This window comes from Triticum urartu, chromosome 3 (genome assembly GCF_003073215.2).
Source record: "Triticum urartu cultivar G1812 chromosome 3, Tu2.1, whole genome shotgun sequence".
In the NCBI taxonomy this organism is placed as follows: Eukaryota; Viridiplantae; Streptophyta; class Magnoliopsida; order Poales; family Poaceae; genus Triticum; species Triticum urartu.
In genome coordinates, this window is record NC_053024.1 from 445,513,041 (window position 1) to 445,584,298 (window position 71,258).

General features: G+C 47.5%; 4 protein-coding genes across 7 annotated transcripts; 3 read left to right on the forward strand and 1 right to left on the reverse strand.

Moving 5' to 3' along the window:
* Positions 1–19,790: 19,790 nt before the first annotated feature.
* On the forward strand, positions 19,791–30,149 carry LOC125548461 (transcription factor GTE3, chloroplastic-like). Its single transcript, XM_048712051.1, has 2 exons — positions 19,791–20,373; positions 30,091–30,149. Exons 1-2 carry the CDS (start codon positions 19,807–19,809, stop codon positions 30,118–30,120), a joined length of 597 nt encoding a protein of 198 aa, XP_048568008.1. The 5' UTR covers positions 19,791–19,806; the 3' UTR covers positions 30,121–30,149.
* A 1,307-nt stretch (positions 30,150–31,456) lies between these two features.
* LOC125544275 (transcription factor GTE4-like) lies at positions 31,457–38,272 on the forward strand. 4 transcript variants are annotated; one of them, XM_048707891.1, is made up of 6 exons: positions 31,457–32,112; positions 32,204–32,346; positions 32,754–32,869; positions 33,307–33,387; positions 33,695–36,435; positions 37,901–38,272. In XM_048707891.1, the coding sequence occupies exons 5-6, from the start codon at positions 35,818–35,820 to the stop codon at positions 37,928–37,930; spliced, it is 648 nt and encodes a 215-aa protein (XP_048563848.1). In that variant the 5' UTR covers positions 31,457–32,112; positions 32,204–32,346; positions 32,754–32,869; positions 33,307–33,387; positions 33,695–35,817; the 3' UTR covers positions 37,931–38,272. The 4 variants fall into 4 exon arrangements, with proteins under 4 accessions (XP_048563848.1, XP_048563847.1, XP_048563850.1 ...); XM_048707890.1 differs by having other exon boundaries at positions 33,307–36,435; XM_048707893.1 differs by lacking the exon at positions 32,754–32,869.
* A 2,988-nt stretch (positions 38,273–41,260) lies between these two features.
* LOC125548462 (transcription factor GTE4-like) lies at positions 41,261–45,363 on the forward strand. Its single transcript, XM_048712052.1, has 2 exons — positions 41,261–41,946; positions 45,061–45,363. The coding sequence occupies exons 1-2, from the start codon at positions 41,329–41,331 to the stop codon at positions 45,103–45,105; spliced, it is 663 nt and encodes a 220-aa protein (XP_048568009.1). The 5' UTR covers positions 41,261–41,328; the 3' UTR covers positions 45,106–45,363.
* Positions 45,364–46,589: 1,226 nt separating this feature from the next.
* LOC125544276 (transcription initiation factor TFIID subunit 7-like) lies at positions 46,590–49,418 on the reverse strand. The gene is made up of 5 exons (XM_048707894.1): positions 49,154–49,418; positions 47,828–47,961; positions 47,639–47,758; positions 47,477–47,537; positions 46,590–47,049 (listed from the first exon to the last, which is right to left on the reverse strand). The coding sequence occupies exons 1-5, from the start codon at positions 49,278–49,280 to the stop codon at positions 46,898–46,900; spliced, it is 594 nt and encodes a 197-aa protein (XP_048563851.1). The 5' UTR covers positions 49,281–49,418; the 3' UTR covers positions 46,590–46,897.
* Positions 49,419–71,258: the final 21,840 nt, after the last annotated feature.

Genomic DNA, 71,258 nt, shown 5'->3' on the forward strand with positions numbered 1-71,258 from the left:
CGAGCAATTGATAGAAAAGCAAATAATTATGAGAATGTCTAGGGATCATCATGTATATAGGCATGACGTCCGTGAAAAGTAGACCAAAACGATTTTGCATCTACTACTATTACTCCACACATCGACCGCTATCCAGCATGCATCTAGAGTATTATGTTCATGAGAACAGAGTAACACCTTAAGCAAGATGACATGATGTAGAGGGATAAACTCATGCAATATGATGTAAACCCCATCTTTTTATCCTCGATGGCAACAATACAATACGTGTCGGTTCCCTTTCTGTCACTAGGATCGAGCAGCGCGGAACCCAAAGCTAAGTACTTCTCCCATTGCAAGAAAGATCAATCTAGTAGGCCAAAACAAACTGATAATTCGAAGATACTTGCAAAGATAAACCAATCATACATAAAAGAATTCAGAGAAGATTCAAATATTGTTCATAGATAGACTTGATCATAAACCCACAATTCATAGGATCTCGACAAACACACCACAAAAGAAGTTTACATCAAATAGATCTCCAAGAGAATCGAGGAGAACTTTGTATTGAGATCCAAAGAGTGAGAAGAAGCCATATAGCTACTAGCTATGGACCCGAAGGTCTGATGTAAACTACTCACACGTCATCGGAGGGGCCATGGAGTTGATGTAGAGGCCCCCCGTGATCAATGCCCCCTCCGACGGAGCTCCGGAAAAGACCCCAAGATGGGGTCTCTTGGGTACAGAAGGTTGCGGCGGTGGAAATAGGGTTTCGTGGTGCTCCTGGACGTTTGCGGGGTATATGGATATATATAGGAGGAAGAAGTAGGTCGGTGGAGCAACAAGGGGCCCACGAGGGTGGAGGGCGCGCCCAGGGGGTGGGCGCACCCCCCTGCCTCGTGGCCTCCTCGATTGTTTCTTGACGTCCACTCCAAGTCTCCTGGATCACGTTTGTTCCAAAAATAACGCTCCCGAAGGTTTCATTCCATTTGGACTCCGTTTGATATTCCTTTTCGACGAAACTGTAAAATAGGCAAAAAAACAGCAATTTGGGACGGGTCTCCGGTTAATAGGTTAGTCCCAAAAATAATATAAAAGTGTAAAAATAAGCCCATTAACATCCAAAATAGATAATATAATAGCATGGAGCAATCAAAAATTATAGATAAGTTGGAGACATATCAGTAGGCAGATCCCTCAGTTATGAAACCAAGGTTATTGAACCAGTAGGAGATGTTGGGGAACGTAGTAACTTCAAAAAAAATTCCTACGCGCAAACAGGATCATGGTGATGCATAGCAACAAGAGGAAAGAGTGTTGTCTACGTGCCCTCATAGACCGAAAGCGGAAGCTTTAGCACAACATGGTTGATGTAGTCATACGTCTTCATGATCCTACCGATCCAAGTATCGGACGTACGGCACCTCCGAGTTCAGCACACGTTCAGCTCGATGACGTCCCGCGAACTCCGATCCAGCAGAGCTTCAAGGGAGAGTTCCATCAGCACGACGACGTGGTGATGGTGATGATGTTGCTACCGACGCAGGGCTTTGCCTAAGCACCGCTACGATATGATGGAGGGGGCACCGCACACGGCTAAGAGATCAAGAGATCAATTGTTGTGTCTAGAGGTGCCCCCCTGCCCCCGTATATAAAGGACCAGGGGGAGGCGGCCGGCCAGGGGAGGGCGCGCCAGGGAGGAGTCCTACTCCCACCGAGAGTAGGACTCCCTCTTTTCCTTGTTGGAGTAGGAGGGGGAAAGGAAGGGAAGGAGAGAGAGGAAGGAAAGGGGGGCGTCGCCCCCCCCCCCTCCTTGTCCAATTCGGACTAGAGGGGGAGGGGGCGCGCGGCCTGCCCTAGCTACCCCTCCTCTTCTCCACTAAAGCCCATCTTGGCCCATTAAACTCCCCGGGGGGATCCGGTAACCCCCCGGTACTCTGGTATATGTCTGAAACTCCCCGAAACCATTCCGGTGTCCGAACATAGTCGTCCAATATATCGATATTTATGTCTCGACCATTTCGAGACTCTCATCATGTCCATGATCACATCCGAGATTCCGAAGTACCTTCGGTACATCAAAACACAAAAACTCATAATACAATCGTCACCGAAACTTTAAGTGTGCAGACCCTACGGGTTCGAGAACTATGTAGACATGACCGAGACATGTCTCCGGTCAATAACCAATAGCGGAACCTGGATGCTCATATTGGCTCCTACATATTCTACAAAGATCTTTATCGATCAAACCGCATAACAACATATGTTGTTCCCTTTGTCATCGGTATGTTACTTACCCGAGATTCGATCGTCGGTATCTCAATACCTAGTTCAATCTCATTACCGGCAAGTCTCTTTACTCGTTCTGTAATGCATCATCCTGCAACTAACTCATTAGTCACATTGCTTGCAAGGCTTATATTGATGTGCATTACCGAGAGGGCCTAGAGATATGTAACGCCCTCGATGCGGCTATAGCTCCCACGTGTCGAGGCACGACTTAGAGACATAACCGCATTGAAAGCAATGTCGCAAGTCAGGCAATCATTACAACATCCCATGTAACATATATAATAAAAGGGGGAGATACATAGTTGGCTTACACTCGCCACGTCACATCAAAGTACATAAATAACATCCATCATACAAACACTCATGGCCTGACTACAGCGCCAAAATAGAAGAAAACCCAACATGCAACAAGGCCCTGAACCGAACCCCAACTAGGCACCACTACTGATCATCAGGAAAAGACACGTAGTAACGCTGAGAGTCCTCGTCGAACTCCCACTTGAGCTCGTAATCGTCACCTGGAGCGGAATCACCTGGACCTGCATCTGGAGTTATAGTATTTGTGAGCCACGGGGACTCAGCAATCTCGCACCCTCGCGATCAAGACTATTTAAGCTTATAGGAAGGGTAAGGCTTATATAAGTGGAGCTGCAGCAAGCGACTAGCATATATGGTGGCTAACTTATTCGCAAAAGAGGGCGAGAAGAGGAGGCAAGGCGCGAGCGAAGAACTAGAGAACAACCTGCGCAAACATAACTCCAACACCGTGTCCACTTCCCGGACCCCGCCGAGAAGAGGCCATCACGGCAACACACCCAGTTGATTCATTTTAATTAAATTAAGGTTCAAGTTATCTACAACTGGACATTAACAAATTCCCATCTCCCATAACCGCGGGCATGGCTTTCGAAAGTTCAATCCCTGCAGGGGGGTCCCAACTTAGCCCATGACAAGCTCTCACGGTCAACGAAGGAATAGACCTCCTCCCAATACGTTCTGATCAGACTCGGTATCTCGGTAACTCAAGACACTTCGACAGGTTAAAACAAGACCAGCAACACCGCCCGAATGTGCCGACAAATCCCGATATGAGCTGCACATATCTCTTTCTCAGGGCACACTCAGATGAGACTAGCTACGAGTAAAACCAACCCTCAAGTTTCCCCGAGGTGGCCCCGCAGGCAGCTCAGTTTGGACCAACACTCAGAGGGAGCACTGGCCCATGGGGGGCTAAAATAAGATGACCCTTGAGTCTGCAGAACCCAAGGGAAAGAAAAGGCTAGGTGCAAAATGGTAAAACCAAGGTTGGGCATTGCTGGACAAGCTTTAATCAAGGCGAAATATCAAGGGGTTCCCATTATAACCCAACCGCGTAAGGAACGCAAAATCCGGGAACATAACACCGATATGACGGAAACTAGGGCGGCAAGAGTGGAACAAAACACTAGGCGAGAGGCCGAGCCTTCCACCCTTTACCAAGTATATAGATGCATTAAGATAACATAGCAATATAATGATATCCCAACAAGTAAATAAATGATGTTCCAACAAGGAACGGCCTCCAATCTTCACCTGCAACTAGCAACGCTATAAGAGGGGTTGAGCAAAGCGGTAACATAGCCAATCAACGGTTTGCTAGGACATGGTGGGTTAGAGGTTTGACATGGAAATTGGGAGGCTGAAAAGCAAAAGGTAGGCATCGTAGTATTGGCATAGCAAGAGCGAGCAAACTAGCATAGCAAAGATAGTAGTGATTTCGAGGGTATGATCATCTTGCCTGCACAATTGTCAGAGTTGACTGGATCCTCACAAGCAAACTCAACGGGCTCCTCGGTAGAGAACTCGTCTCCTGACTCTACCCAAACAAGACAAATAAGCAACAAGGATACAATCAACCACGTGCAAGACCAAGCAATATGATGAAATGAAGATATGCTATGCGGGATGCGATGCGGGATGCAAAATGCAAGATATGACAGGAAATGCATGAACCTGGCATCAACTTGGAATTCCAAGGGTGCCACTGGAAAGATGAGATGAAATCTCTTGAAAACGATATAAAGAACGCCGGAATCGGAGTTACGGTTTGGAAATGGCAAGCGTTTTAAGATATGACACCGGTCTGCAATTTACAGCAAGTAGGCATCTAAATGCAATGAGATGAACATGCTACAGCCACCAAACATGACAACAAAATACATGGCAGGGATGCACACAAGATGCTTAACAAAAGACTAGCACAGATCCACGGCCAATTCATCCATTATGAGGTTCAAACAAGCATGGCAAAAACGCAAATGCAAAACAGATTCCAGACTTAGTGAAATTAACACTTGTCTGAAATTCCAGAGCACGAAGCCCTCTTCGGAGCAGCAAAACAACATGATACATGACCTGATTAAGACATGTAAGAACATGGCATGGAGCTACTCAACAAGATTAACAAAAAACACAAAGTGACCTGGGGCTAAAAGGGTTCACAAAATATATAAACGAGCACACGAACATAGCTAAAACACAATCAGTTTTCAGACTTAGTGAAAACTGAGACATGCTGAAATATAACTCACGAAGGCATGTAAACGAGCTCGATGCACTCACCACGGTGCAAGTCATGGCAAGGCAGGCATACATCCATTAAGAAGGCACAAAATTCTAGCTAGACATGTCAAGAACAATGGCATAGCATACACGGATCAACTACAATAACATCCGCAAAATCGCAAACGAGTTGACGATCTGCCCAGATTCACCATGAAGCAAAAGTTGAGCTCGATTGACTCAAGCTAGGGTGCTCCATAATTGCAAACAAAGACATGGATGGATAGAGCATAACGTGATTAGCAAAACTCATTTACTGATCATCCTCAAAAGAGGCACGGATCACTAGGAAACAAGCTGAACATATGGCATCATGAACTAAAATATCCCAGACTTGGTGAAAACAACTAAGTCTCTGAAAACAGATTTCCCGGGTGCCTCACTTTGCAAGCTTGCACAAGTCACCGCACACATCCTAAAAATGCATGAGTTGCACCTCTGGAAAGAAGACAAAATGCTTAACAAAACATATAAAGGACTCACAAGCATATCATGCACACAATAATCATGGAAAAAATGACAAAAGTCTAAGATGAACTAGCAGATCTGACAATTAACTCACGAAGCCTCCTTCTAACAGCATTTTGGGCATCAAGATGCACTCAAATGAAAATGATGCAATGGAATGAAATGATGTACTCGTCGAGACGAACATTTTGATATACTATATGTCCAAATCGGAGCTACGGATGCAGAGATATCACTGGTCAAAGTTAGCACAAAAATTAGGGTTCGGGAGCGAAAAGTCAACCGTCCAATTTCCAGATCCAGAACCAGATCGGGCACGGGAATCGAGGCCGCCGGAGTACTGTTCACCGAAGAGAGAGGGTTCGCCATAGGACGACCGCAGGGGCGTGGGGAGGCTCGCCGGAGCCCGATCCGGCCGCCGGAGGAGCCGGACGAGGGTGGCGGGGCCCGGTGGTGGCCACGGCGAGGTTGGGCGGCGGCGGGCGCGCCGGCGGACGGCGGGGCCGCGGCTCGAGGTGCGGGCCGGCGACGATGGCGAGCGGCGCCGCCGGTGCCCCGGGTGGCCGGCCGCGAGGAGGGTGGCGGCGGCTGCGGGCGTTAGGCGGCGGGGCGATGACGCGGGCCGGGAGGGCCCGCGGCAGGTCTCGGCGGGCCGGCGGGGCGGCGAAGTGGGCGCGGTGGTGGCGGCGAATGGGAAGGCGCCACGTGGCGGTGGCGGACACAGTGGACACGTCCGGCGCCGGCGGACGTTGTCCGGCGTGCGGAGGAAGAGGAGGGCTAGGGTTTCGGGGGAGAGATCCGAATTTTTCGGGAAGGAGCTATATATAGGCATAAGTGGAGCTAGGAGAGTCCAAATGAGGTGCGGTTTTCGGCCACGCAATCGTGATCGAACGCTCTAGATGATGGAGCTGAGTTTGGTGGGTTTTGGGCCAAATTGGAGGGGTGTTGGGCTGCAACACACACGAGGCCTTTACGGTCCCTCGGTTAACCGTTGGAGTATCAATCGAAGTCCAAATGGCACGAAACTTGACAGGCGGTCTACCGGTAGTAAACCAAGGCCGCATGACAAGTCTCGGTCCAACCCGGAAATGTTTAATCCCCACACACGAAAGAAGCTAGAAATGACCACCGGAGGAGAACGAAGCGCCGGAATGCAAAACGGACAACGGGGAAAAAGCTCGAATGCATGAGACGAACACGTATGCAAATGCAATGCACATGATGACATGCTATGAGATGCATGAAAACGAAAACAACACACGGAGACAAAGACCCGAACCCGAGAAATAAATATAACTTAACGCCGGAAGCGGCAAGAGTTGGAGTATAAATAGGGAAAGTTACATCCGGGGTGTTACAACACTCCACCACTACGAAAAGATCTCGTCCCGATATCTAGGACTGAAAGAACTCCGGGTACTCAGAATGGAGGTGATCCTCGCGTTCCCAGGTAGCTTCACGGTCGGAATGGTGTGACCACTTGACTTTGAGAAATTTGATTGACTTGTTGCGAGTCTTGCGTTCAGTCTCTTCAAGAATAGCGACTGGGTGCTCACGATAAGAGAGATCTTCTTGGAGCTCAATGTCCTCGAAGTTGACGGTGCGGTCAGGGGTCTTGAATCACTTTCGAAGCTGAGAGACATGGAACACATCATGAACATTTGCAAAGTTTGAAGGAAGCTCGAGTTGATAGACGAGGTCGCCTCTCTTGCTGACAATCTTGAAAGGTCCCACGTATCTAGGGGCAAGCTTCCCTTTGATACCGAAGCGACGAGTACCCTTCATAGGAGAGACACGGAGGTAAACATGATCTCCGATCTCGAAAGCCCAATCACGGTGCTTACTATCATAGTAGCTCTTCTGGCGGGATTGGGCTGCTTTGAGGTTATCACGAATGACTTTGCACATTTCTTCTGCTTCTGTGATTAAGTCATTACCCAGCAGCTGACGTTCACCGGTTTCAGACCAGTTGAGAGGGGTACGGCACTTCCTGCCATACAGAATTTCAAATGGGGCCTTGCCCGAACTTGCTTGAAAACTGTTGTTATAGGAGAATTCAGCATAAGGAAGACAATCCTCCCACTTCATGCCGAAGGAGATCACACAAGCCCTGAGCATATCTTCAAGAATCTGGTTGACACGCTCGACTTGACCGCTTGTTTGAGGATGGAAAGCTGTGCTGAAGCGGATGTTCGTGCCCATGGCCTTCTGGAAAGAATCCCAAAACTTGGAGGTAAAGATGCTGCCACGGTCTGAAGATATCACTTGAGGAATACCGTGCAGAGAGACAATTCGAGAAGTATAGAGTTCCGCCAATTGAGCTGCAGTGATCGACTCTTTGATAGGAAGAAAATGAGCCACTTTGGTGAGCTTGTCGATGACAACGAATATAGCATCATTGCCACGCTTGGACTTTGGAAACCCAGTCACGAAGTCCATCTCAATGTGGTCAAACTTCCATTCTGGAATGGCAAGAGGTTGGAGGAGACCTGCTGGTCTTTGGTGTTCTGCCTTCACTCTTCTGCAGACATCACATTCATTCACGAATTGAGCGATCTCGCGCTTCATTCAAGTCCACCAATAAGCTTGCTTGAGGTCCTGATACATCTTCGTGCTCCCAGGGTGGATGGAGAGGAGAGAATTGTGAGCCTCGTTCATGATCACTTTACGAAGTTCACCTTTGGGCACAACAATACGATCCTCGAAGAAGAGAGTGTCCTTGTCATCAAGGCGGTAGCACTTGTACTTGGACTGACTCTTGGCAATCCCAATCTTCACCTTTTTCACCATAGCATCAAGAAGCTGGGCTTGGCGAATCTGGTCTTCTAAGGTAGGAGAGACTTGAAGGTTGGCGAGGAAACCTTGAGGAACAACTTGCAGATTCAGTTTACGGAAAGCTTCACAAAGCTCGGGTTGATAAGGCTTGAGAATCAGACTGTTGCAGTAGGCCTTTCTGCTCAAAGCGTCAGCAATCACATTGGCCTTGCCTGGAGTATACTCGATACTCGGATTATACTCTTGAATCATTTCGACCCATCGAGTTTGCCTTAGGTTGAGATTAGGCTGAGTGAAGATGTACTTGAGACTCTTGTGATCAGTGAAAATGTCCACTTTTCTTCCCAACAGAAGATGTCTCCAAGTCAAAAGAGCATGCACAACTGCCGCCAACTCGAGATCATGAGTGGGGTAGTTCTTCTCATTAGGCTTCAACTGGCGAGATGTATAAGCAACCACTTTCTTCTCTTGCATCAATACTGCGCCAAGACCTTGGAGAGAGGCATCACAAAAGACCTCATACGGCTTGGATTCATCAGGCGGAGTCAGAACTGGAGCAGTGATCAACTTCTCTTTCAAAGTGTTGAAAGCAATATCACACTCCGGAGACCAAACGTACTTGACGTGCTTCTGAAGAAGATTAGAGAGAGGCTTCACGATCTTAGAAAAGTTTTCAACGAATCTTCGGCAATAGCTTGCGAGACCGAGAAAACTGCGGAGTTGCTTCACGTTCTGAGGAGGTTCCCAATTCACAATTGCGGACACCTTCTCGGGATTCACGGAAATGCCCTTGGCAGAGATGATATGACCAAGATAAAGAACCTCATCGAGCCAAAATTCACACTTGGAGAACTTGGCGTAGAACTGATGTTCCCTGAGCTTATCAAGAACCAAACGCAAGTGCTTGGCATGATCTTCCTTGTTCTTGGAGAAAACCAGAATGTCGTCGAGATAGACCAAAACGAAGTCATTGGTGTAGGCGTTGAAGATGAAGTTCATCATGCGAGAGAACGTCGGAGGAGCGTTGGCGAGGCCAAAAGACATGACAGTGTATTCATATGAACCAAAGCTTGTTCTGAATGCTGTCTTGGGAATATCTTCTTCACGAATGCGAATCTGGTGATAACCCATACGGAGATCAAGCTTGGAGAATACTTGAGCACCTTTGAGTTGTTCGAACAGCTCATTGATGTTGGGAAGTGGGTATTTGTTCTTGATGGTCTTCTTGTTCACTGGACGGTAATCAACACAAAGTCGGTCTGTTCCATCCTTCTTCTTCACAAAAAGAACACCACAACCCCACGGAGAAGAACTAGGCCGGATGAGACCCATTCTTTCTTGCTCATCGAGTTGCTTCTTCAGCTCCTTCAACTCTTCAGGTCCGAGCTTGTAAGGACGTTTGCACACAGGTTCCGTGCCAGGCTCAAGTTCAATAACGAATTCAACTGGCCGGTGCGGAGGCATTCCTGGGAGCTCTTCTGGAAAGACGTCTTGATATTCGCAAACGACTGGAATTTGTGAGATGGCATCCAATTCACCCTTCTCATTGAGAGAAAACAGACGGATAGTATTATCCTGAGCGGCAAAGAAAATTACATCCTTAGACGAATGAGTCAATTGAATCTGCCTGGTTGCATAATCAAGCTGAGCCTTGTGCTTAGAAATCCAATCCATCCCGAGAATAAGATCAATATCCGAGTTACCAAGAACCATTGGAGAAGCCAGAAACTTGAAATCACCCATCAAGATAGAAATATCTGGAACCATCAAACTAGAACTTAGACGCTTGGCTGGAGAGACAACTTGCATAGCTCTAGGTAAAGCCTTAGTACTAAAATTGTTCTCCGATGCAAATGGGAATGACATGAAGGAATGCGATGCACCAGAGTCAAAAAGTACTTTAGCTGGAATATCATTAACAGGAAGGTTACCCATGATCACATCTGACGAGTCCTCTGCCTGAGCTGCATTCATCAAATTGACCTTGGCATGCTTGGGGTTATGCTTGACCACAGCTGTACTTGCCGATCTGACAGGAGGAGGAGTGTCGGTGTACTAGAGTAGGGGTACCCTAGTATCCCGAACTTGTGCACGGGCAGTCGCAGCATCCCGCGGCAAGGCTTGCCGGGTGACCGCCAAGGTCCTCCGTGGTTCCTTTGGAGCCATTCAAGGACAAAGTATCCAAGCCAAGGAGACAAGACCCCGGCAAGAGGAGCTTGCCGGGAAGGACAACCAAGGCATCTCAAGGAACTTGTCGCGACGCGCCACGCGTCCCAGCAAGGCCCGGTGAGCGACAAGCTCCCGGACGCGACAAGACAACGACCGCGGCAAGGCGCTTGCCGTGGCAAGCCACCACTCTGTGCCCGCGCTCCAGCACATCCACCAACGTGTCGCTCTGGGACCCTTCCAGGCGTACGTGGCGGGAGGCTGTGCAGCCAGCGGTGCGCGGTGGCAAGCGGCACTGACAAGATTGCCATCGTGGCGAGCGGTGGCGTCCCTGACGGCCCCTTTTGCACTATTTAGGCGACGCAGACGGGCATTTAATGCCCTGGTCCCCTGCCGTCAGAGTTACGTATGATACACTGTAGCAGGTAGCTGTACCAACCGCAACACCTTTCCATTTTTACCCTTGTCTACGTTGCCACCTGTCGGTGACCCCTTGAGCATATAAAAGGAGGCCCATGCGCAACGTAGAAGGGGGAGGAAGAGAACACTCACGCTCGGTCTCGTTAGCTGCTGGGGTGTACTGTAGCACTCCGCGCTCCCGAGCAAGAACTCAATACAAACCACAAAGCAGGAGTAGGGTTTTACGCATCCGTGCGGCCCGAACCTGGGTAAACTGCTCGTGTGCTTCGCCTCGATCCGCTCTTCGTGCGACCCTCGCCCCCGCCGAACCGAAAGGGACTCGGTCCGCCGGTCCCATAGGTGCTCGTGGATTAGTCCCCCGACAAAGGGGTCACCACAATGGCAAATCAGTCATTATGCATTGATTAGATAGCAAACAGTGCTATCATACCTAACTCTGCAGACAGGGCAGAGCGCATTAAATGTGCCGCTTAGTGTCACATCAAGGCCAGCCCGATAAGCCTTGCCAGGCTGTTCAGCCACCTTCTTGTCTGTCTGCATGACACGTCTCTGGACGGGTGTCATTTGGAGGTGGTTTCTATAGAAAGTGGCTGCCATGTGGCGAAGAACAGCCACTTAGTCACTTGGAGGCTTGACACCGCACCGATTGATGACTTGCGACGCTGTGAGGTGGTGCAGTGGAGCCTTGGTGGGGTAGTTTGCCTTCGCAGGTCCCGGCAGGCCTACCGGGATGGTCTTGAGGCTTGCTTCCAGGGCAACCCCAACCTTGCCAGGCTCGCCTTCCCGACAAGGGAGGTTTTCCCTTGGTGGTATCTTGTTTCTTTGTCTTGACCTAGTCTTCTCAACCTGCCCTCTGATTTCTCAAAGAGCTTATCTCTCCATCTTGGCATTGTCTTGGATGTTGTAGCCTCGATCTCGGGCCTGTGCACAGTCTGGGAAACGGACCCAGGGTCTGTTGCACCGATAGGAGCCCCCGAGCCTAGCCCGAACACGTTGTCGGGCGTCGTCGGGGTAGGCCCTAACCAGTGCACAGGTAAGAGAAGAGTAGCTTCTTGTCCTTTGAGATATTATTTGCTTCTTCATTAATCTGAGGCTGAGGCAGTTTCCGGTTCTCCCATGCGTCGCATAACACCAATCGTGGTAGGGCCACTTTTGTAATGGCCCGCGAATGACTTTAACGCACGGGTGAGTAACTGCCAATTCACTCTTCCCACCACGCCCTTATCCTTAGCCACGTATGACGCATGTATTGAGTGGGGTAGGTAACGGAGGAGCGTGTTGCGGGAGAGCGTCAAAGCAGGGGCTCGGTCTTCATGGATTGGTGGAGGAGGACAGTGGTTACCCGCCGAGGGATCGTCTCCCAGCCCCGGCCCACCTAGAAAAGGAGGGGTGGGGGATGAGTGGTAGAATTCATCCAGACATCCCTCTTCCTCCATTCTCTGATTCCTTTTGGTAATGCTGAAATGGAGAGCCCGGGGCCAGGCCCCAGGCCCTAGCTTGGGGCTGGTGATGTCGAATGCCCGCATCAACGCTTGGGAAGTAGTAGAAAGGCCGCACGCTCGACGTCCTTCCTAGCACTCTCTTGCTCTTGGGAAAATCTTTTCCTTTTCTCTCCGACAGGGTTGGGGATTGTCTTCACAATAGTGGTCCACTAAGGATAGATACTGTCACCCAGGTAGTATCCTTTATCGTAGTTGTGGCCGTTGATAGTAAACTTCACCGGTGGGATGTTGCCTTCGGCAAGCCTAGCAAACGCCAGCGAGCGCTGAAGCACGTCATTGTGTGATCCGGCCATGCCAAAGAAAGAGTGCCAGAGCCAGAGATCTTGAGACACCACGGCCTCAAGTATGACAGTGCAAGCCCTGTCATGGCCCTTATACTGCCCTTGCCAAGCAAAAGGGCAGTGCTTCCATTCCCAGTGCATGCAGTCTATGCTGCCAAGCATCCCTGGGAAGCCCCTGCTGGCATTCATCGCCAACAAGCGGGCTGTATCTTCAGGAGTCGACTCTCTCAAGTAATCACGGCCAAACACAACAATAACAGCCTTACAGAAGTTATACATGGAGTCTAGGCATGTAGACTCGCTCATACAGACGTACTCGTTAATGAGATCACCGGGCACTCCATATGCAAGCATTCGGATGGCGGCAGTGCATTTTTTATAAGAGGAGAAAGCATTTTTTCCAACGGCATCCTCCTCGCACTCGAAATAGTCATCATAGCCGACCACTCTCTCTCTCTAATACGGTTCAAAAGATGCCTACTCATACGGAAACGGCGATGAAATTTCTGATGTTTGAACAACAGGTTTGTTGTGTTAAAGTAGTCCTTCCAAAGAAGGAAATGCCCGCTCTCTCGGTTGCGATTCAACGCCGGGAGGTGCCTAGGAATGGAGCCACGGAACGACGGGCGTTGACTATGGAGGTGGTGATGGACCAACACGGGAGCCAAGATCTCCTCCTCCTCATCGGACGAGGAATCGTCGGGGTTGAAAAGGACATTGTGAAAAAATAACTCGTCGGCGGAGTCCATTTTGTACCTTGGCAAACTGTCGAACAGCTTGCGGGCGTCGAAGAAGGATATGACCGGCGAAGGGAGTCGCGCCGCCCTCGGACCAGCTAGCTGCCCTGGCGGTGTGCGACGAGCCTGTCGGCGTCCGATGAGCATGCTGGTGAGGATCTGGACGGGGCGGCGAGGCAGCTTCTTGGTCGCAGTCGCGGCTGTGTCGAGGGAGTGGGGTGGGAAGCTTTTGGTTCCTTGGTGGCAAGACGGCGGTGGCGGGCGACGTGGGAGGTGGCGGCGTTGCAGAGGGGATGTTGTGGCGCCGGCAGCTGGCAGAGCCACCAGAAGAAATGGGTGGTATGGGCGGTGGCGGCAGCGACGAAAGAGGCAGGCGAGGGCTTGTTGGAATGAGAGAGGATGGCCAATGTGCCATCGACCAGCAGGCCAGGGAGAGGAGAAGGCGGGCGCATGCGCATCCGTCGCGTGTCCCCGCTGACGCAAATCCGGCTAAAAATTGGGCCGAGAATGGGTAGGCTGACGGAGGAAAAGCAGACACGTGTCCGTTTGGGTCGTCGTTTTGGGCCGACTTTTCTGTCCGTGCCGACCCAAACGGACGTCCACGGACGAAATGGGTCGCCCCGTTGGAGTTGCTCTAAGGGCATGTACAATGGTGGCATATGGATACAACCGCCCCATGATAAAAAGTAATTTGAAACATCTATGTTGATTTGTTCTCCCCAATGCAAGCTACTACTAGTGTGCCTCATCAAAGAATAAAAAGTGACTTTCACTACACATGCATCCCTACTCTTTATTTCAACTTTTCCAACTTTATGCATCGGACCACACTTTTTCTCCTCAAGCACCTGCCTCCTGCAGAGGATCTCGTTTCCCCATCCGAACCTACTTTTTCTGCCATCCGATCGTCACACCTGCAACATGAGGAGATGATGCGATGGACGTGTGATGGTGTGGACCCCCTCTGCCATGTGGCATGGACCCACCTGTAAGGCAAGTTGACAAGTGGGGCGCAGCTATATAGCCAGCTGTAGGCCAGTAGGCAGGGCATGCGATGTGTGTGTGTTTGAATCTGAACTCTCTCACCTAATCCGTACCTCCTCCCTTGGAAAGAAGCTTCTATCCCAATTCTCAATCTCATCCCCTTCCCCTCTCGGCTCCGATCTCGCGTAGATGAGTTCGTGACAGTTGGTAATCAGAGCTAGGTTTTGCCCCCTCAATTTTTTCTTCGCTGCCACTCATCCCCTCTCGATCAAGTCGTAACATCCACCGCTGCGGGTGCGGTCTTGCTCCGGCGAGATCCACTCGAAATCCCCAGCGGGGTTGGCCTGATTTGGAGCGAGTGCGACGGCGTCACCCTGCAAACCCTCTGCTCAAACTCGCCATATCATCACTGCCATGTCGGAATCCACGGGAGAGCTCAAGGCAACGCTGTAGGCGCTCCTCAAGCGCTTCGGCGAGACCATGCTTGCGGGCAACAAGCAGCGCGAGGCCCAGATCGCATTCAACACGCAGGTCTCCTCCGATCTGGCGCACATCCGCAAGTAGCTAGACCTCACCCAAGCCGACGTCGATGAGGTGCGTCAGCAATGCGAGCCACCACCTTCGCCGTCCGCCGCCAAGCGCCACCGACAGAACGACGCCGACCACCACGACGGCGACACCCAGGCCTCTGTGGTGACATCATTGGAGCACGCCCGTGGGTCTCGTCCTCAGGGCCCCGCTGTTTGCATCGCCAACAACGGGCCGCCCCTACTTCCTACGCGGCACCCTCTGCAGTTCGCGAGCGTCGGCAGACGACCGCGTTCATGGAGGGCCGCGATTCGCACCATGGGTAGCGCGAGGAGTACACAGTCAAGCCACCCAAACACAATTTTCCCAACTTCGACAGCAATGCGCCCAACCTTTGGATTGACCACTGCATCACCTACTTCGACCTATACCGCGTTCCGCAGCACAGTTGGGTGACCACGACCTCGCTCTACATCGACGGCCATGCAGCGCACTGGTTTCAGGCGTACCGGCAGACGCACGCGTGCCAACCTGGGAACAGTTCACCGCGGCCATCATCAGCGAGTTCGCGTCGGGCGAGTTTGAAGTGGATATGCATAAGCTGCTGCAGCTCCGCCAAACTGGCATCATCTCCGAGTATAGGACAGCGTTCGAGGCTCACATGTATCACCTGCTCGCCCTCGACGCGTCGCTCAACCCCAAGCTATTCATCACTCAGTTCCTACTGGGCTTGCGCGACGATCTGCGGGCTGCAGTTCATCTTCAGGAGCCGTCCAGCATAACACGCGCCGCGGTGTTGGCCCGGATCATGGAGGAGGAGGCAGGCACACAACATGCTCGACCACGGATCATTCATGCGGGGCGACCACCTCCCCCACCTCTTCCTCCCTGGGTTGTGGGGGCGCCATGGCCAGGAGGCGCTGTAGTGCCCAACGACGACCTGGCACGCGAGCGGCAACTTTGAGAGCACCGACGTGCCAACGGGCTCTGCTTCAAGTGCGGTGATCGTTACTCCCGCGACCATCAATGCAAGTCGGCCACTCAACTGCTCACAATTCAGGTCGGGGACTATGGCAAGGTGCTAAGTGACAATGTCGTTCATGCCCTGGATCTGCTCGACGCGCCAGCTGATCAAGATCTCGCACCAGAGTGCTGCGTGCTCTCCACGCACGCTATTGCCGGCACTGAGTCGCCGCGCACCATTCGTGTGTGTATGCTCATCGGCAATCAAGTCATGCTGCTATTGGTGGACTCTGGGAGTATGCACAACTTCGTCTCCAAGGCATTCGCTGAGCGCGTGCACGCACCATCTGTACCCGTGCCAGCAGTGGAGGTCCGAGTGGCCAACGGGGAGCTCATGACCTGCGACAGCATGGTTCAAGGGTTGAACTGGTGGATTCAAGGGCACACGTTCACCATCGATATGAGGCAACTGGATTTGGGGGCCTACGACGGCGTGCTCGGCATGAACTGGTTGGAGCAGTTCAGCCCGATGAGCTGCCACTGGCTCGAGAAGACACTGACCTTCGAGCACCACGGCGCCATGATCACCCTGCAAGGTGTTCGACCCAAGCAGAACGAGAAGATGGAAGAAATCGAGCCCGAGCAATTGTGCAAATGGCAAGCAGGCAATGACATTTTGTACATGGTGGTCCTGGACTTGCCCCGTGCACCGGAGCCGCAAGCGACCAAGGTGCCACCAAGCGTGCAGAGCGTTCTGACAGACTTCGCCGCCGTGTTCGCCGACCCCAAGGGCTTGCCTCCACATAGCCGCTACGATCACGCCATCACCTTGGTGGACGACGCGCGCCCCGCCAAGTCGCGCCCGTATCGCTACTCACCACTACAAGAAGACGAAATTGAGCGTCAGGTCCAGGAGATGCTCCAGTCCGGCGTCATCGAGCACAGCATGAGTCCCTTCGCCGCGCTCGTGCTGCTCGTCAAGAAGAACGACGTCACCTGGCGTTTCTATGTCAATTATCTCCAGCTCAATGACGCCACGGTCAAGAACAAGTTCCCCCTGCCCATCGTGAACGAATTGCTCGACGAGTTGGCCGGAGCAGCCTTCTTTTCCAAGCTGGACCTCCGCGCTGGTTATCACTAGATACGCATGTGCGCGGTCGACAAGGAGAAGAGGACGTTCAAGATGAACCATGGCCACTTCCACTTCAAGGTCATGCCGTTCGGGTTGACGAATGCCCCGACAACCTTCCAGTGCCTCATGAATGCAATCTTTGCCAAGTACGTGCATAAGTTTGTAATCATATTCTTTGATGACATCTTGATCTTCAATGAGACATTGGAGGAGCACCTGGAGCACCTTCGCCTCATCCTCGCCCTGCTCCGAGAGCACCAGCTGTACGCCAAGGAGTCCAAGTGCTCTTTCGCCCAGGACAACATCTCCTACCTCGGCCACATCATTTCCAAGGATGGTGTCGCCACAGACCCCGAGAATACGCAAGCTATGGTGGCATGGCCTTCCCCAACCAACGCGACCGAGATTCACGGCTTCCTCAGCCTCACCGGCTACTATCGTAAGTTCATTGCGCACTACGGCATCATCGCCAAGCCGCTCACTAGCTTGCTAAGCAAGAAGGGCTTCGAGTGGACAGAGAGGGTGCAGGTGGCGTTCGATCTCCTCAAGCGTGCAATGGTGACCGCGCCCGTGCTCGCGCTCCCAGACTTTGCGCTCTTGTTCACGATTGAGACGGACATGTGCGACACCAGCGTCGGCGCGGTGCTCGCTCAGGAAGGGCACCCAATGGCGTTTCTCAGCAAGGCCTTGGGCGTGCGCAACCAAAGGCTGTCGGCGTACGAGAAGGAGTTCATCGCTGTCATGATGGTCGTCGATAAGTGGCGCACGTACTTGCAACGTGGCCCGTTCACCATCATCACGGACTACAAGAGCCTATGCAACCTGCAGGACCAGTAGCTCGCCACCGACCTGCAGCGCAAGGCCATGGCCAAGCTGGTGGGGCTCCAATTCAACTTCCGCTACCACCGCGGCAGTGAAAATGGAGCCACTGACGTTCTATCTCGCGTGAGCGCGGCTCTGAACCTCGACGCGCTCTCCATCCGCCAGCCCGCGTGGGTTCAGGAAGTGGCAAACTCCTATGCCACGGACGACGATGCGCAGGATCGCCTGGCGCGTCTCGCGATCCACAGTCCCGACGACGATGGGTACAAGCTCTACAAGGGGCTCATCCGCAAGCAGGAGCGCTTGTGGATCGGCAAGAACACGGCATTGCGCACCAAGATCATCAGCGCTCTGCACGACAGCGCGGTCGGTGGTCACTCCGGCTCCATGGCCACCTACCAGCGCATCAAGAAACTTTTCGTGTGGGAAGGCTTGAAGACCGACGTCACCGACTATGTGCGGTAGTGCCCAGTTTGTCAGCATGCCAAGCACGAGCAATCCAATCCGGCGGGCATGCTCACACCCTTGCCCGTCCCGTCAGCTCCCTGGCACGACCTCACCATGGATTTCGTGGAAGGCTTGCCATCGTCGGAGCGCTTCGATTCTATCATGGTGGTTGTGGATAGACTAACCAAATCAGCGCACTCCATTCCGCTCACCCATTAAAAGCCCCTTAGGTGGCCAAGGTCTTCTGGGATGAGGTCGTCAAGCTGCATGGCATTCCGAGCTCCATCGTCTCCGACCGCGATCGCGTCTTCACCAGCGCACTCTGGCGCGAACTCTTTGCCAGTGCGGGCACCAAGCTGCTCTTCTCCACGGCGTATCACCCCCAGACGGATGGCCAGAGCGAACGCGTCAACCAGTGCATGGAAATGTACTTGCGTTGTGCCGTGCACGATGCGCCCTAACAATGGCGTCGATGGCTGCCTACAACAGAATTCTACTATAACTCGTCGTTCAATTCCTCGATAAAATGCTCCCCCTTCAAAGCCCTTTACGGCGTCGAGCCCAACCTGGGCGCCATGGCACTCTGGGACGACAAGACGGTGCCCATGATCGAGGGCGAGCCCTAGGACTGGGGTGTGCACACGGTGCGGCTGCGCGAGCACATTCTCCATGCCCAGCACAGATTCAAGAAGCAGGCTGATCAACACCGCACGGATCGCTCCTTCGAGGTGGGCGACGCTGTTCTCCTCAAGCTCTAGCCCTATGCGCAGTCGTCGGTGATGAACAGACCCTGTGCCAAGCTGGTGTACAAGTACTTCGGGCCCTTCTTAGTGATCGACAAGATCGACAAGCTGGCGTACAAACTGGAGTTGCCAGCGGACATCAAGATCCACCCAGTCTTCCACGTATCCCAGCTCAAGCCATTCACCCCCAACTATACACCGGTCTTCTCCGAGCTACCACGACCCCCAGATCTCGCTGGCCACAACGACGAACCGATGGAGATCCTGGAGTGGCGCATGCTCAAGCGCGGCAACAGTGCCCTGGTGCAGGTCAAGGTGCACTGGTGCAACGACGAGATGACGACGATGATTTGGGAGGACTATGACACCCTTCGCCATCGATTTCCGCAAGCACCAGCGTGGGACGCACCATCGGCCGGCGATGAGGAGCAGCAAGCAGAACCTGAAGACGACGCTCGTTCTGAAGGAGTGAGGAATGTCACACCTACATCACTAGGAGATGATGCGGTGGACGCGTGATGGTGTGGACCCCCTCTGCCATGTGGCATGGACCCACCTGTAAGGCAAGTTGACAAGTGGAGCGCAGCTATATAGCCAGCTGTAGGCCAGTAGGCAGGGCATGCGATGTGTGTGTGTTTGAATCTGAACTCCCTCTCACCTAATATGTACCTCCTCCCTTGGAAAGAAGCTTCTCTCCAAGTCTCGATCTCATCCCCTTCCCCTCTCGGCTCCGATCTCGCGTAGATAAGTTCGTGACACCGATCCTATATGACATATGAGACATCATCCTGGGACTATGCATTGGCCATGCCCTAAGGACGTTATTGTGTTTGATGGCATCCGGCCGGATTCGTGGTTTGAAATTGACCCAAATTGACTCCCACCCAAATCCTCTCGGCCGGCCCTATGCCGTCCCAAAGCAGCCCGCCCGTAGCACCGCCTGGTTTCCCTACGAAACCTATGCACCACCTCGCCGCCGCTGATCTTCCCCGTGCCCACGAACGCTGCCGCAGGCTGCTGGACAAGCTGCTGCAACATGAGGATGGGTGGGTGTTCGCCAAGCCGGTGGATACACACAGCCTCGAACTCCGCGACTACCTCTCTGTCATCGCCGAACCCATGGATCTCGGCACTGTCAGCCGCCGCCTTGAATTGCGTCGCTACCCGAACCTGCTCTGCTTTTCCAAGGATGTCCAGCGTACCTTCAGCAACGCCATGACCTACAACAACAAGGGAGACGATGTGTACGAGAGTGCTGCTAAGCTCTCTCGCATCTTCGAGTCAGGGTGGGCCTCCATTTTGGAGGCGCTCCCATCACCGCCGCCGGTCGCCGTGCGCAGGACAAGGCTCAAGGATGAGCTGTCGCGGCTGCCGATGGACTTGCAGGGGAAAGCGGTCGTCATTATGAAGGACATCGGCGGGTGGATCCAGGAGGTGGATGGGAGGGTTGAGGTGGATTTCGACAAGGCCGACGAGGCGACTCTTGACAAGCTTGAGTGGCTGCTCGCTCTCGCCACCATCAGGAAGGTAACTATTGTGTCCATTTGGAGTCCTTATGGTTCTGATTTGGGAAGCATAATTTTGCAATGCTTGGTGGCAATCTTGTCCAAAGCGAGCATCTTTATTGCAATGTTGTTTAGCGTTCTTGCGCAAACGTGATGTGTAGACTGCTTTAAAGATGGACACCTACTTTTGATGATATAATAAGTAGTCCAGGGTGTCAGGTTGTACCGATGTGAAGAAATTCCCATTTTGGGGACAGAAAGGTGCATATTTTCGTCATTTTGGAATTGGTAGTGATATTGTCACACTACCTTTCTGGGAGGGTGAATTGCGTTGTTGATACAAGAAGTTGTCCAAGAAGTTCAGTTTCATCCATCAAGTAGTATCAAATTTTACACTTGGGTAGCTGATGCTGCATAAATGGTACTCCCTCTATTAGTTTACAGAGGGAGTACAAAACAGCCCGACCCACTCACATGATGCCGGTGTGGAATGCCACTTTAATCTGGAGTGTTTGGGCATTATTTTTCGTGCGTGAGCGACACCTGAGGGGGAGGGGAAGGGATGTGTGCAGCCGGAATTGGTTGTGGTTGTGGCCTGTAGTTTTTCGTGCTCTTTGCAGTTCGTTCTGTCAATTTCAATTAGGGTTTTCATGCTCTTGATTAATCTCTGTAACTGGTAGTTAGTGGCACAAATTCGTAGTAGATTTGCGAATGTTGTATGGTATTAAGTGGTAAATGATCAGTAGTTTACTGTTTTGATAGATTGCTCTGTTAGGATTACAATGCCCTTTTTCACATATGTTCATGCAAATACTTAGAAACTTGACATCTTTCAATCGGATCTTGCAATGTAAGCAATGATGTTCATTAGTTCACTTTGGAAATACATCACCATGTTTTTTCCTGGCAAGACGTGCACTTCACCAATGCCATGTGCAGTGCCGTCCTCTGGCTTTGCCCTCTGCCTCGCCGTTCGGCCATGGCGTCGTCCCTGGGTTGAGTGAGTGGGACAGGGGACATGTGAGAGGGGTGACATGAGTGCCCCCTGGATTTAGGGACGAGAGGAACGATGATTGAGCTAGGGATTTGACGCTCAATTTGAGAATTTAGGGCCAGTGGCTATTCTGAAATAAGTTGTAACTGCAAGTTTTCAAAAAACTACATGGCGTGCCACGTTGGCCTCGCGTGGTTGGGCTGAGCTGTTTTGTGCAACCTCTGTTCATTTATATAAGACATTTTTTAGACTTATGGCAATTCTAGAAAATACTTCGTATCTTATATTAATGAACAGAGGGAGTGCCATTTATGCAACATCATATACCCAAGTGTAAAGTTTGATACTTGATGTCTGGAACTGAACTTCCTGGACAACTTCTTGTATTACTAGTGCAATCACTCTTTTTGGGATTTCATCTATTAGATTTCGTGTGGACGAACCAGATTGGCTGCAGTTCATCGAGCTCTACGGGTCTGGCTTTGCATCTACGAGGCTACGAGCTAGGCATGGCGAAGACACGAGGATTTACCCAGGTTCGGGCCATCTTGCGGTGTAATACCCTACTCCTGCTTGGTTGTATTTTGCTTGTGGGAAGAACTCTTGGAGCTACAAGATGAGCCGGAGCTCAAGGGCGCTAGCCATGGCGCTAGGGTTTGAGTAGGAGGTGAGGAACCCATCCTCTCTACAGTGGTCGCCCTGTCCCTTATATCGACACCTTGGGCCTCTTCCCCAGAGATATGAGCGGGAAGGGCTACCACAGCGCGGCAATTCGAAAGGGGATAGGCGCCGGTGCTTCTCGGACAAAAGGTAGTCTTCGCCTCCAAAAGGTGTTATCCATGACGTGCCAGGGGCTCCATGATGACCTCTGTCCTGCCGCATCGCCGTCTTGGTCTTCTATCACCAAAGGGAAACCCTTGGGACTTGCTTTGGGGGCAGGTAGGCATGGCTGCTCCCTTAGCACCAAAAAGGAAACTGCCCCTGCCGCGCAAGCTGGCGCCTGCTTTGTCGATGTCACCCACGTGACGGGTGGCTCCCGCCTCGCACGGCTCCCCGGGAAGCCTCAAGAGGGGGCACCCCATGGGGGGCGGTCTTGCGAAGCAGCCCGTGGTGGTGGTTGAAACGGTGAAGTTCTCCGCTGGGGAGAGCCCCTCGCGAGGCTCTCAGCTCGCGACGCCCGTTGGTGGGCTGCCTCATGTGTTGGGCCAAGTGACCCCTCCTGGACCGTAGGCAGGTGGCCCGTGGTACCCTGGTTCCCACTGGGCCGACACTAGCCCCTGAGCCCGCCGCGCGCACTTTCTGCTCGTTGGGGAGGGACGTAACGACGTGGGTCCTAGAACTGCTGGGCCCAGGCAGGGACGTGTGGCAGCATGACGGGATGGGGACGCCCCCACTCCCCACGACTCCTCGGTAACCGTTGCCTTGGCCATAAAGCCTGTTGTAGGGCGAAGGCGCATCATTGCTCCTCATCTCCATGTCCGCCTTCCTGCGCATTGCTCCTCTGCTCCCTTTGCTTCCAATCTCCGCCGCTACCGCCATGGCTCCCAAGCGAAAGCTCTCCGCCGCTGCTAAGAGGAAGGCAGTGTTGGAGGAGGTGCTGCCGCTGACGCCGGCTCCGAAGAAGGGCAAGGGCCGCGCCCGCACCCTTGGCACGGTAGCGAGGGTTCTCGCTCGGGGCAGGACGCGCTCTGCGACTACCGCCGTGGAGGCTGGCTCCAGCGCCCGCGGGAAAACCTCGGCCCGTGGCCGCGAGCGGCGCGGCGTTCGTGGTCGGGGGGCACGACGGAGCGCGCGCTCTCTCGCCCCGGGCGGGAGCCCATACGAAGAAGGTGGCGCACGAGTTCATCATAGGGCTGCATCACCAGCCCTACAGCAGACTGCGTCTCCTGGACTCCTTCACAAGGGTGATGGAGGACGACGAGCCCTTGGGCCTGTGGCTGCAGGCAGACGGGTGTTGCAATGGCCCATTCTTGGTGGCGGCGGAGTTCTCCCCCGCCGGCTTCATGTTCTTGGCGCAGGTGTGGAAACCGTTCGCCCGCTCCCACGACCTGAGGCACGGGCAGGTCCTGCAATTCAGGTACGACGGAGCGGCCACCCTCTTCATGAAGTTCTTCGAGGTCTCTGGCGGCCGCATGGACTGTTGCGTGGAGAGCGAGAGCAGAAGCGGCACCGACTCCTCTGGCGGAAGTGCGAGCCACTCTGACCCCACCAGCGGAAGCAGAAACGACGAGAGCTCCCGAAGCATTAAGAGAGAAGACGTCGACTCCGACTAGGCGCGCCTAGTGCCTGGGTCGGGCCCTTGCAGATGGTTCTTTTTCTTTTGCTCCTGCAAGATTAATGTGGCCTCACGAGGGTGAGGATGATGCTTTATGAGGACTTGTTATCGTGCGCACTCCTCGTGATGCCTATTTTTCCTTCTTGCATGCTCTGGTGCTCTACGTCGTTAGGACCCAGCTCCCGAGCGAGCTACGACCATTGTTGGTATGTCAGGTCGCATGCCTGGACAAGGCCAGAGGGTGTAGGACTTTGAGGGGAGGTAGGAGTTCCCGAGGCGCGATGCTCGGGAAGCCCCCCTTTAACGCGCAAGCGGCTTGTGCAAAGGGAAAATTGGCACCCCGCGAGGTCGCGAAGGGACGAACTCGAGAGGTGTCAGGGGTGGCCTTCGCGGCATATTAGACTTAGCTCTCGGGTATGGCTTCTTAGCGGTGTCGCCGTCCGCGTGTCGCGCCTTGCGACGGGCGTCATTCAATGAGGCCCCTGGCCGGAGCAGAGGGTGGTGCGGCGGTCGCCTCGGGAAGCAACGCTCTCGAGGCCACCTAAAGAGGGGCACTTCTGAAGTCGTCTGGGCCCTCAGGACGCTAGTCACTGGAGGTGCCTTGAAAGCCGCGACGGACGCGCGGGAGCTCCATGCCTAGGAGGTGAGCTCCTCTGCTCCTGTACAAAAAACGAAGCAACCCCACGGGAGCGTAAAGATGGTGCCTCAGCCAAGCTCGCCTGGCATTCCTGTCGTGCGTTACACCCCTCGCTAGGCCTACTCTTCCCCCTTTGCTTGCCCCGGTACTCTATGTCGTTAGGACCCAGCCCCCGAGCGAAGCTACGACCATCGCTGGTATGTCGGGACGCGTGCCCGGACAAGGCCAGAGGGTGTAGGGCTACGAGGGGAGGTAAGGGCTCCCGAGGCGCGATGCCCAGGAAGCCCCCCTTTAATGCACAAGCGGCTCGCGCGAGGGGATAAGTCGGCCCTCCGCGGGGTTGATGAAGGAAAGAATTCGGGAGGTGCCGCTGCTGGGTCCGCGCAGGCGTGCCAGACTTGGCATATTAGGCTGTGACGCGGCGGGGTGTCCTCTGCAGGGCACGGCTCGCCAGGGATGTTTGCTGGCGAGGCCCCCTTTGCCGCGGTGCGCTGCCCGTGGGACCGCCCGTGGAGAGGGGGCCGAGGCCTTCGGTGCCCTACATTAGCGAGACTGCCAAACGTTGGCAAATAATGAGGCGGCGCGCGCTCTCCAGGTTACTCATGGGTACCACACGAGGATACATGTACCAAGGACCTTGGTGAGGTGACACGAGTGGGAGCAGGCGTGCGAGCCAGAGCTAGGCCGCTTGGGTTTATGGTGCTGCTGGGTCTGACCTGAGCACATGCACCGGATCTAGGCCCCGCTTGCGTGGCACATAGAGGGAAGACGGTGAGTGCGCGCGTCTCTCGAGGGCACTTCATGACAAGTACTTGCAAATATTTAGAAAACGAAGTTTTGCTGATGCACAGAAAGGTGTACTTCAGGAAACCCTTGGTCTCAGGGCCCAGCGCCTGGTGCGCCGCCAACGCACATTTCGTCAGCTTCTTCAGCCCGGGGCTCTAGGCTCATGCGCATTAGCCTTGTGAAGATGGCCCCGCATTCTCCAGGACGAAAGGCATGCGCGGGTGATGGAGTGGGCCCAGGGCCCTCCCGACCCACGGCAAGAGGAAAGGGTCCTCGAGACAGGCCCTGTTGAGGTTGATGAAGTCGACACACATGAGCTTGCTGCCACTGGCCTTGGGGACGACGACGAGGCCGGTGACCCACTCGGAGGGGGGAGGAGCACTTCCTGGATGACCCCTGCCTCTTGTAGCCTCTCGATTTCCTGAATGACGAACTCTTGCTTCCCAATTTCCTGGCGATGTATCTTCTGCTTCACGAGCCGTGCATTATGACACACGGCTAAGTGGTGCTCGATCACCTCCCTCGGCAAGCCGAACATGCCTGATGCTGTCTAGGCGACCACATCAGCACCTGCCCGGAGGGGGGCGACGAGCGCACCTTCCTATTTGGGAGAGAGGCTGACCCCAATGGTGAGGGAAGGGCCCACGGTGGTGCCGCCCAGTGACATCTTCTTGGTCTCCACGCAGACCTGGGAGAGCTGGGGCTTCTTCTTCAAGGGGCGGCCTCGGAGGGTCCCGCCTCGTCTTCGTCTGCCGAGTACGCGGTGGCGGCGACCTTGTAGGCGTGTTCGAGGGTGCACATCACGTCCTTCTTGTCACGGCGGACGGTGAGGCGCACCTGCCCGAGGGGCGTCGTGGAGCCGTTAGTTACGCTGGAGAAGGGCCTTGTGGGCATCAAGCGCTCATAGGGCACCTGGAGCAGCTCGAAGGTGTCCACAGAGATCACATTGAGGCCAACGCCACCATCGATGAGTGTCTTGGTTACTGCCACGTTGTTGATGGTGAGTGTGCACAGCAGAGGGATGGTGCCCACAGACTTCGTGGACTTGGGGTGATCGGTGTGGTCGAAGGAAATCCCGTACTCTGACCACTTAAGGGGCTTGGCGTCTGCAGGCCCTGGGAGGGCCGTGTTCACCTCGCTCAAGAATTGCTTGAAGTGGTGGTTGGAGGGGGAGCCCGAGCCTCGCCAAGGATGCAAGCCATCGTGCGTGGCTCCTGGTAGCCCCCGACATCCTCTTCAGGCAGGTCATCGTTGTCCATGTTTCGGTTGGCGCGCGGCAGGGCCGCGTTGGCCTGCGGAGGGTTGGCTTCGTGAGGGCTAGCTTGCCGACAGCGGTCTCGCTAGCCCTGGCAGGAGTTGTTGTTGTCATTGTCACGGTCCTTCCAGCGTCCTCCCTTGCAGCTGTCGCTGCGGCCCGAGCCGCGTGCTGTCGCCACGCTTCTCCCGCCGCTTGTCGCGAAGTACCTTGAGCTCATGGCAGTCTTCAGTGGCGTGGGAGTGCATGTTGTGATAGGCGCAGAAGGGACGGTCGTCCTTTTGGGTCTCGTCGGGGTTGCAGCCGCGCTTCCGCTCAGGCTCCACCGCAAGCATGGCAGGGCCCTTGCATTTGGTGTCCTTGCCCTTGGGCTTGGCGATGTCGAGGCTGGTGTTGGGGTCGTTGTGGGCGAAAAGGCGGCCTTCCTCAGCCTTGGCGCACTTGTCGGCGAGGTCGAAAAGCTCGACCACGGTGTTGAGCTCGTCATGGATGGCGAGCTTCTCAAGCATCCTAACATCCGTGACGCCCGCGGAGAAGGCCGCGATGACCGCGGCGTCGGAGGCCCACGGGATCTTATTGCACACCTGGCTGAAGCGCTGCATGTACTTGAGGAGGGGCTCGTCAAGGCGCTGATGGACGGCGCGCAAACGGCTGAGCACAAGAGGGCGGTCGGACGTGCCCTTGAAGTTAGCGACGAACTGCTGGCACAGGTCCTCCCACGAGGAGATGGAGCCCTCAGGGAGGTTCATCAGCCACATGCGCACCGCGTCATTGAGGGCCATGGGAAACTAGTTTGCCATGACCTTGTCGTCACCCTCGGCGGCCTGGATGCTCAAGGAGTAGAGCGACAGGAACTCCATGGGGTTGGCGGTGCCATCGAAGCGGGGAGGCATCTCCGGCTTGAACTTCGCGGGCCACACCACGCGGCGGAGCTCACGTGTGAAGGCCATGCAGCCCCCGACGGTGGAGACGACGCCGCCGGCGAGAGCGGCGCGGTTCTGGTGCCCGACGGCCGTGACCTCCTGGATGGTGCGGTTTTGGCGCTTGAGCTGCATTTCGAGGAGCACCCATGCATCTAGGCGCGCGCTGGATGATCTGGTAGCTCGTGTCGTCGCCGTGCGGCGGAGAGGAGCCGTGGGAGGGCTCAGGCGAGTGCTCCCGACGTTGGCGTGGCGCGCCGTCATGGCGCGAAGGTGGAGGTGGCGCGTCCTGGCGCGCCCGTGCATCGTGCGACGACGGGGAGGGCAGGGAGCGGGATGGCGTCGGGCCGTCGCCGGCGACCTTGATGAGCTCGGTGATGCGGGCGAGCTAGGCGTCGTAGACGTTGGTGGGGCGGTAGCGCAGCAGCTCCTGCGCCATGAGGAGCGCAGCCTGCGGGCCGGTTGTTGCGGCAGGCAAGCGAGGTCACCGTGGCCATGTTGGTGGCGCGAGTGCGGCGCACATGAGGGGCGACGACGGGCTCCGTCTAGAAGTGGTTGGAGCAGCGCTGGACGCGGCATGCGCGGTGGTCGACCATGGCAGAGCTGAAGCTTGAGGCGCAAAAACCAAGCCCCCTACCCGGCGCGTCAAATGTCGGCGGATTGATTCTGAGCTACGGGAAATCCACCAAAACCCTGGTTCGAGCTCTAGGGGCCTGGCTTTGCGTCTACGAGGCTACGAGCTAGGCATGGCGAAGACACGGGGATTTACCCAGGTTTGGGCCACCTTGCGGTGTTACCCTACTGCTTCTTGGTCGTATTTTACTTGTGGGAAGAACTCTTGGAGCTATAAGATGAGCCGGAGCTCGAGGGCACTAGCCATGGCGCTAGGGTTTGAGTAGGAGGTGAGGAACCCATCCTCTCTACGACAGCTGCCCTGTCCGGCTGTCCCTTATATCGGCGCCTTGGGCCTCTTCCCCAAAAATATGAGCGGGAAGGGCTATAACAGCGCGGCAATTCAAAAGGGGACATGCGCTGGTGCTTCTCTGACGAAAGGTGGTCTTCGCCTGCAAAAGGTGTTATCCATGACTCGTCAGGGGCTCCATGATGACCTCCGTCCTGCCGTGCCACCGTCTTGGTCTTGTATTACCAAAGGGGAAACCCTTGGGACTTTCTTTGGGGGTAGGTAGGCATGGCTGCTCCCTTATCACCAAATGGGAAACTGCCCCGGCCAGCCTGCCTGCTTTGTCGACGTCACCCACGTGACGGGCGGCTCCCGCCTCGCACGGCTCCATGGGAAGCCTCAAGAGGGGGGCGCCCCGTGAGGGGGCGACCTCGCGAGGCAGCCCGTGCTTGTGGTTAAAACGGTGAAGTCCTCTACTGGGGAGAGCCCTTCACGAGGCTCTCGGCTCGCGGTGCCCGTTGGTGGGCCGCCTCATGAGTTGGGCCGAGCGACCCCTCCTGGGCCGTAGGCACATGGTCTGTGGTACCCTGGTTCCCACTGGGCCGACACAGGCCCCCTACAGTCCCACTGCTGCTATTGAGGTGTACACCATAGAAATATTGTCCATTGTATAATAAATGTAATATATGGCACACCACCCTTTTTTCTGATCAAAGCTGTGGGATGGAGGTTTTTGTTGTTTTCTGTGGCATGCATTAGTGATAATGTTAGATTGGCGTGGAAAAGTTACTCCAAAGAGTTTATGAGCTATATAGAGATACTTTGTTTTTTTTCCAGACATACACAGGATGATTGTTCAAGATCCATCTAAAGCTGTGGGAATTGAGAAGTAGGCATATTCACCGTGTACTGTGAGATGTGAAATACCTAATTGTTTTGGATCTTGTTAGCACAATCCTTGTGTCATGTAGCATAGTAGTATAGGTCTGGTCTGTTAGTGTTCCTTAGCTACCAAGATAAGCTTGCTGCCTGACAACTAGTAGCAGCAGCCAACTTTGTTTTGTCTGGAGAGGGAATTGAATGCTGAGAGTTGATGAGACTTTCATTTTCATTGAAGTATGATGATTTCAAGTTTTTAACCATAGTCACCGGGACCTGAAGCCACTACCTCTGGTACTCATCAGAGTGCTCCCAAATATACTTGGATTAGAATGAAATTGTTATCCAACTTAAGAATAAAGAGCTTTATTGCTGGGTCATTGACCTGTATTAACCGGCTTTGCAACTACATCCCGAAGAACACCAAGTATCTAACCATCTCATCAACCCACAATTTTAGCTGACCATGAATCTGTCACAACTTCCAATGATTGTACATTGTGAACGAAGGGAGCTTTTGACATAATGTTTCACTTCAAAATACTAATATTGCTGAGTATAGTCTACTAGATTTTGAAATGAGAGCTTATGGATGTCTTCCTTGTTACTGACTTGTGTTTTGAGTAGATATGACCACCACTACTAATATTGTTTTGATTTGGCGTTTTGAGCTTGAAAAACTGCTTTTTTGGTACGCACTGATGGAAAGGAAATCTACAACAAATACTAGTTTGTAGTCGTATTGTTCTCGGGGAGTTGCTGCATGTCTGCTACTCGCATTTACAACTGCTGTTAGAATGCTTTGAAGCATTAATCATGGTATTTTTTGCACTTGAGATTGTGAATCTTATGCCTAGATTTCTTTATTTTCCTTATTTTGTGAAGTGTTTTCCTGATAGTTGACACTTTTGACATGACCATATCTTTCCTTCTAGTTGTAATGTTTTCCTGGACATCACACCTACAACTATTGCTAGGATGTTTTGAAGGAGTATAAATAAATGCAGACACTTTTGACATGATCATATCTTTGCTTCTAGTTGTAATATTTTGTTTTGCCTTGGATCACGATGATGCCCTTTTTGGTTGCAGGAGGCAGGAGCGCTGGATAATCAAATTTGATGTGGCGCTGCATGATTTTACCACCATCAATTGTTTCTCGGTTCCAGAACGCTGCTGACTTAAGCATGGCTTCCCACTTTTGCGAATGAGTATCAGCATGATTTCTAAGTGGCTGTGACATCGTTAGCCTAGATATCTCTGGATTTGTATGAATACCCCACTGTCAGTATGGTTGTAATTTTTGGGCTTATATTGATGGTGGGTTATTCTGTCTATTGGTATGTTGGAATTAGACTTTAGACTTGTGATGATACTGAAGAACTGCAAGGATGTGTGGAAGTCATGTTATTCGAGTTGGAGGGAAAATGTAACATGGATCACTGGACCGTAACTTCAGAAAATCTTTGTTCTAGTGATGTTTGTCTTATTTCAGTTCCTAATTTAGGACCTGGGAAGAGGATCACAAATAGCAGCCAAAGCAGGAAGAGCAGAAGCTCTTTTGTTTTCACCATGAGGGGGAAGGAGGAGGAGGAGGAGGAAAGGTCTCTAAATTTTGTTTTTCACCTTTTCTTTCTGTTTTGATTCAGGTGCTCCAGAGATGATTCGTGTGTGAAGTTCTTTGGATGATCGATCTGTTCTTCAGTGTTAGACCAATAATTTGGGTGGTTCTACTGAGTATTTTCTTCTTGTTTGGATGAAGCAGAGCTCTCCGTGCGCACGCCCTTGATTTTGGAGAGCTCTGTTCTTGGTGAGGTTCTTCCGCACATTGATCGATTTCGTGTTTTTGCGTTCTACGTGTGCTTGCTCCCGTAGTCCTACTGTCTTTGCCTCTGCAGTTGAAGATCTTTGGTAACGTGGTTCGTACGAAGAAAGAAGATCAAATATTGATGTCCACTATCTTGCAAAGAGTGCATTGTGAGGCATGTATGGTACGGCCAGCCGCCGGCCGACATCGATATTTCATATAATTTTCATTAGCTAATGTAAGTTGTTCTAAAACAAAATATAAACGATGCCATATTATTTGGCTCAACTCGTTAGTCATCGAGTGCGGCTCAATTCGAGCCGAGTCGCGAGCTACTTGTTTAGCTTTGACTTTCGATTTTTAATTTCAGCCTGTAAGAGTAGGAAAACCATTTCTATCTATAGTTTGACATTAACTATTCGTCAAACCTTTCGCTCACCATTGGCTCGGCTTCTCATGGCCGAGATATCCGAACGAAATCCCTCACATCATTCTAAACTCCTGTTTTTAATGCAACCATGTTCGTCTAGCCTCGCCAATATCTCTTGTCTGTTTCTCCTTAAACTAATCATCAGTCATGTTCATCTCTCTTTAAATTCCAACCCATCTCCTTAAACTAGCCGTCCACGTCACATGAGTTCTCGCCAACAACGCAACTCAGGTTCAGTCCATTGCATCCCGTGGTTGCAATCCAGCTCATCACTATACCGCCCAGATTTGATCCCTCCAATCCTCCTCGACACGGCTATGGTGCCAACGATTGTGCCTCCTTGAAGTTCTCCAGTGATCCACCAACAATACCACGTCCCACGTTCATCATTGCTACCACAATGCCATCATCGACGAGTTTGTAAAATACTTTCACTCTGAGATCAAATTTACTAATTTTGCCTCTAGAGAGGACGAGAGAGGAGAGCAGACCATTCACCCCACCACCGGTCCATGTCCATCCCTGGCCGCCCGCTCCCACCGTGATCCAGCAACGGTCGTTGCCGATGCACCACTCCCGGCTCCTCTCTCATCTCTTCTTCCCCCACCCCATGCCCCATTCTCTTGCTCGAGCTCCTCGCCGATTTTACCGATCGTTGGCCTCTGATCTAGGGTTCGCTGCTGCCGGTCGCCATTCACCTGTGTGCCTCAGGAGGAAACGGCTCCCTGGACCTTATCCTTCTTCACATTCTACCTCTACAGATCAGGAACGCCTCGATGGCCGTCTCTTCCGTTTCTCCTTTCTCTCCCTCCTTGCAATACACCGGCCATGATTCAGGGATGGAGAAGGGAGGGGGGTAGAGCCACCATATCAAGAGGTACCTGCCGTCGGGCTGGACCATGTTTTGCTTCCTGTTGTCTTCTCTCTTTAGGGATATCTCATCTTTGTTTTGTTTTTGTTTGTTACAGGTAGAGTGAAGGAGCCACGCTTGAGAACTTGGCGTGAGTTACTTTGGTTCAGCGGCTACCAATGTTCCTTTTTTACTTCAGAGTTCTAAAATCATGTTGCCTTTCAAGAATAAGATGGAGAAAGGTCCAAACAATCTTTCAAGGTATTTACTCTTGTCGTTTCTCTCTGTAGCTGGAAATTGCTCTTTTGGGATCTTTTCTATGCCTACCTATTATCAAGCCAGTGGAGTGGGGTGGGTTAGATGTGATTATTTTCAGGGGATTGAAATTGAAGGCATCAGTTGGACAATAAATATGCATCACTTGATATCATTGTTTTTTTTTGAAACAAACTTGATATCATTGTGATTTTGCACCTCACCATCTTTTTGAAATAAAGTTTAATTTAATCAAGTTCAACTCTATCATCCACAACTAACGACATGTTCCATATTTAGTTGTCTGCTTAAATCTGATTTTTTTTCTGGTTGGTGCAAAAATAGTATGATATCCCTACTGATATGTATGAATATACAGACGAAACACATATTTACATGTTTAGTTTTTCCAGATTTGTCACACTTGATGGAAACTGGAAGCATCACTCTCCTTGGCTGAAATCACAGTGGTCAAATTATAGATCACAAGCTGTAGACGAATTGTTTCTTCTGATTTCCCAATCTTCAGGTTATGGGTCATTTCCCCTTTGCAAGAATTAATTTGTGTGCCTCCATTTTTGTTCATTCCAAGGTCAAGGGGAAAGAAAAATTTCGAAGGCAGTGATGTTTTCATTACAAATCTGAATAAAATTCGAAGTTAGCATTTTCTTTACATGTCCATCTCTTAAGATTCTTGTGTTTGGATACAATAACACCTCAAGTAGCTTATATATATATATATATATATATATATGCATATACGCCATGTTACATACTCCATTTAGTGGCTAACATAAAGCTTCTTATACTACAGAACTTCTAGAGAGAAGAAAGATAAATGCAGTGATATTCTTATACTATAGAACTTCTAGAGTGAACAAAGATAAATGGAGTGATATTCTGATACTACAAAACCTCTTATGTACTCCATTTTGGTTATGCTGGCCTCACTTAATTGCTTTGCAGATTGAACTGACCAATCCATGTGATTGAGGAATCCTTGTGGAGAAAAAGAATTCAAGGAAATCCGCAGCTCCGAATACAGAGGTGAGAAATCGAATCAATCGAGCAGCGCTCTGGTGATCTATTCATCTACATGTTCTGATCTGCATGTATTCCCTGTTTTTCCTCTGCTGGTTCAGCTTTGTTAAACTTATAGCAGATATAAAATACCTGTATATATATGCTTAGAACAAGCAAAATTAGCACTCTCTATCTTGAGTTGTCAGTTTGATTTACATACACATGTCACTAGACTATGCATCATCAAGCAGAATGTTTATGTGTGTTGCCAGTAACAAATTGTATCAAATCTTGTGTTAAAACAATACTATCAAATTAACTTTCCAACCAGGATTTCAAGAAAAAAAAATTGTGCTGGAGCAAGAAAGGGAACATGGTAAGGAGTGTGCCTACAAGAGTTTCTCTGTTCTCTTCTTATTGGTTGCCATATGCAGCTTGCGGGTCTCAACTTAATAAATACATCAACCGCGTACCGAAGGAAAAACTCATTACATGAATTCTGAGTAGGTATTTTCAGTCTTTCGCAATGTAGTTTGTTTATTTTTCTCTGCACCATGATGTGCTGATAAAATTTGGATAATCAATCCAATTTCCAGTGATGATGCCCTAGCTGATCATGCTTCTTTACCACAATCATTTTCCTGACAGTAGTTGTGCATGCAGTACATGTTTTCAGTTGAGCGAACCCTCTTTTAGTTAGAGATCAAAATTCAAGCCTGACATGGCATATGAATGCTCCCAGTTTAGCAAAAGCCGTGATCTTTCCAACTTTGAGAGTTGAAGGAAATCTCCGGATAAAAAATTGAAGAATTCATATAGCACAGTACAGGGTGAGCATCCACATGACAGTTCTAAAGTTGTTTTTACCATATGGAAGTTCATAAGTTATGATAAGAATAAAAATGCAAAGTTTCAAAAACTTATGTTTCCAGCATGATGGCTCCCCTGTTTCTATGGTAATCTTTTTCAAATATTCTGATCATGGTCCTCTAAGCATTCCTGGTTTGTCACTTGAGCCTGAACCGTGGGTCGCAGATCCAACGGACATTGATGAAATCCATAGAAAAAAGCCTAGCTAACTCTTCATAACAAATGGACTGAGTTAGTGCGCGCACTCACCGGCCGGTGCTTCTCAGTTTTTTTAACATGCTATAGCAGCTATACAATATCAGGTTTATGGAAACATATTTCAAAATTGGTAATTAGTGTGTTCTATTCTCCTTGGATATTTCTTATTCTATTTTAGAATTATTATTTTTCGTCCGCACTTTCAAGTATTTATGCGCCTGGGGTCTTTCATTCTACAGCTGAACAATTATATCTCAAAATAGCTTGCGCTGCGCCCCCTATATTTGATCCTTCTGCCCTCTTTTAAATTCAACCTCTAATTGACGTCTTCTCGTTGTTGTTGTATATACGTGCACCAAATTATACAAAATGAAATATTGTGGAACAGGCATATTCAAAACTGTTTTTTGAAGTTAAATATCTAATGTGAGAAGCCTAGATATAAGAAATATAGGTGTAAGGCGATTGTTTTGAGGTGTCAATGCAACTTACAGTACATGGATCTGGTTAGAACTTTGATACTTCTTGCTTTGATATGCTGCTACGGTAGCTCAATACCGATGAAACAGAAGGATTGGTCATGTCACCAAATGGGTACCACACACATATAGATTGTTGCTTGCTCTCACGGTCCATGTCATCCTCGATCCATGTTGGTATGCATCCTCTCCCTTTCCTTTCCTCTCTACTAAGTTGTCTCTCCTTTTCCTTTAATTATTCATGTGATCTTTTTTGCTCTGAGAAGCCCTTCATGATGCACAGAAGGATTCAGTTTCTGAATTCTTATCAACAGTTTTCAGTTGTCTATTGCAAAAATGTTCTATGTATATCATGTGAGTTAAAGGGTCAACCAAATGATCATATATGTATTTATATAGAATCATATCTATCTATTGGCAGCCATGTCTGATGCATACATCTTTGCTGATTAAAAAAATATGCACAAAGACCTACGTGAAATAGCTCGATAAACAAAAAATACTGCTCGACCGATTTCTTCCTCTTATTCACTGTTCCATTTTATAACACAAAGCGCTCACATGGGCTCTCTTGGGCGAGGCGTGTCGCCGCACCTCTTCCTGCTAGTCAGGATTAATTGTTGCTATCTAGAGTATTTATTGAAAGATGTGTGATCAGAGAAAATTAGCTCTAATCCTAGCGTAATTATGGGGAGCACACTTGAAAGCATCGATGGTAAAGGATGTTTAGTTTGAAAACCCCAAGAGATGGGTGGTAATTTGAGGAAGTAAATCTGACGCTCCACTGACTTGATCCAAGGGCCATGCACCGGTGTCATTCCTAGCGGTCTCCTATAAAAGGGGTACGGCATCCGGATCTGACCCAAATTGACTCCCCCCCCCCCCCAAAATCATCTCGGCCGGCCCTATGGCGTCCCAAAGCAGCCCGGCCGGAGCGCCGCCCGGTTTCCCTAAACCTACGAACTACCTTCCCGCCGTCGATCTTCCCCGTGCCCTCGGACGCTGCCGCATGCTGCTGGACAGGCTGCTGCAACATGAGGACGGGTGGGTGTTCGCCAAGCCGGTGGATACATACGAACTCGGCCTCCGCGACTACTACTCCATCATCGCCGAACCCATGGATCTCGGCACTGTCAGCCGCCGCCTTGAATTGCGTCGCTACCCGAACCTGCTCTGCTTTCCCAAGGATGTCCGGCGTACCTTCAGCAACGCCATGACCTACAACAACAAGGGAGACGATGTGTATGAGAGTGCTGCTAAGCTCTCTCGCATCTTCGAGTCAGGGTGGGCCTCCATTTTGGCGGCGCTCCCGTCGCCGCCGCCGGTCGCCGTGCGCAGGGCAAGGCTCAAGGATGAGTTTCCGCGGCTGCCGGTGGACTTGCAGGACAAAGCGGCCATCATTATGAAAGACATAGGCGGGTGGATCCAGGAGGTGGATGGGAGGGTTGAGGTGGATTTGGACAAGGCCGACGAGGCGACTCTTGACAAGCTCGAGTGGCTGCTCGCTCTCGCCACCATGAGGAAGGTAATTATTTTGTCCATTTGAAGTCCTTATGTTTCTGATTTGGGCAGCATAATTTTGTGATGCTTGGTAGCAATCTTGTCCAAAGCGGCCATATTTATTGCAATGCTGTTTAGCGATCTTGTCCAAACGTGCTCGCGTAGGCCGTGTTAAAGATGGAAACCTATTTTTGATGATATAATAAGAAGTCCAGGGTGTCAGGTTGTACCAACGTGAAGAAAATCCCATTTTTGGGACAGAAAGGTGCATATTTTCGTCATATTGGAATTGGTAGTGATATTGTCACAATGCCTTTCTGGGAGGGTGAATTGCATTGTTGATACAAGAAGTTTTGTCCAAGAAGTTTAGTTTCATACATCAAGTAGTATCAAATTTTACACTTGGGTACATGATGCTGCATAAATGGTACTCCCTCTGTAAAGGGAGTACAAAATCCTTGTGTCATGCATCTATGTTTTGGATCTTGTTAGTGTGTCCTGTAGCATGGTAGTATAAGCTTGCTGCCTGACAATTAGTAGGTTGTTTTGTCTGGAGACGGAATTGAATGCTGAGGGATGATGAGAATTTCATTTTCATTGAAGTATGATGATTTCAGTTTTCAACCATAGTCACTGGGACCTGAAGCCACTACCTCTGGTACACATCAGAGAGCTCCCAAATATACTTGGATTAGAATAAAATTGTTATCTGACTTGAGAATAAAGAGCTTCATTGCTGGGTCATTGACCTGGATTAACCGGCTTTGCAACCACATCCCAAAGAACACTAAGTCTCTAATAATCTCATCAACTTCCAATGGTTGTACATTTTGAAAGGAGGGAGCTTTTGACATAATGCTTCACTTCAAAATACTAATATTGCTGATTATAGTCTGTTACATTTTAAACTGAGAGTTTGTGGATGTCTAGCTTGTTACTCACTTGTGTTTTGAGTAGTCATGATCACTACTCTAGTTGATTTGGCATTTTGAGGCTTGAAGATCTGCTTCTTTTTTTTACGCACTGATGGAAAGGAATCTACCACAAATACTACTCCATCCGATCCAAAGTAAGTGTCGTGGTTTTAGTTCAGAACTAAAACCTGAACTAAAACCACGACACTTATTTTGGATCGGGGGAGTAGTTTGTAGTCATACTATTCATGGGGAGTTGCTCCATGTCTGCTACTCGCATTTACAACTGCTGTTAGGATGCTTTGAAGCATCAATCATAGTAATTTTGTATTCCTTGAGATTGTGAATCTTATGCCTAGATTTCTTTGTTCTCCTTCTTTTGTGAAGTGTTTTCCTGATAGTTGACACTTTTGACATGATCATATCTTTCCTTCTAGTTGTAATGTTTTCCTGGACATCATGCCTACAACTATTGCTAGGATGTTTTGAAAGAGTATAAATGCTGACACTTTTGACATGATCATATCTAATATTTTGCTTTGCCTTGGATCACGATGTTGCCCTTTTTGGTTGCAGGAGGCAGGAGCGCTGGATAATCAAATTTGATGTGGCGCTGCATGATTTTACCAGCGTCAATTGTTTCTCGGTTCCAGAACGCTGTTGACTTAAACATCGCTTCCCTCTTTTGCGAATGAGTATCAGCATGATTTCTAAGTGGCTGTAACATCGCTAGCCTAGATATCCCTACTCTGGATTTGTATGAATACCCCAGTGTCAGTGTGGTTGTAATTTGGGGGTTTGTAGCTGGTCGGTTATTCTGTCTGTTGTTATATTGGAATTAGACTTTGAACCTGTGATGATACTGAAGAACTGCAAGGATGTGTGGAAGTCATGTTGTTCGATTGTTCATTAAATATATGATTTCGTGGGTGAATTTTCTGCCATGAATTGCACTGCTCAAAAGATTTGTGGCAATGCAATTGAAGTATATGGATTTGGAGGAAAAAATGTAACATGGACCACCGGACCGTAACTTCACAAAATCATGCTGATACCCTCGGTGGCTCCGTTGGATGTTCTTGTTGTCTGGATGGAGCAGAGCTGTTCGTGTGCAAGTTCTTGAATTTGCAGAGCTCGGTTCTTCCGCACTTGAATCTGTTTCGTGTTCTTGCGTTCCGAGTATGTCCTCGGCTAACCTCTGGAAGGTGAAGGTGCCCTCGAAGCTGAAAGTATTCTGATGGAGGTTGGCACAACACTCTTTACCTGCGGGAGATGTTGTAGCTCACAGGCATATAGCGGAGAGCAGCAGATGCAAAATTTATGGTGCAATGGAGTCCTGGAGACACTCCCATATCAGTTGCACGATGGCAACGTGCGTCTGGGCTTTGGGAAATGAGCTGATCGCCGAGCACCTAGCTAAGACGACTGAGCCATCGACGAGAAAGTGGTTGTTCGCCCTCATGGATCCGATTAAACACGAGGAATTCAAGACGACGGTAGTGACAAAGTGGGCAATTTGACATGATCGGAGAAAGGCAATACATAAGGAAGTTTATGAGAGCCCACTCTCCGCACATGCTTTTATGTACAATTTTTTGTTGAATGTGGGGCTATCTAAGAAACGTACAAATCGATATATCCTGGTAGCGAGATGGACGTCGCTCCCGACGGATAGTCTAAAGATAGATGTTGACGCGGCGTTGTCCAAGACCAAGCACTCAAACTCACCAGCGGCAATAATTCGGGATGGCAACGAGGCGTTCCTTGATGCTTCAATGGTCGTTCATGAAGGGATTGCTCATCCGGTGATACTCGAGGCCCTTTCGTGTCGAAAGGGCCAGCACTGGCCGCTGACCTGGGAATGAAGAGATTCGTCCTAAGCTCTAACTATGATGAAGCGGTTAGAGCGATGAATGAAGGAAGCATGAAGATCTTCGGTCACGTGGTTCGTGAGATCAAGCAAATGACGAGAAGCTTCAGATCCGTGATTTTTCAGTATGAAAAAAGAAGATCAAATGTTGACGTCCTATATCTTGCAAAGAGTGCAATGTGCAGCATGTATAGTACACAGTGGCGGATCCAGGACCCAGGCCGAGGGGCCTGGGCCTGGGGCGTGATGATGGATTACTTCGTTGACTATAGCATTACGCACTGTAGCGACACTATAGAGGCATTGTAGCAGCTTGGGGCCATGGGCTTGGCCCAATCCCGGGTCCGCCCGTGATGGTACGGCCAGCCGCCAGCCGACATCGACATTTCATATAATTTTCATTAGCTAATGTAAGCTGTTCTAAAAGAAAGTATAAAGGATCTCATGTTATTTGGCTCGACTCATCAGTCATCGAGTTCGGCTCGATTCGAGCCGAGTCATGAGCTACTCATTTAGCTTCGGCTTTCGAAATTTAATTCCAGCATATAAGAGTAGGAAAACCCTTCCTATCTATAGTCTGACAGGAACTATGCACTAGACCTCTCGTTCACCGTCGACTCGGCTTTAATCCCACGGCCGAAATGTCTGAGTGAAATCCTTCACCTCATTCTAACCTCCTATTTTCATGTAGTCATGTTTGCCTAAACCCGCCAATTCCTCTTGTCTGTTTCTCTCCTTTAACTAATCCTCAATCCCGTTCATCTCTCTTTGGATTGCAGCCCACCTCATTGCCATGCCCGCTGTTCACTTGCGTTGCACATGTTCTCTCCAACAACGTAACTCAGATTAAGTCCATTGCATCTCGTGGTTGCAATCCACCTCACCATGTCGCCCAGATTTGATCCCCTCCACTCTTCCTCGATGCGGCTACGGTGCCAACGAGATTGTGCTTCCTTCACATTATCCAGTGATCCACCTCCAACACCACATACCACGTTCGCCAGTGCTACCCCAACATCATCGCAAACGTAGGCAGTCGCGGTCCCTTCACCATGGGAAGATCGGAACATCGACGACGTCGGGGATGATGACCGCAACAGGGCTTTCGTTGCTGATCCCGCCTCACCATCACCCCCCCCCCCCTCAGCCGCTTCAATAATCTTACCAACACTCCTCGAAGACTATCTCACATGTGGTTTGAATGCATGTAAAATAAGTGCTTCATTAGCATAGATGAAAAGTTTCGGTATTTTGCACACCAAGCTACCTAGTGCATACATGTGTGCTTCCATTGGCTTAGTGCTTCAATATTATATGCGATGTGCTTCCAACACAAACACAATATATTTCCTAATACCTACGTGTGTGCATGCATCAGTATAATATATGGCATGCTTCAAACTCATACACAATATGCTCCTAGCTAGTACATATATGTGTGCTTCATTCCTTGGACTACAATGAAAAATATTTTGGCACTATACTTTTCATGCTTCACCTTTCATAAAAATCCAATTCCAAGTCCAACCATGCATGCTTCATAGCAGCAAATATAACTTTACATCCAAATCCAACAATACATGCTTCAAAGCATAAAATGAAGCACTAAGAACGAAGCATGAAGGGTAGTCCCCATAAAAAAAATGTAGGATTGCATTGTTCTGACTATGTACTCACATATATGCTTCGCTGGTATTATTACAATGATTGGGTACGTTCATGCTTCAACCATCACAAAATTTATGTTTCTAAATACAACAATATTTGCTTCCTCCAATATCAGGATTAATTATTGTTTATCTAGAGTATTTATTGAAAGATGCGTGATCAGAGAGAGCTACTAGATCTAATCCTATAGTAGTAATTATGGGGAGCACACTTGAAAGCATCGATGCTTCAAGGATGTTTATAGTTTGAAAACCACAAGAAGATGGGTGGTAATTTGAGATTTGGAAAAAAAAGAGGGTGGTAATTTGAGGAAGTAAATCTGACGGTCCACAATAACTTGATCCAAGGGCCATGCACCTGTCTCATTCCTAGCCATGTCCTATAGAAGGGTTCGGCATCCGGATTCGTGGTTTTGAAACTGATCCAAATTTGACTCCCACCCAAATCCTCTCGACCGGCCCTAGCTATGGCGTCCCAAAGCAGCCCGGCCGGAGCGCCGCCCGGTTTCCCTAAACCTGCGAACTACCTTGCCGCCGCCGATCTTCCCCGTGCCCTCGAACGCTGCCGCGTGCTGCTGGACGAGCTGCTGCAACATGAGGACGGGTGGGTGTTCGCCAAGCCGGTGGATTCATACGAACTCGGACTCCGCGACTACCACTCCGAAATCCGCCAACCCATGGATCTCGGCACCGTCCGCCGCCGCCTTGAACGGCGTCGCTACCAGAACCCGCTCTGCTTTGCCAGTGATGTCCGGCGTACCTTCCGCAACGCCATGACCTACAACTACAAGGGCGATGATGTGTATAAGAGTGCTGATGTGCTCTCTCGCATCTTCGAGTCAGGGTGGGCCTCCATTTCTGCAACGCTCCAGTCGCCACCGCCGGTCGCCGAGCGCAGGGCAAGGCTCAAGGATGAGCTGCCGCGGCTGCCGGTGGACTTGCAGTACAAAGCGGCCGTCATTATGAAGGACGTAGGCGGGTGGATCCAGGAGGTGGATGGGAGGGTTGAGGTGGATTTGGACAAGGCCGACGAGGCGACTCTTGACAAGCTCGAGTGGCTGCTCGCTCTCGCCACTATGATGAAGGTAATTATTTTGTCCATTTGCACTCCTTGTGTTTCTGATTTGGGCAGTATAATTTTGCGATGCTTGGTAGCAATCTTGCCCATCTTTATTGCAATGTTGTTTAGCGATCTTGTCCAAACGTGCTCGTGTAGGCTGTGTTAACGATGGAATTTCGTGGGGCATGCTTGCATTACCTATTTTTTGATGATCTAGTAATATCAGTGTGAAGAAATTCCCATTTTGGGGGACAGCAGGGTGAATATTTTCGTCATTTTGGAATCGGTAGTGGTATTGTCACTATGCCTTTCTGGGAGACTGAATTGCATTATTGATACAAGAAGTTGTCCAAGAAGTTCAGTTTCATACATCAAGTATCAAAGTTTAGTAGTTTACACTTGGGTACATGATGCTGTATAAATGGTACTACAAAACAGCCCCACTCACTCACGCGATGCCGACGTGGAATGCCACTTTGATCTGGAGCGTTTGGGCGGTATTTTTCTCGCGTGAGCGGCACGTGAGGGGGAGCGGAAGGGACGTGTGTGCAGCCAGAATTAGTTGTGGTTGTGGCTTGTAGTTTTTCACTTTTTTGTGCTCTTTGCGGTTCGTTCTGTCAATTTCAACTGGGGTTTCATGCTCTTGGTTAATCTCTCTGTAATTGGTAGTTAATGGTACTACCTCCATCTCAAAATATAAGACGTTTTTGTAGGCTCTCAAAATATAAGAGGGTTTTGTAGGCTAAACTGGCCTGCCAAAACGTCTTATATTTTGAGACGGAGGCAGTAGTAGTTTTGCGAATGTTGTTGTACTATATCAGGTGATAAATGCATCAGTAGTTTACTGTTTTGATAGATTGCTCTGTTAGGATTACAATGCCCTTTTTTCACATATGTTCATGCAAGTATTTAGAAAGTCGACATCTTTCAATCGTGTCTTGCAATGTAAGAAATGATGTTCATCAGTTCACTTTGGAAATACATCACCATGGTTTTTCTCTGGCAAGACGCGCACTTCACCAATGGCATGTGCAGCGCCGTCCTCTGGCTCTGCCTCGCTGTTTGGCCATGTCGTCGTCCCTGGGTTGAGTGAGTGGGATAGGGGACATGTGCGAGAGGGGTGGCGTGAGTGCTGCCGCTGGATTCGGGTACGAGAGGAATGGTGATTGAACTAGGGATTTGACGCTCGATTTGAGAATTTAGGACCAATGGCTATTTTGAAGACTAAATGATCAAGGAGGACCAAAGTAATAAGTTGTAACTTGCAAGTTTTCCAAAAAAAAAACTCCAGCCATTAGAGGTGAATTGGTACATGGGACTGTTTGGTTTCCACCCGCGCACGCCCTGCCAATAGCTGGCGCGCTAATATGTTGGTGAGAGAATCCGCCGCCAGCGTTTCGCCCGCTCGTGGGCGTAAAAATTGAACTGCCCAATATTGGCGTGGCTCCCAAAATTTGGCGTCCATCCAAGCGGCTGCTCGTCTTAGCAATGAACCCCAATTTTTTTGGCGCGGCAGCTTGGGGCTATAATCCAAACGACCCCATGGCGTGCCCCGTTGGCCTCGCGTGGTTGGGCTGAGCTATTTTATACCATTAATGCAACATCATGTACCCAAGTGTAAAATTTGATACTTGATGTATGGAACCGAACTTCCTGGACAACTTCTTGTATTAATAGCGCAATTCGCTCTTTCTAGGATTTCACCTATTAGATTTTGTGTGGACGAACCAGATTGGCTGCAGTTCATCCTGCCCATAGCCCTTGGATCATAAATTGAATACTCTCATCAAGGAGTTGTATGTTCTGATCGTTGGAGTTCGTGCTTTGTCATTCTTCCCTCGTGTAGCTAATTGGAAGATTTTCATTGTTTTCTGTGAGATGCATTAGTGATAATGTTAGATTGGCATGGAAAAGTTACTCCAAAGAATTTATGAGCTATCTAGAATATGTTACAGTAAAATATGTTATTCCAGGCTTTAGAATGCCATGTGATAATTTTGTTTTCCCAGACCATGCTATGTTATATATGCTCCGAGGAACATACACAGGATGATTGTTCGAGATCCTCCTAAAGCTGTGAGAACTGAGAAGTAGGCATATTGTGTTTTAGCTGATTCACCGTGTACTGTGAGATGTGAAATACCTGAATGTTTTGGATATTGTTAGCATAATCCTTGTGTCTTGTAGCATAGTAGTAATATAGGTCTGGTCTGGCAGTTTTCCTTAGCTATTAAGATAAGCTTGCTGCCTGATAACTGGTAGGTTGTTTTGTCTGGAGAGGGAATTGAATGCTGAGAGATGATGAGACTTTCATTTTGATTTAAGTATGATGATTTCAAGTTTTCAACCATAGTCACCGGGACCTGAAGCCACTACCTCTGGTACTCATCAGAGAGCTCCTAAATATATACCTGGATTAGAATAAAATTGTTACTTAAGAATAAAGAGCTTTATTGCTGGGTCATTGACCTGGGTTAACCGGCTTTGCAACCACATCCCGAAGAACACTAAGTCTCTAACCATCTCATCAACCCACATTTTTAGCCGGCCATGAATCTGTCACAACTTCCAATGGTTGTACATTTGTGAACAAAGGGAGCTTTTGACATAATGTTTCAAAATACTAGTAATATTGTTGAATATAGTCTGTTGGATTTGAACTGAGAGTTTGTGGATCTGTACCTTGTTAGTGACTTGTGTTTTGAGTAGTCATGATCACTAATCTAGTTGATTTGGCATTTTGAGGCTTGAAAATTTGCTTCTTTTTTTGCGCACACTAATGGAAAGGAAATCTACCACAAATACTAGTTTGTGGTCCATATTATTCATGTGGAGTTGCTGCATGTCTGCTACTTGCATTTCCAAGTGCTGCTAGGATGCTTTGAAGCATGAGACAATCATAGTAATGTTTTGTATTTGACATTGTAAATCTTATACCTAGATTTCTTTGTTTTCCTTCTTTTGTAAACTGTTCTCCTGATAGTTGACACTGACGTAAATGTGCACATCACAGCTACAAGTATTGCCAGGATTTTTTGAAGTAGTATAAATGCAGACACTTTGACATGATCATATCTTTGCTTCTACTTGTAATATTTCGTTCTGCCTTGGATCTCAATGTTGCCCTTTTTGGTTGCAGGATGCAGGAGTGCTGGATAATCAAACTGGATGTGGCGCCGCATGATTTTACCGCCATCAACTGTCTCTCGGTTCCAGAATGCTGTTGACTTAAAACATGGCTTCCCTCTTTTGCGAATGAGCATCAGCATGATTTCTAAGAGGATGTAACATGGATTTGTATGAATACCCCAGTGTCTGTTGTTGTTTTTGTTGTTGTAATTTTGGGGTTTGTATTGATGGTGGTTATTCTGTTTGTTGGTATGTTGAATTAGACTTTAGACTTGTGATGATACTGAAGAACTGCAAGGATGTGTGGAACTCATGTTGTTGGATTGTTCATTAAGTATATGATTTTGTGGGTGGGTTTTGTGCCGTCAATTGCACTGCTCAAAAGATTGGTGACAATGCAATCGAAGTATCTGGATTTGGAGGGGAAAATGTAACATGGACCACTGGACCGTAACTTCAGAAAGTCTTTGTTCCAGTGATCTCTGTCTTATTTTACTTCCTAAGTTAAGTACCTGGGAAGAGGATCACAGACAGCAGCCAAAGCAGGGAGAGCGGATGCTCTTTTGTTTTACCAGATCAAGTCGAACGCCTTGATGTCCAATGGCCAGAATTGCCTGGTGGACTGTTGCTTCAGTTTTTTGTGCTGATTTATGCCCTAATAACATTCGGCAATTCTATGCCTATGCTTTCATCCCAGAAGGGGAAAGCTTTTTATACTGTCAGTTTGGCTGCTGTTTGCTGGGCTATATGGATGTCCAATGGCCAGAATTGCCTGGTAGACTGTCGCTTCAGTTTTTGGTACTAAAACATTCGGCAGTTCTATGCTTGGTGCTATGCTTTCTTCCCAGAAGGGGAAATCTTTTTATACTGTCAGTTTAGCTGCTGTTTGCTGGGCTATATGGAACTGCCATAATAGGACGACATTCCAGTTTAAGTTTCCTAAATCTCCATTTGAAATTGTCTTTGCTTCCTGTGCTTCTTTATTATACTGGGCAGGGATGCCGAAACATGGCGATGGGGACGATCTGAGGAGAGGAGCCATGATGCTGAAGGACAACGCCAACAAGATGATGAGGATCTGTGTAGCAGCACAACAGCGTTCAGGCTAGGCTGATGGCAGGATGTGCAACTGATTCTGTTGCTGGTGATGGTCTTATTTTGTTTCAGTAGGTGGTCTTGTGTTCCTGGGTTTAGTCCTGATACCTGTGAGTGACCTTGCCCCTGTGTGGGTGTTTTGCCTTGTGGTGCTCCTGCATGGGCGTTCAAAGTGTTAATAGGATAGATGGATTTTGGTGTCGCGTCGTGTTCTCGTCCCCATAACGGGTGTTTCGATGACAAGCACCTGTGGTGGATTTCCCGGCTATGCGTTGAACTTGCATCCCCTTTCCCGCCCCCTATAACTCAATGGAAAGGGATTATGCCTGTTTAGAAGAAAAAAGAATTCGAATGCCTTTGTGACAAGAGAATTAGGATCTGGAACACCCCCCCCCCCCCCCCCCCCCCCCCCCCCCCCTCCTCACGAATAGCGGTGCAACAAAATGAAGCACATGAAATCTTCAGCATTCACAACTGAATCTTATGAAAACAGCAACATTGCAGCACTGTTGTAATCAACATCTGGCTGAACAAATAAGGACTCGAGCACCACCTTATGGGAGGATACGGACACTCTTCCACCATGATGGAAAGTCACACTCTTATTGTTACTGATGAGATGATAATCAGTACAGTAGAAGACAACAAGCACACTTGCTTGGTAAAAGTGTGCGTTCTTTGATCTGAATCGCCTAATACATACACTGGGTTTGATCAGCCAACTGAGGCTGCACTACCTATTCTGGTCCACTTCAGCTGTCCGACTCATCAGAGTCGCTCCGATCAGCCTCAGCTTCTTCGCCATTTGCAGCAGGCTCTTGAACGTCAGGCTTGGGTGCAGGAGCTGGTGCAGCCTTCTTGCGATCACCACCTTCACCGCCTCCAGCTACACCAACATTCTGGTCTATAAACAAGTTAAAGAACTTTATACATAGACAGATCTGCATATAAACGGCAAAGTTTCCTTTTATGATGGTTTGACCCATGGACGCAATGCAGTCATGATACAAAACACCTTTCGACAAGGCATTCCAAGTTTTGAAGGTTAGGTTCATTCCAAGTTTTGAAGGTTAGGTTTGGAAACCTCTATAGGCAATCACTATAATCACATGCTTAAGAGATTCTCAGCATTATCCTTATCAACAAGGGAACTACATATAGACATCATGGTTTCTAAAGTAAAGGGCAAGCAGTTTATTCATCAGGAAGTTGATGAGGCAATGGAAGTGCAAAACTACCAACTAAACAGTACAGAACAAAACAAATTACTAGTCATTTGTTCCATTGCAATCTAAGATGCATTTGGCAAATCACACGGACCAAAAGGATACTGACAGGCACTCCTTGCATAATACTTATAAGATCCTTCTCAACTCGGTGAACAAGCTCTGCCTGCAGAAATGAGTGCATGCAATCTTTAGCGTCCTGATTAACAGTGTGTTTTCATCAACATGGGAAACAAATATGGCTGAAAGGTAGTCAATTTCATATACACTCAAGTCAGGCTCTCTGCGAAAACGTCGCCTGCGTGCATCCCTCATTGGAGGAGTAAGTCCATGCTTGTATTCAACTCCTTCTGGAGCAGGATCATCTTCTTCTCTTACCATTATCATCTGTTCCAGTTTAAAATGATTATGAGGCCTACAAATTAACAAGATATATACATAAATCTTCACTTTTACCTGACCAATATCAGCAGTTTTAACTAAAAAGGAATCATCATATGTCTTATATGACTCCACAACGGTTGGGAGATCCAAGAGAGATGCAGGAAACCTCTGGTTACCAATCATAAATGTGCCACTCCTTCCATCCTCTGTAGGAAGAAAAATGCCATCAACGAGAAGGCAATAAGGATTAGGTAAAGTTCAGTTCCTGATAACAATCGTAGACCTGTATTGTGTTCCTTATAATCAAGAGAGACCACTGAGTTGTACTATTACTGGAAACGAGTGAATAAACTGAATATGCACACATACAGTGTTACATAGAAAGTTTGGTAATCAGCATTTAAGGCTATAATTGCAGAGGTTGTCTAGTACGAGCCAGGCAGGCCACAATGAAACGAATTAAGCTCTTCAGAGATACTCCCTCCGTTCCAAATTACTTGTCGTGGTTTTAGTTCAAATTTGAACTAAAACCATGACAAGTAATTTGGAACAGAGGGAGTATATATTTACTGAATCCAAAATTCCCTTTTATTACTGATACTGACTGGTTTCATGGTTTTGTTCATATAAGCCAAGTTAAGCACATCTGAGCGTAGACATGCAATCTCAGTAACTTGTGAAGAAGGGAATACAAACACAGACAAAAATTAAGTGAGAAACTGAAATTGGTCTCATCTCATCCGCAGGTAAGAACTCATAATTCAACAGCGGTTAAGCTACAAAGAAACTACACAGACGTAAAGTTTTGTGTTACAGTGATATTCGATTATCTATTAATCTGCGTCAACAAGCAGGATATTTGTATTGTGTTAATGAGACAGTTACAACTGACCAATCTGCTATCAACACATTCTAACCTACCTATCACTGCAAAACAAATTTAGGACATTGATAACTACAACAGCCCCCTACTCACGGTTACACTTTGTCAATATTAATCTGGACCATTCGCTCCGAAGTACTGAGAAAACTGAACACACACCATGATGCCAGTCAGTAGTGCGAGATTATCCCCTAGGGCAGGGTATCCGCAATGCCCATTCCACACACGCTGTGGCATTCGCGCGCGCCAAACCACAACCGATAGTCATCACTGAACGGAATGCCCCTCGGTAGCCTTCAAGGTGCCTGGGTTGAGCAGTTCGTCAAACAGCGTGCGGGCATGCTGTTCTGCCAACGAACTATCCGACAATTAAGCGCCGCTGTTGCAGCGTATTCTCCGCGAAATACCCGTCTCTGTTGCCATCACAAATCCGCAGTTCTACTGCCATACACCAATTTCCCGCGGAAACAGGAAGTAGAATTCGCGGGGTGGGGAGGAAGAGAATTGGAGGGCACCTGAGAAGGAGAGGTCGAGGGAGGCGTCGTCGGGGTTGGAGGATGAGCCGGCGGCAGATTCGTTCATAAGCCGCTCGATCTGCTCCGCCACGGATGGGGGCACGCGGAGGATGAACTGCTCGTCCATGGCAATTCCACCGCCGAGAATCGAACTCTGTACAAGATTCCTACACGAGGCGAGTTCGAAGGATAGCTACCCTTTCCCCTTTGTTTGTTTGTCCCAGAAGAAGAGAGTTCCCCCTCGTCCGCTTCATTTGCTTTGGCGGCTCCGGTGGATAGGACGCTGAACGGTAGGTCCGTTGGACTTACAATATCCTATTTTTTAAAAAATGGAAATGAACTGTACTAACTGATGAGCGTTCGGCTTTTAGGGGTAGCGCCGAACGATTGCCATCGATGAACGCGATCACCTAAACAGTACGTGCCGTGAAAAATAATTTCATGTAGGTATACAATACCCAAGCCTCTATTCCAGGCAAAGTTTTTGCCTTGAGATTCAGCCATTTGGATGAAAGTGACTTTTGGTGAGTTTTGTTTCTGGTGCGTGGTATTATTTTGGTACGGGGTGGGGTAGAAACGCGTTGTGGCTTCGGTTTTTTGTTTCAAATTTTTTGAACTGGTGTGACGATTCCTTTGGTGGGTTTAGCATTTTTGATTGCATGTGGGGGTAGGTTGGCGTGGTTGTTCCTTTCGTTTCTATTGGCCGTTGGATTTCTTCTGTGTCGCTGTCAGGTCCGCTGTTTGCGCTAGTCGCTGTTGGTCCATTTGTTGCGTCCCTTTCTGCTGTTCGGCCGTTGTCGGTCCGTTTGTGCTGTCGCTGTCCCAGCTCTTCTCGAGATCTGTCAGGATTAGCAAGCTCTCTAGAAGGATCCTGTCCAATCCAGCGCGACCGTCGCACCGCCGTAGACGACTATAAAAAGTGACTCTTCTCCTAGCCGACGGTCCCTATCTCGCCTCCTCCCGGCCCTCCTCACCTCACCTCGAGCTCCTGTCTCCCCTCTCGGCGCAGCCCCTCTCCGCATATCCTCTCTCCATGGCCAAGCTGGTGGCAGGGGAGCCATCGGAGATGGCGTACAGGAAGCGCAACCGACGCGGTGGGGATGGTTACCTCGAGCCACAGAAGCACGATCGAGTGCTGGAGCGGCGGCGGCAGCGTTGTCCCGTCCGCCGGCGTCCTCTTCCACGCCCCGATCATCGAGGAAGATTGCCACGTCTACCGCAGCTCTTCCCATGGCGGCCCCGAGATCTCGATCAAGTTCTTCCACCGGCGGCGGTTGGAGCCTGAGAGGGAACTTCCAGAGTGAATTAGCCTTGGATTGGAGCATTGCGGGCATCTGATGGCCATGGGACAGGGCGTCGTCTAGATCCATCCCAGCGAGCCGTAGTTCACCTGTAAGCACACACGAATGTAGTAGTAATTTATTAATTTTGATCCATATCGAGCGGCGAACAAATCCAGTCGGTGTTGAGCGTTCGTGCGATTTCTTCCTGCTTGCCCCGATTTCATGTTTTGATCGGCTCCAACGGTGACGGAGTCCCTTCGGGAGTGGTGCATCAGGCAGGAAGAAATTGGTCATCATCGGAAGCTCGCTAGGACAATCTCTATCTTGGTCCTCTGGGAGCCGTGGCTTCACCGTAATGCAGTGGTATTCGACGGAGAGGCGCCATCCACACACAAGGTGCTCAAGGCCATTGAACGCGAAGTCAGAGCATGGAAACAGGCAGGATTACTGCGAGGGGAAGTCGAAGCGTTTGTGCTGGGACTTGCAGTGTGGGAGAATAGTGAGTAGTCCTTAAAGGAGTAGTGGTCGAGTGGGATGGCCGAGGGCTTCCTGTATATAACAATGTAATCTCATTTGTGAAGGGTTTCTACCCTTTCCTTCTATAATATATGATACGCACATTCGTGCGTATTCGATTTTTTTATGTTTTGATCGGCCGTGCCTCCTCCCTCTGTCCATGTTTCAAAGTAGCTCAGACGCGGCGTCTGCTCGCTTAATGCTTTAAAGCAGAAGATGAGGATGTGCAGCCCCGCGCGCCAAGCAATCGCCTATGCCGAATCAGGTGATTTTTCTCGGCCCCTCAAGTTTTCTTCCTCATTCCCCTTCTCCCGTTGTTCCTCCTTCCCCTCCCATGGCCGCTCCCATGGTTGCTCCCCACCTCTTCCATCATGCTTCTTCTCTACCTTCAATAGCGCTTCTCTGCCTCTCCCGTGCAGCTCCCCCCTGCCCCTCCTATGTCTGCTGCCCACATCCTCCCACGGGCGCTTCTCTCCAACCTTCTCATAGGGCATCTCTCTCTGCCTCTCCCTTTTCTGATGGTTCCTCTTTTACATTTGCCGTAGCATCTCCTCTGTACAGTAGCCTGCTCATTAAAAATCTACATGTCAGAAATATCTCAAGCCTCAAGTTCTTTCTTGGCTGCACATAATTTGTTTTCTCTTTTCCCTTTTATGTTGTTTTGGAGCTGTAGATGAAGATAAGGTAGCAGATCAGAAAATTTGCCGATGAAGGTCACAGAATAGATCTTGCTGATTATGTAGTTGCATAAAGAAATTGACTTGACTCACAGTGTGCTACATCATACTAGATATTTGGTTCCATGAACACCTACTTCATTTTATATGAATGAATCAGATTGCCAGTTAGTTTTTACTCACAATTGATTGTTGTTGTTTTGCTGAAGAGTTTGTGACAAAAAAGATAATTGTTACAGCTGAGAGCATAGACAAATCTTATGTTGTAACAGGTTTGGAGTTATGATGAGAATCAAAATGACAAGGCTCAAAAAACTAGATGCTGCCTTCAACTATGTTCCTTTGTCCATCTCCTCAAATACTCTATATCATGTTCCTTTCAGCGGTTACATATTTTTAGTGACAATATGTCAGCGGTCGATCTCATTGGAGTTTTCCTTTGGTGTGTAGTCATCTCTTATAGTGGCCATAAATTAGTACATATAAATTCAATTTATATGAACAAGATTCCTGCTCTATGGCAGTTATGGTTAGTGATATGTAACAGTGAGCTGCTGTATCTTTTTTTCATCCAGTTAGCAAAGCATCATTTTCATTTTTGAGAAGATTTGATGATAGTCCAGTTTATAAACTTACTCCAGATTGGACCGATGTTGATAATTCTTATTCTTTTGTTAGATATATGGGTCAATAGATTTTGTGATTTAACTCCCTGATAGTCTAAGTTGCTTAAGTTTTGTACCTAGATCAGATTGTATTTAGGCAGCACACTGTACAAGCATTTTCAGATGTACAAGATGGTAGACGTGCATATCATGGTAGACGTGCATATCATGCGGGTCTCCTCTGCAGTATTGCGCAGCCGTGTCAATTTTGAATTGGCATTAGACTGGACTATAAGATGTTTAATGCCTACAAACATGGCCTAATTTATTAACAAAGAGAACTCTATACTACTGTATGTGAAATTCGTGTGTGAAATGAGCTGACAATAGGATTATCGACTACTCCATAAGTTTGCTGGGCAATTGCCATTCTTTTTTAATGACAGTTCTATATGCCTTGTTGGAGAAGGAAATTTCCCCCTTTGTCGTGTTCTTATGTCAAATATATCGTGTTTATTTTTTTCATAACGATCACATTATATAGATAGTTTATAATCCACCAAGTTCTTGCCAGAAAAGACGATGAAAAGATAAATAGAACTTTTCTTTTTGAAATTTACACCTATTTGCAAGGCCCCATATGAATACATTACCGATGCAGTGGTGTTATTTTTCGTGATTTTTTATTACATTTCTTTTGCTCTTTGAGTGAGGAGCTTGAAAAGAATATATCTCAAGCGCACTGTATGAGGCTTTAGAAGGAAATACATACGAGACTTCAGGAGGAAGGGAAGACAGAACAGGCTAAGAAAGACTTTGGTGAGGTGTAGGACTGATTTTTCTCTACTGTTCTATGGTATCCCTTCTATAGTTTGTTCTGCACATGTACCTTGCACTTGGTATAGATCATGATGATATTTTCCATTATATTTTTGTCAATGGAACAACTAGCTAGAAGAAACGGCTTACCATGTTCCCATTTGAGTCTTGTGTGCAAGCCTATATTGTATACTATCTGTCTATATTATAATTAACTCGAAGAAACGGCCAACCATTCTTTTATTTGGAATCTCAAGTGCAAGGCCATATTATGAAATGATATAAGCATGTCAGATTCAAGGAAGTTGCTGATCTGGTGTCATGTTACACTATTTGTCCTCCCTGAAGTACTAAAAAACAGAAAATAATTCATTTTCCTATAAGTAATCATTTTATTTTTGATTGTACTGCGAAAATGTATGATGTTATCATATACTATTTCATAGAATGATCACCGTGGTTGCCGTTTGTTATCTTTGTTTAGTATTGCACCACCATTGCTTGATTAACTAAACAATCATGATCTTTACCTATCCTTTTGGTAACTGCAGATCGCCTTACTTTGATCTGGTAAAAGAGGAAGTTGAAAAGAAGCAGGAAGAGTAACAAAAAAATCTCTGCCTTTTTTCTGACGGGTGTGATCTTATCATGTTGGCTTTCTTATATGATGCCAGTCCCGTGTGTTGATACCAGATCGCTACAAAGGATGAGATGCTCCACAGATTTGGAGAGAGTAATGGTTAGTTCCTAGGTTTGTGGTGGAATCGAAAACCACTTCAGTGTCCGACTTGGTGTAAGCCGGCCGAGTTATCATCTTCTATTTTAATATTTTTTTGCCAAACCGTCAATCTAACCAAATAAAAACATATCAGTGATCCATGTTTGAGGAGAATAATGGACAAATATAGTGAAATGTTTTTACACAATATTTTTCACAATGAAAAATCAACCATCTATGCAATCTGTTTCACCATGACACTAGCACAATTTTAACAAAAAAAATAGCACATTCTTTATAAAAAAATGAATATAATTATAGGCTGTCAGTCTATCAATCATGTGATGCAGATTAATCAGCCCTTGGTGAACAAGGAAGTAGTACAACAGGGAATTAGATGTTCGGTGCCAATGACTTTGTATGTTTTGTAGTACTTCTGTTCAGTGGCAATGAATTTCTTCAGTTTGTACAAACCTGTAGAGCACTTATCTGTGCACTTGTATATTCAGTGTTGATGAATTTGAGACCCAGTATGTAAAACATGTGTTTTTGTGAGTAGAGAGAGAGAGAGAGAGAGTACATTTTCATCAATTTATATTGTTTGACCGATGCAAACTTTACATAGCGTCTGTTATCGATCTAGAATGCATCACGAATAGTGACAATAAATTTATCCTTTTCAGTTTGCTTCTATATATTACTTATTTGTTGAGAATACAACATTATTCTCATAATTTCGTTATTTTAATTTAAAATTCAATGTGTACAACAAAGATGCCACCTACAAACACTAAGTATCAACCGGGCCCGGCGTGGCGCCGCGCGGGTATAGCTAGTACATGCTGTGAAAAACAATTGCGTGTTAGTGTACAATACATGTCGCGAAAAAGGTGGGTGTTCCAAATTTTGAACTCACACCTCCTAGATTCTAAATATGACCCAACAACCAACTCACCATGAAGGAACTAATGTCTAGTAATGAAAAATTAACCTTTTGGCCCATTTTTAAAGTCTTTTCCTGAATTTTTTGTGTTCATCGTTCGCATTGTACTTCAGGTGGTTGAATGGTTTTGCTTTTTCCATTTTTCGCCCATCCACGTTCTCGTTAGATGACTCTGCTATGTTAATATTGTGGTTAGCCTTGATGGACGAGAGAAAGAAAATGCTTGGAAGATGATTTTTACCTAGGTTTGCTAGGTTGTTACTCAACCCAATAACCAACTCAGACACCTTCAATTTGCTGTTAATTATACATGAGCATGATATTTGAACCTTTTTTTACTTCCATGTCAGCAAAAATTATCTTCCCTTGGTATTTTTGTTGGATTTCTCTAGTCCACCATTGGCATCATGTTTGGTAACTATAGATGATATTAGTAATGGAGTGGCTACTCGAGCAGCCTAGTAACTATGGCATGAGCGGCCTAGTAGCTGTAGCATGGGAAGTTTGGCAATTTTAATATGGGCAACTGGTAACTATATCATGAGTAGCCTAGTAAATTTAGCATGAGAGAGGCCTGATAACTTTAGTATGGCCATCCTCGTAACTATAGCACGAGTGAGCCGGTAACTTTAGCATGAGTTCCCTAGTAACTACATAAATGCCATGTTGGCAACTGTAACATCTGCATATATAGTCTCTGCACATGGGACCCATCTCGCACCAGAGTACTACAACGACATTGAAAGATCGAGAAGAGGGGTCTAGAGGAGGGGTGCTTAGACCCTTAACAATCAAAAATGGCAGTTTTTAGGATTCTTGATGTGACCTCATGTGTTATCGCCAAAAGTATGGTCAATAACACCAACCAGAGAAGGACAGAAAAGTATGTAATTCCTGCCAAGCGCAATGAGAAAAAGAAACAGAAAGAAGCTACTGTTGTGCGTAAAGGCAATCAAGAAATTGAATTGAGAGCCAACTTTGTACGTTGTGGCAAGATGGCAAAACGTATTTTTATTGGGCATGTTCAGCTTGTTGCAGCAGAGGAAGTCGATCCACAATTTAGAACTCCATGCATGCAAATCCATCTACGTGAACGTGTAAGGGAGTAGTACTAGTTGTTTTGGCCTTTTGTGATCAGTGTGCCGTATTTTTAAAATTATTAATTAGTGATTATTTAGGAGAGTTGGATTAGTACTAGTAGCAGACCGTGGCTATGATTAGGTTGGAGTTCAATTAGTATTCGGCCCATACAAAAAGAGTTCAGGTCGGTTGTACCTTGTGCCTGCGTGCACTATTAAAAGAGCCAGCCGGCCGTGTATCAAGCAGGTTAGGTTTTGGAGTTAATTAAACCAGAAAATCGCCGAGATGTGGCGGCGACCAATTCTATGTTCTTGCTTCTGTTGAGAACCCATCGTGGTTTGTTCTTGTGCGTGTGTATTGGAGAGCTGCTCCAATTGCTACACGTGATCTGCTAAAGACCGTCCAGGTGATTCCGTCCATCGTGGGGTTCGCTTGTTGTTTGGTTGGGTTTGCATCTTGGTAAACATAATTCTAGATCGTTGTCAGGCTGCTATATATAAACTGATTTGTACTATGAAAGATTGGGAAATTGTTTGCGCCGTAGTTTTTCTGTTGACGGACGCATCAAGTGGTATCAGAGCAAGGTTGATCATGGTACAATTTTTTTTCCTCGGCTATTTGATTTAATTGTTTGAAAGATGGTGAATTCGTAGCATGAGAAATCTGATCATGAGGAGGGCGATGAACTTCCAGAGGATCTGAATATAAGTGATGATTTACGTATCCATTTGATATCGATCAAGGGAGTGAACAAGAAGCTTGGGACAAGGGTTGAGGAGTTGTCTGCAAATATTGTTGGCGTCGAGGACAGGTTGAATGAGCGTTTGACTGCCAACGACCGACAGCGCACTGATAGTCTACAGGTGGTGACTGCGAGTCTTAATCAGCTCACCGCAGCAGTTCAGCGCCTTCAGGCGAGAGATGTGGCACCCCGACAGTTCCGCTCACCACGACGACGTCATGACCGCGACAATGACGATGATGGTGATTTTTCTGAGGATTCCGATGCCCGTGGAGGCTTACCTCACCGACCACGGCATGATGCTGGGGCTCACCGCCATGCTGGGTAGTGCCGTGACTATGGCGGCAATGGTGCCCACGAGGATGATGGTTTGGGTCGAATCAAGATAACCATACCTAAATTCTCGGGACGTTGTGCTGACCCGGAGAAATATTTGGAGTGGGAGATGCACGTAAATCAGATTTTTGACGGTCACAACTACTCCGAAGAGAAGAAGGTTCGTGTTGCATCTATGGAATTTACCGAGTATGCTCTTGTATGGTGGGATAATAAGAACCGTACTAATGAGCGACCAGCGACATGGGCTGACATGAAGCGAATCATGAGGGAACGTTTTGTGCCTGCTTACTACACTCGCCAGCTTAATAGTAGACTGCGTCGTCTAGTGCAAGGTACGAAATCAGTTGATGAGTACTATAAGGAGATGCAAGTTTTGATGATCCGTAGAGCTGTGCGTGAGTCTGCGGAGGCGACCATGGTACATTTCTTTGAGGGGTTAGAAGAAAAGATTCGCGACCGTGTTGATTTAATGCAATATAATGGTATTCATGAGTTGCTTCATCAAGCGGAGCGTGCTGAACGTTGGGTATTGGAGAAGCAAGTTTCAGAGACTCGTCCAACTTACAACAGTGGGCGACGTGGCTCTTCTCCTATTGATGATGGGTTTAATGCTAAACTGACTCCTTCTTATAAGTCAGGAAGCATTGAACAGAGCAAAGTGGCGGCTGCGTCAAAGGAGGTTTCTCAGGTTTCATCTAATGCGTCTTCATCTCATCATCGTAATATTATTTGCCACAAGTGTGGAGGACGTGGACACATGAAGCATGAATGTTCCAATCAACGAAGGGTTCTACTTGTTGATGCGGAATATATTTCGGAATCTGAAGATGAGACGCCTAAGTTAGAGGATGGAATTGAAAGAGGTCATGGTGATATCATACTATGTTATCCTCAAGATGATCCTGATATGAAGAGTTTGCTATCACATAAGGTCCAGCGAGATGACAAGACCATTGTTGAACAAGGACATCGGCGGAGTATTTTTCAAACTGCATGTATCATCAAGGGAGAGGTTTGCAAACTGATAATTGATGGCGGCAATGCTAGCAACATGATTAGCAAGGATGTGGTGGAGTCTCTTTCTTTGTCAACATGGGAGCACCCAAACCATACTATATGAAGTGGATAAATGATGTGGGCAAAGTAAAGGTAACACATAGGGTGAAGGTGCCTTTTTCTGTTGATGGCTATGTTGATAAGGTGGAATGCGACGTTATGCCACTACATGTTTCTCACCTTATTTTGGGGCGTTCATGGTAGCATGATGTTAACGCTCTTCATCATGGACGAACAAACACGTACACTTTTATGCATAAGGATGAGTTCTATGCTATTCTTCCCAAGGATGCAAACACTATAAAATGTACTGTTGAAGTGTTCAAGAAAAAAATCAGCAAAGTATAGGTCAAAACCGAGGACGGTTTTCTTTCAAGGAAGGGAGGATGATGTGACCTCATGTGTTATCGCCAAAAGTATGGTCAATAACACCAACCAGAGAAGGACATAAAAGTATGTAATTCCTGCCAAGCGCAATGAGAAAAAGAAACAGAAAGAAGCTACTGTTGTGCGTAAAGGCAATCAAGAAATTGAATTGAGAGACAACTTTGTACGTTGTGACAAGATGGCAAAACGTATTTTTATTGGGCATGTTCAGCTTGTTGCAGCAGAGGAAGTCGATCCACAATTTAGAATTCCATGCATGCAAACCCATCTACGTGAACGTGTAAGGGAGTAGTACTAGTTGTTTTGGCCTTTTATGATCAGTGTGCCATATTTTTAAAATTATTAATTAGTGATTATTTAGGAGAGTTGGATTAGTACTAGTAGCAGACCGTGGCTATGATTAGGTTAGAGTCCAATTAGTATTCGGCCCATACAAAAAGAGTTCAGGTCAGTTGTACCTTGTGCCTGCGTGCACTATTAAAAGGGCCAACCGGCCGTGTATCAAGCAGGTTAGGTTTTGGAGTTAATTAAACCAGAAAATTACCGAGATGTGGCGGCGGCCAATTCTGTGTTCTTGCTTCTGTTGAGAACCCATCGTGGTTTGTTCTTGTGCATGTGGATTGGAGAGCTGCTCCAATTGCTACATGTGATCTGCTAAAGATCGTCCAGGTAATTCCAACCATCTTGGGGTTCGCTTGTTGTTTGGTTGGGTTTGCATCTTGGTAAACCTAATTCTACATCGTTGTCAGGCTGCTATATATAAACTGATTTGTACTGTGAAAGACTGGGAAATTGTTCGCGCCGTCGTTTTTCTGTTGAAGGTCGCATCAAGTGGTATCACTTGATGCACAACAGAAAAACGTTGGCTCGAATGCTTTTCTCAATCTTTCACGGTACCAACTCAGCAGCAACAAACACAATCTCCGATCTCCACCACTCAACATCAAAAGAGCAGCCTGGGAATTAGAAACACCAGGTCTACAATCTGTAGATGCAAACCAGCAAGAACTACACGCAAACCCTCGTCATTGAAGAATCACGTGGGCAATCCTCATAGGATCAGCAGAAACTTAGAAGCGATCTCTCCCAATCTTCTCGCCAAGGAATACAAAACCAAATCAGTCCTTCAACTCAACCACGCACGGATTTCGGCCGCCATCACCTGGCGTTTTTTCTTGTTTAACTCACCCCAAAAAACTCCCCCCTAATACACGGCCTAACAGCCTTAAATAGTGCACGCAGGCACCAGATTGCATCAACCTCGACTCCTAATATAACTTGAACTCTAAACTGGCTAGATATGCACGACTAGTACTAATCCAACTCTCTCTTTTATTTTATTTAATCATTAATTAATTAATTTAAAAATGCGGCCACATTGAACACAAAAGTCCAAAACGGACTAGTACTTTGACAAACGACATGCATGCACCCTGGTGAGTCCTTGATATTGTTACTTCAAAAATAGTTGGCTTCCCATTGTGACATGATTGCATGGCGTTCGAAAGGTGGGCTTTACTTCTTTGTCCGGTATAATCTGAAATTTCATCGTGCTAATCTGTAGTATCTGAACCTCCGAAGCTAAACACCTCATGCTCATATCTTGTTTATGCATAGAACTGACAGTAACAATTTGGTTCTCTTTGTCACGGCGCTTAGCTGGTATGACATACTTCTCCAGCAATGTAACATCCGTCTCCGTATACGGTGTCGCATCATCCTCCCTTCGTTGAAAAGAAACCGTTCTCGGTTTCGACTTAGGCTTTGATGATTTCTTCTTGAACACTTCTACAATACACTTTATATTTTGTGCATCTTTAGGAAGGATAACAAAGAACTCACCCTTATGCATAAAAGTGTACCTGTTTATTCGCCCGTGATGAAGAGCGTTAACATCATGCTGCCACAGACGTCCCAAAATAAGGTGACAAACATGTAGTGGCATAATGTCGCACTCCACCTTATCAACATAGCCATCAACAGAAAAAGGAACCTTCACCCTGTGAGTTACCTTCACTTTGCCAACATCATTTATCCATTTCATATAGTATGGTCTTGGATGCTCCGATGTTGGTAACAAAAGAGACTCCACAACATCCTTGCTAATCATGTTGCTAGCACTGCCACCATCAATTATCAATTTGCAAACTTATCCCTTGATGGTACATGCAGTTTGAAAAATACTCCACCGCTGTCCTTGTTCAACAATGGTCTTGTCATCTCACTGGACCTTATGTGCTAGCAAACTCTCCATATCAGGATCATTTTGAGGATAACATAGTATGGTATCACCATGACCTCTTTCAATTCCATCCTCTAATTTAGGCGTCTCATCTTCAGATTCTGAAATATATTCCGCATCAACAAGTAGAACCCTTCGTTGATTGGAACATTCATGCTTCATGTGTCCACGTCCTCCAAACTTGTGGCAAATAATACTACGATGATGCGATGAGGTCGCACTAGATGAAACCTGAGAAACCTCCTTTGGCACAGCCGCCACTTTGCTCTGTTCAATGCTTCCCGACTTATAAGAAGGATTTAGTTTAGCACTAAACCCACCATCAATAGAAGAAGAACCACGTCGCCCACTGTTGTAAGTTGGACGAGTCTGTGAAGCTTGCTTCTCCAATACCCAATGTTCAGCACGCTCTGCTTGATGAAGCAACTCATGAATATCATTAAATTGCATTAAATCAACACGGTCACGAATCTTTTCTTCTAATCCCTCAAAGAAACGTACCATGGTCGCCTCCGCAGACTCACGCACAGCTGTATGGATCATCAAAACTTGCATCTCTTTGTAGTACTCATCAACTGATTTTGTACCTTGCACTAGACGATGCAGTCTACTATGAAGCTGGCGAGTGTAATAAGCCGGCACAAAACGTTCCCTCATGATTCGCTTCATGTCAGCCCATGTCACTGGTCGCTCATGAGTTCGGTTTTTATTATCCCACCATACAAGAGCATACTTTGTAAATTCCATTGATGCAACACGAACCTTCTTCTCTTCGGAGTAGTTATGACCATCAAAAATCTGATTTACGCGCATCTCCCACTCCAAATATTTCTCTGGGTCAGCACAACATCCCAAGAATTCAGGTATCGTTATCATGATTCAACCCAAACCATCATCCTCGTGGCACCATTGCCGCCATAGTCACGACGCCGCCCAACATGACGGTGAGCCCCAGCATCTTGTCGTTGTCGGTGAGGTAAGTCTCCACGGGAATCAGAATCCTCAGAAAAATCACTATCATCGTCATTGTCGCGGTCACGTCGTCGTCGTGGTGAGTGGGACTGTCGGGGTGCCACATCTCTCGCCTGAAGGCGTTGAACTGCTGCGGTGAGCCGATTAAGACTCGCAGTCACCGCCTGTAGACTATCAGTTCACTGTCGGTCTCTGACAGTCAAATGCTCATTCAACCTGTCCTCGACGCCAACAATATTTGCAGACAACTCCTCAACCCTTGTCCCAAGCTTCTTGCTCGCTCTCTTGATCGACATCAGATGTATACGTAAATCATCACTTATTTCCAGATCCTCCGGAAGTTCATCGCCCTCCTCATGATCAGATTTCTCATGCTGCGAGTTCACCATCTTTCAAACAATTGAATCAAATAGCCGAGAAAAAAATTGTACCGTGATCAACCTTGCTCTGAATACCACTTGATGCGACCTTCAACAGAAAAACGTTGGCTGGAATGCTTTTCCCAATCTTTCACGGTACCAACTCAGCAGCAACAAACACAATCTCTGATCTCCACCACGCAACAACATCAAAAGAGCAGCCTGGGAATTAGAAACAGCACGTCTACAATCTGTAGATGCAAACCAGCAAGAACTACACGCAAACCCTCGTCGTTGAAGAATCACGTGGGCAATCCTTACAGGGTCAGCAGGAAATTAGAAGCGATCTTTTCCAATCTTCCCGCCAAGGAATACAAAACCAAATCGGTCCTTCAACTCAACCACGGACAGATTTCGGCCGCCATCACCTGGCATTTTTTCTTGTTTAACTCACCCAAAAAAAACCCTGATACATGGCCTGGCGGCCCTAAATAGTGCACGCGGGCACCAGATTGCATCGACCTGGACTCCTAATATAACTTGGACTTTAAACTGGCTAGATATGCACAACTAGTACTAATCCAACTCTCTCTTCTATTTTATTTAATCATTAATTAACTAATTTAAAAATACGGCCACGTTGAACACAAAAGTCCAAAACGGACTAGTACTTTGACAAACAACATGCATGCACCCTCGTGAGTCCTTGATGCTATTACTTCAAAAATAGTTGGCTTCCCATTGTGACATGATTGCATGGCGTTCGAAAGGTGGGCTTTACTTCTTTCTCCGGTATAATTTGAAATTTCATTGTGCCAATCTGTAGTATCTGTACCTCCGAAGCTAAACACCTCATGGTCATATCTTGTTTATGCATAGAAATGACAGTAACAATTTGGTTCTCTTTGTCACGGCACTTAGCTGGTATGACATACTTCTCCAGCAATGTAACATCAGTCTCCGTATACGGTGTCGCATCATCGGCCAATTATGTGTTCTTGCTTCTGTTGAGAACCCATCGTGGTTTGTTCTTGTGCGTGTGGATTGGAGAGCTGCTCCAAATGCTACACGTGATCCGCTAAAGATCGTCCAGGTGATTCTAGCCATCGTGGGGTTCGCTTGTTGTTTGGTTGGGTTTGCATCTTGGTAAACCTAATTTAGATCGTTGTCAGGCTGCTATATATAAACTGATTTGTACTGTGAAATATTGGGAAATTGTTCGCGCCGTCGTTTTTCTGTTGACGGACGCATCAATTCTTCAATTTAAGGTTGAGTTTAGCACGTGTTAAGGGGCACCCAATACATTTCATGCATGCATGGCAAGAGTATAGGCAGCGGAAAAAGTAAAGCATGCAATTGCAAGAATGTAAAGGGGATGGGAAATGGAGTGTGCAAATGCAATGGAGATGCGGAGATTTTTGGCATGGTTCTGATAGGTGGTGCTATCGTACATCCACGTTGATGGAGATTTCAACCCACGAAGGGTGGCTGCACGAGTCTATGGAGGCTCCACCCACAAAGGGTCCATGAAGAAGCAACTTTGTCTATGCCACCATGGCCATCATCCACGAAGGACTTGTCTCACTCGGGTAGATCTTCACAAAGTAGGCGATCTCCTTGCCCTTACAAACTTTTTGGTTCAATTCCACATAATGTCGGAGGCTCCCAAAAGACACCTAACTCCACATCATGTCCCTTCTGTATTTATAAGATTTTTTGGCATCGATCTCACGTTGAGATGGGCCTCGAGGGGCCCACTACCCACCACCACACACCGGAGGGGGTGGCTCACCCAGGTGGGTAGTGGCCACCTCGTGGCTCTTCTGGACCTCCTGCAAAGCTTATAATGCCTCTTTTCTTCCAAAAACAATCGTCACAAAGTTTCGTTGCATTTGGGGAACTTTGATTTCTGCACAAAAAACAACACCACGGTAGTTCTGTTGAAAACAACGCCAGTCCAGGTTAGTTTCATTTAAATCATATAAAATTGCACCCAAACCATATAAAATTGTTGTAAACATGGCATGAATACTTCATAAATTATGGAAACGTTGGAGACATATCAATGCCCTTCATAGACGACAGAGATCCGATCCCAGACGAGCTTCGCATTGCAAAGATGCATGATGCACCTAAACTCATCTCTGGACAGATTGGAGCAGATGACAGCCCTTGCACATCCAGTAAGTGTACTTGTGAATGTCATCATCATTGGCCATCTTACAAAGGTCAGTCAATCCTATCTTAGTGACAGTCCACGGCTCACTGTTCATGGATAGGAGACGCTTCCACATCATAGCCTTCCACTTGGGATAGTCTATGCCATCGAATATGGGGCATGCAGCAGACACCTTGATTATACCTGTGGTCGACATAACTAAAACTCTAGGTGGTTAAACCAAAATCACACAAAACAAGGGAGTACCTTGCTGTGATACCAATTGAAAGCACAGGTTTACTCCCAGAGGGGGTGAATGAGAGATTTTTAGAAATTCATCAAACTTTGATTAATTTGACGAAGATCAGAATGAAGAAATAGAAATGCGAGGGAAACTAAGTCATCACAGAATCAGAGTAGATGCACACAGGATACGCAAGAGTGAAGAACATGCAATCACATAAGCATACAAGCATGAAGAATATGAACCGGGGAAATGAACGATAACATGATGAAATTCTTCAATTCAAATTCATTAGTAGATAGATCAAAAATTCTTCAGCAGTGAAATAATGTAAGAGAGGGTGATAAATTTGAAACCAGGTTGGCTCGGTGAAGACAAATCAATTTGGTAGACCATATCAATTGATGTATTAACTATGCGTCTAGTTGAGGCGGCTGAGATGAAATCAGAGGACACACAGTCCTCACCGTATTCCTCTTGAGCTAAGGTCACTAAGTCCTCGCCCAATCACTCGTGGTAAGTCTTCAAGGTAGACTTCCAAAACCTTCACAGACTTGTTCACCGGCACACCACAATGACTCTTGGTGTACTCAGAACTTGACACCTAACCGTTTGGAAGAATGACAGTCTTCAAAGGTAATAGGCGTCAGATCACATAGATCAATCTCTTCAGTGATGCTCAATCACTTTGGCTCTGGATTTTTCCTCACTTAGGATTCTCTCGAAGTCGTCAGAGGAAGGTTTGCTCTCAAATGACAAGTGTCAAGTTCTCTCGGGGCATCCAACCAACACGTGGTTGTGGGGGGCAGCTATTTAGCCAGGGGCAACCCGACATGAATTGTCATAAATGCCCTTCTCGGATTGGACCGTTGCTAGGATAAGGATCCACTCGACAGCTGGCCCGTGGCGCAGCAACAGTCGAAATTTGAACTCTCAGATTCGTCAGGGCACTCAATTTCCTCACGGTAGGCAGATCACACTGGCGAACTCCTAACTCCTCACCCGGGCCAAATTCGTCAACGACCAGATGAACTTTGTCACTGTCGCTAGCAATTGTGTCAGTTGTTTCGGAGATTTCCAAAGGCTTCACTCGAAGCGGCTTGTGTATGTATAGGTTTGAGCATCACTTTGGAAATGTGAAATATGTTTCACCTAGACCCCCTTTAACAGTATGGTTTTTCCTATGACTCAAATAAGAAGAAAAGAAACTACGGAAACAAAGTCTTCAAGCTTCCAGTCTTCACATCAATTTCTTCAAAGGCTGTGCCAATTTCATCACCAAATTCTTCACTTGAAGAAATCCACTTTTAGGGGTCGTCTTCCATGTGTTAAACCAAATCTTCAGGGACTCTTTCTCCTGTGTATACTCACAAACACATTAGTTCCTAAACCTATTTGTCTTAAATACTCCAAAACCACTAAGGGGGCACTGATGCACTTATAGCAGGCCACTTAACATTACAACATATAACCATCTCATACATAAACTCATTATCATGACAAAGACTATACCACATCATATGGATACTCTGCAATACCAAGTTAGACTTCCTCTAATCAGTTTAAGCAAAATTTTAGTTACGTGGTTAACTAGTTTTAACAAATACACTAGCAACCTACGTCCACGATATAGATGATGATTCTTGATGCTAGATTAAGTTTTGGGGTGTGTGAAACAAGATACTTAATCAAAAGTTTCTAGTCCCACACTAAACTTCGTCAAATACGTGTGACCCCCTAGAAGATCATCCATCTTCAGTACCCTCTTGTTTACGCGACAGTTTACTATTCTTGACTATGATGATGCCCAAATAACTGTTAGCAGATCGTCGATAGCTAGAGCCGAGCGATTGTCAGAACTTTGTACAAAGCCTCATCATACCATCAATGAATTGAACCGAAGCAACACTTGAGGGAAGCATAGCAAGAACATCAAACCCTCACATCTACATGTGATCTAGATCGCAACCTGCACCTACTCATATAACCGCTCATAATGCCACTATTGGGAATCGTAGTAGAAAACAAAAAAATCCATGCCTAGGCACACCCAAGATCAATATGAAGATGCATAACGGGTTGGGATCATGATCATTACTGTCACCGAGTTGTAGCGGAGGAAGAACATGTCGGTGTAGATCGTACTTAGAGTCCCTTGAGCTGTCGGTGAACGATCCCGCGAACCACCCACAAACAGTACCTTGAACCGAAGCCCAAAAGCACGACCTCTCTACTTGGTTGCAAGCATGCAATCTTCATGATCCGACAGCGATTCACCGTCCAGAGCTAATTGTCGTCGAAGAATTAGAGGGAAGAGATTAGAACCACATGGGGCTTATAATTATTAGGATTAGAGGATAAGTCTATCTCTAATTAGTCAACTAAGACCAACTAGATCTAGAACTAGAAGAACTACAGGAGGCTCCAAAACTTGTGTATACAGAAGAGCAAAACCCCCATAGTATATATAGGTTAGAGGGGAGTGAGATGGCAACCACCAAAGAGGGAAAGTCCCTCCTTGGGGCCCCCACCAAGGGGGAGGAGGAATCCTAGTCCAATTCGGCCTCCCCCTTCCATAGGGGGGGGGCTTCCTCCACTTGGTCCTTGGCGGCCCAGATTGCCTTCCACCACTTGGCCTTCTTAGGCCCGTTGATACTAAATTAAATATAAAAGTGTTCTAAATATTTTCAGACCATTATATATATATATAATTTAATATCCCCGACAACATTTTCCACCTATGCACTACTAGGAAAAAAGGGCTATAGATGATATGGCCGCTAATGACGCACCAGAAACATGGTGCGCCACTACTATATAGTAATGGCGCACCATGAGCTGGTGCGCCATTAGTGTGGTAGACACTAATGGCGCACCAGACCCACGGTGCGCCCCTACTAACATATTTTTTTAATTTTTTCAGAAATACTAATGGCGCACCAGGTCACAGTGCGTCATTGCTAGTTTAACTAGTAATGGCGCACCTACCACACAGTGCGCCACTACTATATTTTTTTTGCAAAACTACTATCATTTTTATTTTTCTAACTCATGAATATTTTTAAATTTAATTCATGGGAACTTTTTGAATTCATGAATATTTTTTCAAATTTGATGATATTTTTTCATATTCAATATGAAAAAAATATTGAATATTCATGAGGACACTTGATCTCGACCCCCCTCCATCTCGATCGCTATCCCCCCTCGCCAGATCCCCCTCGCCGCCGAGCACCCCCCGCACCCTCCCCTGCTCCACCGCCGCCGACGACCCACCGCACCCTCCCCCGCTCCACCGCCGCCGACGACCCGCCGCACCCCCCGCTCCACTGTCACAAATGAATGCAACTAAAAATCCAAAAAAAACAAATTTGATTATATTTTCAAATAACAAATTGGATGATATTTTCAAATAACAAATTTAATGAATGCAACAAAAAATAATAAAAATATTACTTATGGCGCACCGCTGGCTGGTGCGCCATTGCTATGCTAAAAAAGTTACTTATGGCGCACCACTGGGGGATGCGCCATTCCTATCTAAAAAACACTTACTTATGGCGCACCGCTAGGTGGTGCGCCATTGCTATACCTCCCCGACTAAAATCTTGGCCCCAATGCCCGGCCGATCCCATCTCACATCTCTCAGCCCCTGCGCGCCGCTGCCCCGACGATCCACGACGCCGCCGCCCCTACGTGCGCCGCCGCCCCCGCGCCCCCGCGCCCCCACCACTGCAGCTCCTCCGCCGCCCACCAGACAGCAAGCCACCGTGGCCCCCAACCATCCCGCCGACGACGACCGCACGGGGTGCAGGATGACGACCGCCGCCGACCCGCAACCGTCCCGCCGCCGCCCGTAAGCCCCCCTCCTCCTCCACCCGTCCTCCTCCGCCCGTAAGCCCCCGCCTCCCTCTCTGATCCTCCCTCCTTGCCCTCTCCCTCTCTGCTCGATCTCCACTATATCCTTAGTAGAATCGGAGCTTTGTAGTTTACTAGTCTATCAGCCCTTTCTTGAAAAAATAAATTATAAAGTGAATTTCATCAATCATGTGCTCACAGATTGTGATTCATGTGCTCACAGAAAAATTAATAATCAAAATCAAATTACAATAGGGAGTCCCAGGTTTTGACCCCATGATACATGCTACATCCTGGGATTATTCCTCTTCTGAACAAACCATCATGTAGCATTTTCTAATCCTATTATGTTTACAGAAACCACACATTTTGTTTCTAGATATGAAATGTCCTGTCATTTCCTTGCCTTTTTGCTCCAGATGATTACAATGCTCTTCACACTGTAGTTGAGTGCCATGCCCGCTGTAGAACTCTGAACATTTTTACTGATAACCTCTAAACAAGTTCTGATCTCAGAAACTTCATGAGTATATTCTATAAGATACTAATATTCTATAAGATATTTTTTTCAAGTTCTTTCCTCATAGTTCTTCCACATTCATGGAACATATCAGGTGAATTTCAGCTACTCCAGCCGTTCCTCCGGTTGCCTCCCTCCTCTCCACACTCAAGACAGGACGACCGACGGTCGACTCCCTCCGCTACTGAACAGGACGTTGGTAATATGAACTCTCTCTTCTTCTCTCTATTTACCAATTCTACTATTGTATAGAAACATCTTTATGTGATATGTCAAATTGTGAAGTTTGTGAACTATGAGAATTAGAAAGATTAGGGAAAGTAACTAGTTGATAAGAGGGATGCATGAGAAGCTAGCTACACTGCCATGAACTTTGTTTTTCCTTTTGACAAACACTCTTGTTAACATCAGGAATTAAAAATGCAGCATAGAACAAGATATATAGATAGCTGAAACAAAGAGGTGTGCTTTGAAAGAAAAAAAATGTGCATCTGCTACTGTTTATAATTAGCCCCCTCCCTCCCTAACTAACTAGAGTAATTAACAACACTAGTTAATTAACAATACTAGCCAGCTTGCTAGCTTGATGAGTCATCACCAGTTTCTCAAATCTTGTTTCCTCTGATGATCAATACATATGTTCAGAGATTAATATGCCAGCTTGACGAGTCATCACCAACCAATATGATGATCAAAGCTTGTCTGTAATTGCTTCTCTGTCTGTTTGTAATATGCTAGCTTGATTAACAATACATATGATGCAAATCAACCATTAGAGATTGTGGTTGGGATTTTATGGACTGTTCATTTTGGCTGTTACATGTTACTGTGCTGGCTGGCTGGCCAGCGTCTTCTCTGACTTGTTTTCCTTTCCCACTGCTCACATGTGGTGCTAGTTTGCTGGGTTTGTCTCCGACCATCGTGTCGTGATGATTTTGCAGGTACCCCGAGAGGCCCTTGAGTTTGCCGGAATGTCGATTAACTTCTGTTCCGGCAAATTCAGGTACTCCATATGTCCTATTTTCAGCAAAGGTCATGCTGAAAGTTTTCGTGAATTTTAGCATGATTTTGCTAAAAATAGGACATATGGGGTACTTGCGACAAATGCATGGGTCGGGGTATCTTAGTACTTAATTAAGTAGAATCAACTGCCTCTTCTGTTATACATATAGAAGTGTGATATCAACTCATAGTTATTACTAATGTCAGTTGCTCGTCATTGATAAACCCTAATCTGGAAGAGGAACCACTCATCCTAACCATTTGCTCTCAAAATTACCACTTCACTTCACCACACTGTGGATTATCTTATTGTACCCAACAGAGATGATGTAGTTTTGAATTATGAACGTAGGAAATGTCGTCATCGGACGACGAAAGTCTCCCGGGGGAGTGCGGCTGGTGCCACGATGATTGAGGTCTGTGCGACAAGCCTCACATGGACGATGATCGACGCTTCAGCATTAAGCTCGAGGAGACCTTTGAAGTTGAAACGGTACGCAACGACGACAATTGTTTTTTTCATAATTAAGCATGACGTCAACTATTTCAATGTGTAATTTTCATCTTTTACAATTCGAGTATAGCTTATCCCATGCCATGCAAGACGCTATGTCTTGGAGAGGATGGATTTTGAAGACCATGAAATTTCTGAAACAAAGAAAATTCACCTAAGGACTCATCACGATGTGGATTTTGAAGTAAAACTGTATAATTCTGGGAGCGTAACCCATTTTGGTTGCAAAAATTGGGAAGCATTTTGCAAGATGTATGGTTTTGATGAGGGTATGCTTGTCACCATGGATCTTGGTGATCCTAAAATTGAGCAAGACAATATGGACATTTGGGTCCTTGTTGATACGCCTCCAATTCTACTGCTATGTGAGTTTCTCAAACATAGTTATTAGCTAATTTATATTGTTTATTTCAAAATAGTTGACAGCTTATTTCCATTGATAGCTTATTTTCATTGTTCAAAGAATGTGCGGGAAATGGTAGACAAGACCCACTACACCGATGGTTCCGAATTAACAACTTACAAGGAGAAAAATTATCTGGTCGGATTTTGTACTGACATTGAGAATTACAACATCTACAATCAAACTCCTCAACATTATGGTCAATACGTGCCACTAGTGCATGTGTTCAACTACAGTAACTACAACGGAGATACCCTGGTAAGATTTTTTACTATTACAACATCCGTGCATCTTTTGCATACTTCTAAAACTAGTACATCATTGCTAACTATGAAGTTATTACTATGTTTTTTAACAGATAATCCCACAAAATTGTGTGCCTCATTTGATGTATCATAAAGGTAGCCTTAATGTTTTGAACATACAGCTAGGTCATCCTATGAATCTCAACTGTCCATACAAGATTTCAACAAGTCGAGACATGCAAATCAAAGGATGGAAAAAATGTATGGACAGTCGTAAGGAGGTTCTTGGAAGCAAAAGGAAGCGAAGCGCAAGAATTGGAGACAGGATGATCTCCATTCTCCATAATGGAGAGTCAGGGTCTATATTGTTTTATGCTATTTTACCTTAAATAGGGTATTTAGGTCCTGTCTAATACTGATGAT

Bases quoted from the DNA above. Each gene is read 5' to 3' on its own strand.
- LOC125548461 (XM_048712051.1), top strand. From the start codon at position 19,807: ATGCACCACCTCGCCGCCGCTGATCTTCCCCGTGCCCACGAACGCTGC. The intron at 20,374-30,090 runs GTAACTATTGTG...TTTTGGTTGCAG, and splicing joins CTCTCGCCACCATCAGGAAG to GAGGCAGGAGCGCTGGATAA.
- LOC125548462 (XM_048712052.1), top strand. From the start codon at position 41,329: ATGGCGTCCCAAAGCAGCCCGGCCGGAGCGCCGCCCGGTTTCCCTAAA. The intron at 41,947-45,060 runs GTAATTATTTTG...TTTTGGTTGCAG, and splicing joins CTCTCGCCACTATGATGAAG to GATGCAGGAGTGCTGGATAA.
- LOC125544275 (XM_048707890.1), top strand. From the start codon at position 35,818: ATGGCGTCCCAAAGCAGCCCGGCCGGAGCGCCGCCCGGTTTCCCTAAA. The intron at 36,436-37,900 runs GTAATTATTTTG...TTTTGGTTGCAG, and splicing joins CTCTCGCCACCATGAGGAAG to GAGGCAGGAGCGCTGGATAA.
- LOC125544276 (XM_048707894.1), bottom strand. From the start codon at position 49,280: ATGGACGAGCAGTTCATCCTCCGCGTGCCCCCATCCGTGGCGGAGCAG. The intron at 47,962-49,153 runs GTGCCCTCCAAT...TTCTTCCTACAG, and splicing joins CCTCGACCTCTCCTTCTCAG to AGGATGGAAGGAGTGGCACA. The intron at 47,538-47,638 runs GTATATGAAATT...TCATTTCTGCAG, and splicing joins GCAGAGAGCCTGACTTGAGT to GCAGAGCTTGTTCACCGAGT.